Source organism: Mytilus trossulus, chromosome 8 (genome assembly GCF_036588685.1).
Source record: "Mytilus trossulus isolate FHL-02 chromosome 8, PNRI_Mtr1.1.1.hap1, whole genome shotgun sequence".
NCBI classification, from domain to species: domain Eukaryota; kingdom Metazoa; phylum Mollusca; class Bivalvia; order Mytilida; family Mytilidae; genus Mytilus; species Mytilus trossulus.
Genome location: NC_086380.1, coordinates 31,534,207 through 31,603,471, shown reverse-complemented (window position 1 = coordinate 31,603,471; position 69,265 = coordinate 31,534,207). Strand labels below are relative to the sequence as shown.

General features: G+C 31.5%; 4 protein-coding genes and 1 pseudogene across 4 annotated transcripts in view; 1 reads left to right on the top strand and 4 right to left on the bottom strand.

Moving 5' to 3' along the window:
* Positions 1-10,505: 10,505 nt before the first annotated feature.
* Positions 10,506-11,729, bottom strand: LOC134727582 (uncharacterized). Its single transcript, XM_063591962.1, has 2 exons — positions 11,328-11,729; positions 10,506-11,069 (listed from the first exon to the last, which is right to left on the bottom strand). Exons 1-2 carry the CDS (start codon positions 11,727-11,729, stop codon positions 10,506-10,508), a joined length of 966 nt encoding a protein of 321 aa, XP_063448032.1.
* A 643-nt stretch (positions 11,730-12,372) lies between these two features.
* On the top strand, positions 12,373-21,545 carry LOC134727581 (ATP-dependent DNA helicase RecQ-like). The gene is made up of 4 exons (XM_063591961.1): positions 12,373-12,415; positions 12,894-13,324; positions 15,046-15,059; positions 20,414-21,545. Exons 1-4 carry the CDS (start codon positions 12,373-12,375, stop codon positions 21,543-21,545), a joined length of 1,620 nt encoding a protein of 539 aa, XP_063448031.1.
* Positions 21,546-21,703: 158 nt separating this feature from the next.
* LOC134727580 (uncharacterized) lies at positions 21,704-26,010 on the bottom strand (annotated as a pseudogene).
* Positions 26,011-35,733: 9,723 nt separating this feature from the next.
* LOC134681826 (uncharacterized) lies at positions 35,734-48,000 on the bottom strand. Its single transcript, XM_063541463.1, has 5 exons — positions 47,713-48,000; positions 40,521-40,613; positions 38,395-38,480; positions 37,775-37,826; positions 35,734-36,172 (listed from the first exon to the last, which is right to left on the bottom strand). The coding sequence occupies exons 1-5, from the start codon at positions 47,946-47,948 to the stop codon at positions 36,028-36,030; spliced, it is 612 nt and encodes a 203-aa protein (XP_063397533.1). The 5' UTR covers positions 47,949-48,000; the 3' UTR covers positions 35,734-36,027.
* A 12,866-nt stretch (positions 48,001-60,866) lies between these two features.
* The window catches only part of LOC134680808 (myosin-6-like), a 23,461-nt gene continuing 15,062 nt past the window's right edge, over positions 60,867-69,265 (bottom strand). Inside the window, exon 2 of the mRNA XM_063540044.1 lies at positions 60,867-63,012. Coding sequence (XP_063396114.1) covers positions 61,394-63,012 — 1,619 coding nt within the window. The 3' untranslated portion in view covers positions 60,867-61,393. The remainder of the gene's footprint in view (positions 63,013-69,265) is intronic.

Sequence of the window (69,265 nt, the reverse complement as noted above, 5' to 3'; positions counted from 1 at the left end):
TCCCAACTCCATTTGATAAACAAATTTTATGAAAATGTGTCAGTGTACTAGTATTCAAGGAATATTATGTTCTAGTGAAGTGAAATAGTCTAGCTTTGTATACCTTTTTTTTAATCTTCACTGTAATAATACGGGTCTTAGAGAAGGTCTCGATCTTCAGTATAAACAAAATATTGACAATGTGTTATACATAATCAAGTTACGACAGCGACACCCATTGACTTGCTGATAAATCACCTGTAATATCGATATTTTATATCAGCTTGTGATATGACAACTATTTTTAGACATAACTCACGGGTGTCAAACGGTTAATCGAGGGAAATGATCGTGAAAGAATATCTAACGGTGGTCAAGTATTGCAAAACGATCGAGAAAGCTTTGGTACCGGATCGTGAAAGAAGTCTAACCAAGAAGACATATGAAAGATCAATACATAGTATAATTTAATTAATTACATGGATACAATTACAACAAAATAAAACTGTCCGTCAAAATGGTTCAATATCATGATTATCAAGTGAGAAAATACAGTTGTATAATTACATAGTTTTTACAAAACAACAAAAGACAGATTGCTCCTCGACATTTCAATGGCATCAAAAATGTAAACAAACATGATTTTTTTCTTCTTAAAAAATTCGAATAAAATAAACCACTATTTCAATGAATCAAATGGTTCTCATAGTTATTTTGTATAGACATAATCTGATCCTTGGTAAAAAAAGAATTATTAAAACAAAATTGATTTGGCGGTTCGTGAAAGAACACGTACCGGTTTTTTAAGATCGTGAAAGATCTAATGCTATGAAGACGTTCAAATTATTCTTCTTTTATGTGATAATTAATAACTGTTTTTGGTATTGAAAAAACCTCTAGTGGCATGACTGACCCGGGCTCTTTTGTTTGTGTATATGGCTATAATCGTGCAATGACATTAGATACGTAGTAAATTATGTTTAAATTTTCAGTCTATTTGTCTGTCCTTTAGAAGTTTTGTTATCTTATACAAATTTAATATTGTTTTATTTTGTATTTATAACTTTGAATTCGCCCTTGTATGCCCATTATATTTATAAAGTAAAGAGCCTGAATAACTTTAAGCATTTCGAAGTATTAATATTTTCGAAAATTAAAAAGAAAAAGAATTAACAACTACGGCAATAAGAAAATATATGACGTCAATTGTATTTGATATATTGATATATTGAATATTAGTAAGATGTCTATGTCTGACTGTCGGTTAGGGTTCATATACTTTTAATCTTATGTTCTGCATTAATTGGCCAAACACAACTTTTACACTTGACAGTTTCAATGGCATGTAAGCATCGGTATACCTATATTTGGTGTGCGGGATGTTTGTAAAGATCTGTATGGCATAATGTATCTGACATTGACCTCTTTTTATGAATCATTAACAATCGTAAGCGTATGTGACACGTTGAGTAAAACCCTAAATATAACAGACGTTGAACAAATATACTATCATTAGTCAAGCAGACTAGGCATTTCATAGTCTCGATTACCCAGACGCTTGAATTTTACAAATCAAACGTCTGGGTTTTCGCAATGGTAAAAATTCTTATGACAGATTTCTGTCAGAGACTCGGAACATTTTGGATTTTCCCTTGACATACGGAAACAAATGTAGGTATCCGAATTAAAATTGTGACAAACAAAATCCAACATGGCAGCCTCCATAGAAAACGGAAAAATCTAATAGTTAACCACCACAGTGAGGTAACCCGCACAGTGAGGTTTTAAGACACGCCTCTTTTCATAAATTAACGCCCCAAAAACGGATCTTTTATTTAAAGGTACAAAAAGCGTTGTATTTTCCGGGATTGTAAGACTTATTTTATTTTACTAAAAGAAAGTGGGAAAATGTAAACAATTTTTTGGCTGTCATTACAGGAGCTTAATCGTCAATAATAATGGACAAATTGACTGTTAATTATACAAAAACTTGTAAGTAGGGATGTTCCAAAGGGATGAAAGTGCCAGACAGCTATTAGCAGTGGCGAATCCAGCCATAAAAAAAAAGGGGGGAGGGGGGGTGTCCAAACCCAGGACAAAGATGGGGGTCCACCTATGAATCCCCATTCAAATGCATTGATCGTCCAAAAAAGAGGGTTTCAACCCCCTAACCCTCAACTGGATTTGCCACTGATACACCACAATATAAACCATTTGTAAACACTCATAGTTTGTAGGAACTAAGAACAGTATGTCAATATATATGTTAATTCCTGGTAGAAACAAGCAATTGAAACCAATTGCTAGATAAGGTAATGCATGCTGCTTCTGTAGGGTCTCAGGTCCATTTCGCACCCTACACGTTTGCACCTGACATGTTTGCACTCTAGGTCTGTTTGCACCCAATTTGAATTCCAGTTGAATATTTGGGAAATTAGATTGTAGTTTTAATACACCTTATCGTCAATCCCCCCTGATCCATCCCCTTGTACTTTTGACATGTACAACAATCACTTTTCCATTGTGGTGTCAGATATTTTGTTTATTTATCGTGAACCTGTGTGATATTCAGTAATGGTGGACAAATAGCGATAAGGTGTATTGCTTGATGTAAATACTGCATGTATTTAGCTTGGTATGAGTAACACATTGAAGATTTAAATGACAAACACGAAATATAATTGTTTTTAACAGCTTACTTAATTGGCCCCTTTGATGACAACAAAAAAATGATAACAATACACTTACCAAACATGATTAAAATTTATTCAACACATCAGAATCTTACTTTATTTTGAAACAATAATTTTTTAAACATGACTGACCAAAGATTTATCAGCACAAAAAAAATGTTCTCACTTTTATTTGAAGCATCGAAAACAAAATATTTATAGCAATTAACTTGCAAAAACTTGATTACAAAGTTATTAGACAAAAAATCAATATAAAAAGGGTGCGAACAAGAAGGGTGGGAAAGTACAAGGTGGAGAATGTGAATGGGCGCTAACATGTTTTTGTAGAGGCATGCAATACCACTCTTCAGACACACTGCCCATAACAACAGGGCTCTTCTCCACCTTGTACAATAAAGTGGTCCACCATTCCATCTTAATCTCCACACCCAAGGAATATGTTGAAGCCATTGTCACATTGGCATTAATTTAACGAGTCTTTAAAGTTCTATGATTCACTACGTAATTCATCATTTATATTAACAGGAACTTGACCAGAAGCTTCAGAGAAAATGCAAAGAGATTTCCGTTATTATTTATATTTCAAAAGGTCAAAGCTTAGGACTTATTTTTGAAACTGTCATTGCTGATGATATAAAAATCTGACAAGAATCGTACACATGAGAGTGCAAACAAGACCAGATGGACGTTCACCAGGAATTTCGATGATATCCCCTGCGATGCATTAATGGGATCACTTCAGTTCCTATATTCCGAAGTACCGCTGTGACGGGGCCGTTTTTTAGAAATGCTGGGAAAAGGGATCACTTCAGTCCCTTTATACAGAAGTGCCGCTGTGTTGGGACCGTTTATTTTATGTCAAATATAAGATTGTTGGGAAACTTTTACATTAAATAAATGAGTTACATTCAATTTCGTGAATTTCGAGAAAACATTTATTTAAAATTTTGTTTGAAATATAATTAAATGAATTGCCCGGTATTTTGAAATTAAACAAAAATCTAACCAGTGACGCATTCTAGTAGAGTACATGTGCTTACAGGAACAATGTCTGAAAAAAAAATATAATTATCTGCATAAAATAGCCCCCCCCCCCCCCCCCCCAAAAAAAAAAGCGCCCAGGAAATTGGTATGTGAATATAAAAAAGAAGATGTGATATGATTGCCAATGAAAAAACTATCCTCAAAGGACCAAACATGACACAGACATTAACAACTTTAGGTCACCGTACGGCTACTAGTAAAATGCATCAATATTTTAATAAAATCAAGGATTTTTATAGTAAGTTTTACTATACAATTTCTTGACAATATTTAGGTGCCCAGACTAATTTTGTTTTAGAAATTCATCTACAGGGCTCTTAGGTAAACAAAAGTTAGGTCAGGAATATATATACAGTGTTTTTTTTTTATTTTTTATTGATCTTTTTGGTGTTCAAGCTACAGTGCATACATACATACATACATTTTTACAATATATAAGTGATTGACATATAGCATAGTCATACTATTGATATTTTACGAATAAGACATAGTAAAAACAAATACAAGTAAATGATGTGAATAATCGGTATATGATACAAGTAAAAGATACTTTGGAATACCTTAAATATACATGATCATATCGAGAATAAAATTTAATTAATTAATAACTTCCATAAATTCCCCCCATCTGTCGACAAATGACTCGTGCTTGTCTTTAGAAAGATATAAATATTCTAATATCTCCAGACGTCTTTTCAAAAATTTGAGAAAAGCTTGCACAGATATAAACAATCTGTCTAATTGTGTGTACTTTACATAATGAATGTAATATTTTGCCTGTAAAATACAATAGTTTAACACTAAGTTATCAGAATTCAATATACCAAAAATGACACTGTCTTTATTTAAAAATATTTTTATTCCAAAAACTAAATGCCACCAATTAGAAAATTCTCTCCAAAACCGTTTTATTTCTATACATTCAAAAAATTTATGCTCTATAGTTTCTATTTCTTTACAACTGGCACACTCATTAGTTACAGAAAGTTTATACTTTTCAAGGAGATAATTATGTGAGACTATTCTGTGTAACACTTTATATTGAAAAGCTTGTAGTTTGCTTTCAATAGTACATTTAAAAGCTAGTGAATAAATATTGTTCCACTTTTCGTCACTAATTTCTATATTAAAACTTTCTTCCCACCTTTGTTGTGAAATAGGAGAAACACTTACCCATATGCAACTATAACAGTCATAATAACGTTCGATAACTCTGCATGTGACTGGTTCAATTAGGATTTTTTTACTGGTTACCTGATGAACTATGTAAAGAAAATTGAAAAATATATTTAGTTCACCTCGGTTTATATCCATTCGATGTCTTCTTTTATGAATATAAAATAATATTGCAAAGAATTTCATTGATAATCGGACAACACTTACCGGCATAGGTATTGTCAAAACATGCATCTACATGGGTATTGTCAAAACTTACATCGTGATTAATTAGGTGCCATGTTTGTTTTCTTTGATCACGTTTATGTTATGACTTAATTTATATCTCCTTAATCTAGCTATGTCTAAGGCTATTCTTATAGTTACAATAACGTGTCATATTTAATTGCAATATAAACAGTGAAAATAAATTGAATTATGTGCATTAACAAAATAAGTGTTGAACATCCTCTACGTTTGAAAATTATTTGTTCGCCATTTTTCAAAATTTTATGAAAATAACAACAGCATGTTTAAGCTTTATAAAAGGAAACAATGTTCGATTACATACTGCTTTAAGGTAAGACAGTGACTGAAACCGCGAGCATCTAACAGTTATTTAATTTTCATTGTAAAAATCGTACAAATTACATTTTTTACCATGTCGCCCCACGCTGTCAATCTAGTCGCCATCTTGAAAAATAATAGCAGATTTTCTGAAAATAGCTTATTTTCAAATCAATTTGGAAGGGACATAATAGAAAATTAAACTATTCTATATACGGTATTTCAAATATTTATGAATAAAATAATAAGCACAAAGACCCACAATTATTCCATCTGTTTTGTTTAAATCGCAATTTAAGGTTAAAGACGACAGAAAATCCAATATTTATCGTAGTTGTATGATTTAACAGTGTGAACTATCGAGGCAACAAGACAAATTTTCAAAAGCATTTGGAAGGGAGAAGATCAAAATTTAAACTTTTCCAAAAGGAATACTTATATTTCTAAATATATGAGGAATTACTACAAAGACCCACACTTTTAGTATCATGAACTTGAAGTAATGTATTTCATCGATTCCAGAAAGTCCCTATGCATTTCTATACAATTTACTTGGGCTTGATACGGGTGATGTGTGAAGTCACAAAAGTCACGTGATGACTGCTATAGTTGGATATGTGATCGATAAAAAGTGAATATACATCTTTAGTATATAATTTGCTAATAGGCGGCATTTTTTTATTCTCATGCTCAAAAACGAATCCAAAAGAGTTGCTCTTAGGTGACATGTGTTGTTGTAATAACAAATCTTTCCAGTCACGTGGTATAGCAAGTTTAATAGAAAGAATGTCTACAAAAGTAACATTCAAATTATATTTTTTGTTAATAGCGTCATGAGACAAAAATTCGCCTTTATCATCTACAATATCATTAATGAACCTTATGCCTTTCGTGTACCAAGATCTGTAAAAAATACTCGTTCTGTTAACCTTGATAAACGGATTGAACCAAATAAATTCTTTTCTAACATGAAATGCATTTAACGGGATGAAAATACCCTTGAAACGTTTCCAAGCAGATAGCACTTCTATATAAAAAAGAGGTGCTTTTAAATTTAAAAACTCAAATTCACATCTGCTCATAAATAAATCGTCTAAATCAAAAAGGGAGAAGAATGCTTTGGAAACATGTTTCCATTTAGAGTCATGTTCTGACAAAAATCGTTTTACCCACATGATACGAAAGGATAACAGCTGTACTTCAAAATTTGGTGCTTTCAGTCCCCCCTCGCTAGGAGACTTTTGAATAACTTCCGATTTAACTTTCGGAGTACTATCATTCCATAAAAAGTTATTAATGTCCCTTTGTATTTTAATTACATAAGATCTTGGTACATGTGTAGATGAAATTACATAAATAAGCTTCGATATTGCAAGTGATTTAAGAATTACGATTTTACCGATCAAGGAAAGGTTTCTGATCCTCCACATTTTAATAATTGATTCCATCTTTTCTATGCATGTATCTAAGTTAGAACTAACCATTTCATCAAAAGCGTTAAATTTTAAACCTAAGGTTTTAAAACCATCTGTCCATTTAATAGGAAGGGAACCTTCTTTGTTAAATTTATTTCTTCCAATCCATGTTGCTTCGGTTTTCGAAAAATTGACTTTTAACCCTGAACACTTCTCAAAATCATTAAAGGAATCTAATAAAATTTGCGCAGAAAATACATCTTTCAAAAAACAAGTGGTATCATCAGCCAACTGTGAAATTTTTATTTCAGTATCCCCAATTTTTATACCTGATATATGGTTGTTCTTACGAATATTTATTGCCAGCAGTTCAACGGCCAAAATAAACAAAAAAGGAGACAAAGGACACCCTTGTCGAACACCTCTCTCAATTTTGAACGGACTAGAACTAAATCCATTATTAACGACAAGACTAGATATATTTGAGTATAAAGTTAAGACCCATTTCCGGAACTTGCTACCAAAATTAAAACAAGCCAATGCTTTTTGAATAAATTTCCATTCTAGCGTATCAAACGCCTTTTCGAAATCGACTAGTAATATAAGCCCTGGATAATTTTTTAAAGTAGTAAACAATATAATATCAGCAATTAGTCGTAGATTTTCACCAATATATCTACCAGCCACATATCCTGTCTGATCCGGATCTATAAGTTTCGGAAGAAATAATTTCATTCTTTCCGCAATAACTTTGGCTAATAATTTGTAATCAAAATTTAAGAGAGAAAGAGGTCGCCAGTTCGACAAGAGTGTTCTATCTTTATCTTTCTTTGGAATAAGAGTCAAAATACCCCGTCTTTGGTCTATTGAGAGGGTTCCGGTCTCGAAGGAATATTCATAGCTTTCCAAAACATATTTTTTTACATCAATCCAGAAAAATTTGTAAAACTCAGCGGTAAGCCCATCTGTACCAGGGCTTTTATTATTTTTAAATGTTTTTAAAACTTTAACGCACTCAGATTCTGAAATATCTGCATCGCATATATCCTTTTCCAGATCAGTTAGCTTAGGAATAAAATTTAAATCAAAAAAGTTAGAATCACCTGAATATTTATCAGGGTCTTCTTTTGATGAGTACAGATTTTCGTAGAAATTTCTCTCTTCGTTTAGAATTTTTTCTTGTGACAATATTTCAATGTCGTTTACAACTAATTTGTTAATACATTTATTTTTATAATTACGTTTTTCTAATGATAAGAAATATTTTGAATTTCTTTCATTGCCTTCGCAGTGCTCGGCATGTGATCGTATAATAGCCCCTCTTGTTTGATTATTTACTATTTGCTCTAAATCTTCTTTAACAATATCTAATTCAATTAAAAGTGTATTTATATCTTTATCTAAATATGTACGAGAGAGATTTTTCTGAATTTCGTCTAGTCGTTTTTTTAAACTGGACTCTCTTTCCCGCAATTTCATGTTTTTATATTTGGAATATTTGACGGTTACGCCCCTTATTTCACTTTTAATGGTATCCCATTTTAAATTTTTATTTTCTAAATTTTGATATTTATCATCACATTCTGATAAAGTATTTTTGACTATATCCACATAATCTTTGTCTGTCAATAAACCCGAGTTGAATTTCCAGAAACCGGGACCTCTCTCACTAAAGTTTTCGCCTGACAGTGTCAACTTGATAAGACTATGATCAGATTTTATAGACGGAACAATGGATGTTTTTGTAACACTGCTTGACAAAAAATTCGATATCAACCAAAAATCTAAGCGACATTGTATAAGCGGGGTTCTTTGACGCCAAGTATATAATCTAGAGTCAACATTTTTTGTCCTCCAAATATCACATAAGTCAAATTCTTCTATAAAATCTTCTAATTTACTCGTATATTTTACAGGTGTGTTATATTTTGAACCACCCATTTTGTCTAAAGATGGATTTAGTATCGTATTAAAATCTCCACCCAAAACAAGATTTTGTTCTAACTTTTCATTTAATAAAATCTTTAATTTTTCAATATATTCAATTTGGTCATTTTCAAAGTTTTTGGTCGGTGCATAATAATTCACAAAAACAAAATCTGTGTTATCAATTTCAACAGTTAGAATGAGATACCTTCCGTTTTCATCTGCAATTTTTTCCTTTAATATATAATCTGTTGAGCCGTTAAACAAAATAGCAATACCTTTAGAGTTCGTTTCCCCGTGCGAAAAATAAATATCTCCACCCCATTCCCTTTTCCATAAAGTTTCATACGATTCAGTACTGTGTGTTTCTTGCAAGAAAATGATGTCGCTTTGAAATTTTTTTAACCAAAGAAACATGGATTTGCGTTTAAAATCGTTTCCAAAGCCATTTACATTAAGAGAAGTTAAATTGATACAATAATTAGCCATTATCTAGTTTTGGCTTTACAGTCTTATTAATTTCATATGTGATACACTTAACGTAGTTGAACATTATATAACTAAGTAGAAACAAAATACAGAAAAACATATCAAATATACAATACAATACAAAAAGAGAGAGAATTCTCTCTGTTCGGTCTGCCTGACCTAAACCATATAATTAATGTTAATGTTTGTTATATTCATTGTTCATTCTCAATAAAACGCATGTAACTTTCATTCATTAATAAAAACAATACACTATAGGTTTACCAGTTACGGTTTAAAGTACATGTAACTTTCATTCATACATAACAACATTACAATTTACAACCTTTACTATAAATGACCCAATTACAGATTGAAATACCCGTGCACAGGTACACAGACATTCTTGTTGATAATTTTGTTTACCTTTTCTTGCCGACGTCCGAATATGGGACACAGTTATATAATGGCAAATATGTATTTTGATAGAACTGTGGATTGCATTGCATATCACTGGATTCATGTTTTTGCATATATATATATCGGATAGTTTTTTAAGATTTGCATTGGGTGCAAAACGTTTAAAAAATGTTTGATATATACATTTTTGTTCGCCAACATTGCTGGGGATCGAAAGGATATTCGCACTTTACAAAAAAGGAAATGAGAATTCATTTTATAGAATACCAGTATATTGGATTATTCTAACGTGTGTATGTGCAATTTATGTAAATATAGTGTCAACAACAACAAAAAAGTGGGATTTTTTTTTCTCCCGGGATTATATAGTAATACACAGGGAAGATGATTACTTTCATGATGTCTGCGTGCCGGTACCGTGAGTAAATTTTGTTATATAAAATTACAATATACGCTGCATGTATTTTATTGACTTATTTTAATTCATGGTGAAATTATTTCGGATAAAGTTGTATGTAAATTTAAAATTCATAAAAAGTAGTTTTATCTACAGATTACCTATTAAGGTAATTCATTTGAAATTTGCTTCTTTATAACTCACTGGAATAATGAATACTATTTTTTAAAAATAAAATAGAGAATTGAAACTCTTAAGATACTTTGAAAATAGTAAACATATAGGATTTGAAAAGAGAATACATGAAACTAAATATATAATTTCTAACAAATTATAAACATGAAAGAAGAAAAAAAATGACATTCAGCATACTTTACTGCATGTTTATTGTCTATCAAGATGAGTTCAAACAGCAGTAAATTAGTTTAAAGTTTTTATTGTTTACATTTTGCGGAGAACCGATTTTACTCCCTCCAAGATAATATTGTTTTTTCTTGAACCTATCTTTGCTGTACCAGATGGAGGTGTACGTGAGGAAATGATAGTTATGTTGTGTGCATCTATTTCTTTTAAATAGTCAAGTATCCTTGATCCAATTCCGTAGTCTCTGTCGTCATCGTACCCGTCGTGTGTATGTCCGTCTTTGTCTGTAAACCGATATACCAATGTGTTGTATGTACATGCAGATACTGGGCCCTGCATTATTTGTCGGGCAGCTTCACGAACTTCTGCGTATGTTGTGGTGACAGTAGCTGTGACACAATAAGTATGACCATTGTCACTAACTTCATTAGAACTAGTTTGCTCAAATGTACCAAATTTAGACTTGTTACTGGCATCAAAAATAGCTAAAGCTTTTGGTGTTGACACTTTTTCCACATATTTAGATCCACTTTTGATGAAGAATAAACTGTTTCCTTTTATTTTAGTGCCTACATCTACTTCTTTGTACTCCTTTTGTTTTTGTACTAATCTTTTTCTGTTTTCACGCATATCGTCTGGAAACTGTGGAGTTATGTATATGCCATTTAGTAACTCTTTGTTTTGTTTGCCTATTGTTCGTGCAGTGTTTATGACATGCTCCCGGTCATTGTAGTCATGGAATTTAACAACTATAGGACGGGTGCTGTTTTTATTTGTCTGGGTCCCTATTCTGTGGGCTCGGTCAATTTTAATATTTTCAGTTATTTTCAAAACATTTTTGAAAATCAATTTTAATTTCGCTATTACGTTTTCGTCATTTCGTTCATGAACCCCTATTACTATAGCATTTTCCCTCATGCTGCGTTCAACCAGATTTGCTATTTGACTTTGTTGACAATCAAGTCTAGTTTCTAAATGTACCACGTATGACTTCATTAGATTTAATTCCGTTGTCAGTTTTGTATTTTGATTTCTGACTTCGGCTATCATAGTTGTTTGGTCTTCAGTTTCTGTTGCCACAGCTTGAAGTCTGTCTTCAATGCCATCTTTGGCGTATATGTCATTTTTAATACCATGTATTTCTTCATTTTGGTTTTCAAATTTTATTATAAGACTGTTTAATGTTTGTTGTATGCCTACTATGCCACTTAGAAGTTTGTTATTGAATGTTTGATCCTCAGAGTATTCACCGAGGTTTTGTTCGAGTGAGCTCTCTGTCTCCGTCATGTTAGTATCCGCCATTTTTATACCTGTGGTTTGTTTACTATTAAAAGTTTCTGTCTCTATTTCTCTTTCACGCTTACGAGTATTTTGTTTTTCACTCATTACCTTTATTCATTACTATCAAAGTAAGTTTGTTATGTGTTGGTTTCAGAAAAATTCACTGTTTCACCATGTTTAAGTTGAAATTATCAGGCAGGTCGAGCAGAGAGAAAAAAAACTCAACCATTCATTTCCAAGGGCAGATAATAGATATATATACAGTGTTAGACGTACAGTTCCCATGATAGTTATAATAAAGAATAAACTGCTCGTAATAAAGGCGTATTATATAAAACCTCATGAATCCTGCTCGTTACCTCAATCTAGCTTACCAAATAAAACAAAGAAGAAGCTCAAATACATCATACCCCGGTAGACTAGTCTTCTCCTGGATTTAGTATACTTACATCTTGTTCTTAATTTCTAATATCTTTTAAATACATTCTGATTATAGTTAACATACAAATTCTTCATGATCGTCATAAACATGCATGAAATATTTGCCACTGGAACCATCAATTAATCAATCAATCGATCTTCGTGCCGAAAAATGTATACACATATATTTTTTACTGGATACACATTCCATAGTCTGATAGTAGAATGATTGCATTAAAATAAAATGCCGAAAGAAATGTCTCACAGTTTTATCAAAATACCCGGATGTTTGTCTTTTTTAAATTAATTTTAATAAAAAAGCAAATAAAAGATGTTTACTTTTTTGTGATGACTCAAAATTTTATTTTAGTGATATTTTTTTTGGGGGGGGGGGGGGGTTCACATGTCCCGCCGTGTCTCAAAAATCATAAATGGTTATTTCTTAAAACTTTCTCAGAAACGTTTTATGCTTTGTTGCATAAAACTTCCACACAACAGATCGGGCGTATCATGCGCTCATTACGCAGCGGTTTATTGTCTCTGCTTATCCTCACTATAATTTAGAATTTATGTATTTCCATTTATTTTTCTTATTATTACTTCTTTATTAGTATATCTGCTCTTACTTTATTTTCATACTTTGACTGTTATTATGATCGGAACTACGAAGCTTTCTTTTATCTACATAGCTGTCAATCATCGCGTAGTCATGAATATGCATTACCTACCCTAGGTGGTTACATCATTTTAAGGGTTAATTATTAGACACAACCATAGAAAACATACAACTAAATTTTGAACTTAAGGAACACCAAAAATCAGCCATTGCGTATTTGTTAGAGGGTAACGATGTTTTTGTGGTGCTTCCAACTGGATATGGGAAGACTCTGATCTACTCTATTCTTCCTGAACTATTCAAGAAAGTAAAGAAAATAGACAATTCAGTTGTTTTTTTGGTCTCTCCTCTGGTTGCACTAATGAGAGACCAAAAAGAACAATTTTTCAAACAGGGAATAGAGAGTGTGTACCTTGGAGAAAAATTAGAAAAAGGTATAATTCATTTTTTTTCGATACAACTTCCAGGGGCGTTTCTAATCCGAGATAACTCGGACATCCAACGGCTGTTTTGCCACACAAGCTGGGGCTGTGGGACCATAGCCCCAGCTTGTCTGGCAAAAAAGCCAATGGATATCAGAGTAAGATTGGACTACGGCGGATCCAGCCATTTTAAAAAAGGGGGGGGGGGGTAACGGTATCGGGATCGTTCGCCCTAATAACATGTTCGCCCTGGGTACGTTCGCCCTGAGTTCGTTCGCCCAGAGAGTCCGTTCGCCCTACTAAAAAATATTGATATTCAGGGCATTGAAGTTGAAAAAATCATGAAACGGATTTACAAGTTCATTATTATACTCGGAGACAGTCCTAGTCTCAGTTATACTGCATACATTCATGATTGACTGAATACAATTATTTTGTTAACAAATATCAATAAAGAGAAATACATTGTACATACCAATTCTACTCTGTAAATCAAAGAGAAAATTATAAAATGATTGCGGCAATATAAGTATTCTGTCAATTTGTTAACAAACTTTAACATATTTTGTTCAAATACTTAGAATTATCCGACTGGACAACAAATAGAAAAAAATAAAAATCTGGGCGAATGGACCCTGGGCGAACAGGTATCAGGGCGAACACGTAGTATGGCGAACGTGAATCAGGGCGAACGGACCCGGATTCGGGGGTAACCCAGGACAAAGCAACAATACATTACAATACTACATGTCCCCATTCAAATGCATTGATCATGGGTGGGTTCCAACCGCTGGAAGTCCCCCACCCCACTGACTGCAACTGTTCAATTTGGGAAAAACTATGACTATTAATACAGGGTAGTAATCAGAGTCGGATCAAGCCATTTTAAAAGGGGGTCCAACTATATGTCCCCATTCAAATACATTGATTGTCCGCTAAGAAAAGGGGAATCCAACCCCTGAAACCCTCCCCTGGATCCACCACTGGTAATGACCTTTAACGCCAGGCATCAAACAGTCATTTTTAGGCTACTGTTAGCATCAAATAGGTTAAATTTTTATGGCAATTCATCAGAGGTCTAAAATGATTATTGTTATATTTTTTACCATCTTTTTTTAACTAAATTGATGTGATTCATCAAAAATGTTCCATGTTTTTATTGTCTTAAAGAAATTAAAGGTTTTATTGTAATACATCAAAAATTACCGTCAACTTCCTTTGGCAAGATTTCTAACCATTATTTGTCATGATAGTACCCCCTTTTGACCGGCATATTACAGCTATAACCTTAGCTGTACTAGGAAAACTTTTTGGAATTTTGGGTCTTCAATTTATCATTGTTTAACGGTCATGTTTGGATTCTGCAAATTTTGATTCGAGCATCATTGATGCATTTAATTGAGATGAGACAAGTATTAGGAGTATTAAATCATAATCCTGGTATCTAAATCATGTAAATGATAACTAATTAGTCCAAAAAATGTGATGTATTCATTAATATTTCATTAGCCGCAATACCTGAACATGATGCATGATTGCGGTTTACTATATATATGATATACAATGTACATGTATGAGGGGGGATAGGACCTTTATCGGGACTCTGGGATCAGGTGTTTTTAAGCTCTGGATTTCGGGATTGACCCTGTCAGATCGGGAAATTCTTGTTTTCAAACTTCGGGACTTCAGGATTTACTTTATTTAAATTCTGGACCGCAGGATTTCGTGTTTTTAAGCCCGGGATTTCGGGATCAGGACCCCTCCTATCCCCCCCTCATATATATGTTGGTTTTTTTTAAATTTTTTGTGAATATTTATTATATACACATGTATACATTAATGTAACAACTATTTTCATATCACTCATTATTGTTTTAAGGTAAAAGGTTTAAGGTATTTATATGTATAAAGTGTTCTCCTCAGAAATTTCTTTTACATCCTGATTAACATTATGTCACAAAATGCTATCTTTTTTCTACATATCCTGCATATTACAGCTTCACATCTAATATGACTAATACACTATCTATCATGTCTATTAGAAAATAATTTTATAAGCATCTCATTCTATTATAAAAAAAGAAGATGTGGTATGATTGCCAATGAGACAACTATCCACAAAAGACCAAAATGACACAAACATTAACAACTATAGGTCACCGTACGGCCTTCAACAATGAGCAAAGCCCATACTGCATAGTCAGCTATAAAAGGCCCGGATAAGACAATGTAAAACAATTTAAACGATAAAACTAACAGCCTTATTTAAGTAAAAAAAATGAACGAAAACAAATATGTAACACATAAACAAACGACAACCACTGAATTACAGGCTTAATTCATTTAACATCATCACAACTATGTTATATCTGTAAATTTGCTTTTGCAAATTTTTGTTTTCTCCGGGATTGAACTCATGTTACATTGATGATTAACAAATGATTTTATCATAAAATGTAACAAAAGGGATCTCTATATTACATATTTCATACCAAGTAGAAAACAATAAATTTGCGACCAAGATGGTCAATCACAAGTGGGTCTCATTGGGGTCTAAGTGTGACGCGGGATTGCCAATTTTTTGTAATCGTGACACATTAAAAACAGGAAATGAGGTCTTGCGGGACCCGGGAAATGACAAAAACATGACAACTGCTTAGGTACATAGTGTAAGCTGGATACAGGAATCTGACAAAACAGTAAGCAGGATTCAGGATCGGAATCCCCCAATGAGACCTCCTCACAACATGATGTGATAATTTTTAAACAGTTAATTTCCTTCATAGATGTTAGTGATAGCAAAGTATTTGGAAGGCCATTTAATTTATCTCAATTTAGGATAGTTTCTTGAATTTCCAAGAGTTATATAAGTATGAATAGATTGTATAAACAGGTTGGAAAACATGATACAAGTCAAGCCCAAACAAAATAAATATAAACATGTCTAAAATGAAAAAGAGGGACAAAAGATACCAAAGGGACAGTCAAACTTCTAAATCTAAAACAAACTGACAACGCCAAGGCTAAAAATGAAAAAGACAAACAGACAAACAATAGTACACATGACACAACATAGAAAACTAAACAACAAATAACACGAACCCCACCAAAAACTAGGGGTGATCTCAGGTGCTCCGGAAGGGTAAGCAGATCCTGCTCCACATGTGGCACCAGTCGTATGAAATGTTGAAATGTATATACCATATACTCATGATATTTTATATTATATTTGTTTTCGTTTAAAGAGATTTGTAAAAAAGTTTGTGATGGATTAATACCCATACTTCTCATGAGTCCTGAGAGTTTGTTTTCGGGAGTTTGGAGGGAAACACTTTCACTACCAGTGTACCAGAAATGCCTTTCTGCTGTGGTTATAGATGAAGCTCACTGTGTTGAAGAATGGTCTGTATTTTTTTAAATATAAACATCAATTATAATTTCATTACTACATACTTCTACCAACTTTCACATTTATGCATTTTTTTTTTAAATTTGAATTGCGAGTAATGCAGTTTTGGAGAAAAAATTTAAACATGTTTTGTTAATGCATGTAATGGTTTTTATTTTCTAAGGGAAAAGGCAATTTACTTTGTCAGTTTGTAGTAATGATTTTTTCAGTTGAGTCACATGTTTTTACACACAATTCTGCACAGTTACTATTCATGCTAAATATACTACACAAAAGTTAGTTGAGAGGGTTAATTTTTCCACACATGTGCCTTTAGGCATTTAGGCTTAATCTACTACACATGAAGATGTATATGTACATTTAGTGGCCCAAATTTTTTTCTACTAGTATTATTTTATGCTTTGTTTAGTTGTATTTGCATAACTGGAAAGCTAAAAATATTCTGAATTTAAAGAATGAACACAGTTCCTATTAGCATGATTAGCATATAATTTATATTTTCAAAAAATAAATAAATCTAATAATGCGATCTTAATACCATTAATTATTTCCCATATTTAAATCATGGCCTTCTTTTGAAATACCAAAATATAACTATAGATACAAAGTAAGACCATAAGCATGATAAGGTTTTGAGTTGGACATTTGGATATCAATTTATATTTCTTGTTTGTTAGTGTACAATTTTATATCTTAATCAGGAGTTTTGGTTTCTGTGAGAGAGAAGTCTTGAATATCACCACATTCTTTTTATTTTTATAGTAATAGATATGTAATTTTCTAACAGAAAAGTCAATGAAAATTTACATTCTAATGCAATTAGTTTGTAACGATGATTTTCATTGGACGTTGACAAATATTTTGAGGGGTTAGATTCCACGTTCTACCAGTCCGTAACTAAGAAAGCCACCATTTTGAATTCTGGGATATGTAATTTCTCAAAAAATAAACAAGATATTCACATTTTGAGCCTCAAAATCTTCATTTAGTCTATAATGAAACCATTCTGAAGCGTACGAAAAAGTAAAAATATGTTTAGTCATGTTTGACATCCAGAGTAAACACATGACGTCACATTATTTAGATGCTTAAGACAATGCAACAGTTTCGTGGACTTTTTCATTTATGCCATTTTTAAGCCAAAATATTTATTAAATGACATTTATTTTAATATGTGGCATTAGAATGGAGATAACTGTATTGTATTTCAAGCTTGGCCTTCGTAAAACTTAATTTTACTGTCGCAAATATCCGTTTTACCTATCTCCGCTCCGCATCGCTAGGTAAAATCAATTTGCGACAGTAAAATCTACGTTTTAAGAAGGCCAAGCTTAAAATACAACACAGTTATCTCCGAATTCCTAAAATGTCAATTAGCTAGAAAAAAGCACATCAAAATGATCAATAAGTTTTCATGGATCCTTTCTCTCAATTTACAAGCTACATGTTGTATTATGGTGAAAATTATTATGTCATAAAAAAGACTCATATTCCTTAAAAGTAATGAATTTTCATTTCACTCTCTCATAATTGTCATATTTTTAAGAAAAGATTGAAATTTGTGGAAATGCCCACTAGAAGTATTGAATATAACTTGAAATTGAAGTGACATACACATTTCTCCTCAAATGTTATGAAATTAAAATCAGCATGGTCTTTCATGTCTTATTACTAAATTTTTTTTTTTTTTTTGAAAAACAACTTTTTACATAAGTTATAGTTTCAATGTTGGGTTGATGTTTAGACGAGTTGTATATACACAATGTACACATCCATGTATCACCATCATTGATGGCGATCCGATGGATAAATCTGTTGTAGAGTTGTCACTGACTCAGACGTACATTAAATATATATATATATATACATGAATAATTCAAATACACATTAGCATTAGTGCCCTTGAACAGAGGAACAATATGTATGGGATTTGACAATATATTTTTGTCCATTACTGATATAAAGGTGCAGGTACAGTGGATCTTGTATTGTCTAAGAGATTTTGTGTGTTGCTTTGTTTAAATTTGAAAATGTTAATTGACTTGAACATTAATATTGTATGTTTACAATTAGATCATGCACGTTAACATTGGCTTTCAATGTTTTAATTTATTTGTTCTAGTTTTATTTTTCGATCAAATATTAAAGCAAATCCAGACAGAAGCTTACATTGGAAAGCAAAACACTTAACTCATGATTTTATGTACTGTGAATATGTGTGAACTATATTCATATTCCTTTACATAACCCACTGAGTTGCAAATTAATCATCATAACAGAATCCTGTGTCTGTATTGGTTTTTTAATGGATGGATAGAAGACAGAAATAGATCAGGGTTTAATAGTTTTATTCACATGCACTTGCTTATCACATTAATTTGCAGCATTCATCTTTGGATACAATTTAACACTTTTAAAATACAATTCTGTAATCATGTAATAATATGTTTATTTAACTGGAATTTTGAAAATGAAAGAACACAGATGAGATTCCAGACACATATTTATTTATTCACATTTATTATAATACAATAGTGCACAGAAATGCACAAATAAATTAACAATGATGTACATAATTAAAAAACTTCAAATGGCCCTACACATCTAATAGCTTAAACAGCTCAGCTATCAAATTTCACCAGGCACTGTTAATTATTTGTATTGGCATATATATGATATATGTATATGTTTCCAATCACATCTTTGGATAATACAGGACATTTTTTGACAGGTTAATGTCAATTTTGCAGAATAAATATCTTTTTTAACGAGTAACATTCTTCACTTACATGACCTACATTTACGTATGACAGCAAAAGATTAAATGCTTTCATGCAATGAAAATAGTCTTAGTATATCGGCTAAAATATAATTCTTTTCAAAAATTTTATGTTTTCTTTATGTAATTCATGTACTAAAATTTCCTTGGACGGTTAATTTTCTTTTCAAAATAAACTGAAAAAACAGATGTGATTAAAAAAAGATGTGATGTATGCATTAATGTGACAGCACAAACCAAAGCAAAAGAAACATACATTTAACCTTATACAAATGCTTTAGAATTATGTATAAAAGGCATTTGATATGCACCATTGTTATATTATTAGATTTGTCTTCTGAAGTTTTTAAATTCAGAAGACAAAATTAACTGATACCTTTTACATATACATGTATCAACAATATTTTCAAAAACAAAGTACCATCATTCAATAATCATTTTTCTTCCTCTAAAATAATACACCTAATCACTATTTATTCCATTCCAGATAAGTTCTAAAATTACACAACTTTTTCATCCAGTTGAAGCTATCTGGGATGCTTGTTAAACAATTCATCAAGCATGATACTTTTTAATGAGACCTGTTAAAACTACAGTAAATACTTCAAACAAAATATTTTTTTACTTCAATTTTAATTTCTAAAAAAGTGGATCATACTATATTAAAGTTTCTTGATGATTGTTTTCTAAAGTTTTTCCTCCCTCACCTCTCTTCTAATGACCTCTATTTTCGGCCGCATGACCCAAACAAGAAGTTGTATAAATGCCCTTTTTTTCCAGGATTGTAAAATAAATAGCAATAAGGTGTACAATGTATTATAATCTGTAAAAGTATATTATACATACACATGACATAACTGTATTTACAATCTTAGTGGCATGTACATAAACAAAAATTAATAATTTGATCAAATTAAAAACCAATTACTTATACAGTCTGCAATAATCTGGATTAATATTTTCATATCACTTGTATAATAAATGTATAATACAGCTAATGAAAGCGAAATTAAAAATTCAACTTTAATATGTATTCATATATATATAATTATTTAACAGGGGTAAAGAATTCAGGAAAGACTATTCCAGACTTGGAGAACTTCGAAGCATTTTACCAAATGCAGTTATGCTTGCCCTGACAGCAACTGCCACACAGCAATCCAGAAAAGAAATTGCACGCTATTTACAAATGCAAGACTACAAATTAGTGCTCTCTTCATGTGACAGAAGCAATATTTTCTACTTTTGCCAAGAGGCTCCATATTCATTGACCCAAACTTTTACTTGGCTAATCTCAGTAATTCAACTGAAAGGAGTTAATACACCAAAGACAATTATATACTGCCGAAATATTAAAGCTTGTTCCCAAATTTACGCACTATTTTTAGATAAGCTTGGTACTGACCATTCATATTGTGGACAACCATCCTCTAAAAATTGTTTATTCGGTATGTTTCACCATGCCACAATGGACAAAAACAAGAGAAATATCTTGGATAATTTTTTTAAATTAGATTGTAAAACAAGGGTAATTATAGCCACAACAGCATTTGGAATGGGCATCAATGTTTCAGATATCCGATATGTGATTCATTGGGGAGCACCTAGAAGTCTAAATGGTTTTATGCAGGAGAGTGGTAGGGCAGGTAGAGATGGTAATGCTGCATTCTCCATTGTGTATTATCATAACATGAATATATCGATATCAGCTACTAATGTACCTATGCATGACTATTGTAAACTTAAATTGTGTAGAAGGCACTTCCTTATTATGTATTTTACTCCTGAGGAGTCCAAAACTGATAAAACTATTCATCAATGTTGTGATATTTGTTCTAAATTATGTTCGTGCTCTGATTGTAATATAAACTCATTTGGGTTTATTTTAGATAAAGAGGACCATGCAATGGCCTCCATGTGCGATGAATCTGATAAACAATACAGAAATGTTACAACAGAGCAGCGTGACAAAATAAAAAGTGCTCTTAATGAATTACTTTATGATATGATTTCAAATTATGATTGTACATTAATTAACAGTGATGTCATTACTGGTCTTAGTGAGAAAACTATTCTAGAAATTGTAAATAATGTGCACTATATATATGATTTTAGTGATATATATCAGGTTTTCATATATGATCAAACATTGACAGATACTGTTCTAACTATTATTAATAATGTTCTTTAAACAAGTTTTTTAATCTGTTTACTTTGTGCATCATCCATTACAGTTACAAATATTTAATTGTATATTATATATGATTAACAAACATTCTTATCAACCTGGTCATTTAGTATCTGTATTAGTTATTTGTGATGTCAATTTGCTGTCTCATTAAACTTTCCCTACTGTTCCTTCACATTTTCATGATGATACTGTATCAAAATCAAAAATTTAAAGCAATTTAAATACAACACAAAAGAAAAAGAGAACTACTTTCTTCTATAAGTTGTTGCAAAAGCTAGTGTTGGCAGTCTCTGTTAACTGTGACGTCCAAAAATATTCACTCTGTGGTTTATAAGGTTTTTAAAATTTTAACTATCTTAAACTATCCTTGATTTCTTCAAAAATGGGACAGAAGCAAGTTTATGACCAAAAGCCAGTATTTAGAATGAAATTTTGTACAAATTTATTAAAGATTCTACCTGTTAGCACCTCACATTATAAATAACAAAGTAATAACCCCTTAATCATTTTTATCATGCATTATTTGTGTTGTAAAGTCAATTTTGGTTCAATTGTTATATAATTTGTAAAATATTTTACCGTAATCTATTTTGACAACCACCTATGATTCAGAAATTGTTTAGACACCTTTTTGGTACCAAGGTTCTCTGAAAGCTTTTACTTACAAAAATTTAAACAAATCAAATTATGAATTTATCTAAAAATGTGCTGACTTAAGAGTTGAAGATATTTTATGATAAAGTTGCTATTTAGTTTTTTCTTTGTTAACCTTGTCCTTTCACAGATCAGAAGGTGATGGTATATAGAACAAAAACATTATTTAATTTACAGTGCATTTTATAATTCAAGGATTTATATGAATATAATGATTTTTTAATAATTCTTATGAGGCAAAATATTAGATGAAGATTGTATGCAAATGAATTGTATGATAATGAACTGCTATATATAGGGCTAGTTGATATTTGAGCTAATGAAGTCCATATTAAAATATTAATGTCATTGTACTTTTTATTTTATTTTTTCTGGACTATGATTTTGTTTGTGTGAATATGAATTAACATTAAAAATATAAACTGTTAGGATTAACGATAAAATGTACAAATTGACAATAAAATTAACTGTTGAAATGTTTAAGTTGTATTACTAAGCAGAATTTTAAAGAAAAACAGTTGTTGTAAATAAGAAAAATTTCTTTAGACAGTATATGCACATATACATATACTAAATGTTTTGTAAATCTGAACTGTTTAATTTCAATTAAAAAATAAATTTGATGTATTCATTAGAAAAGTATTACATAAATGTAAATTATTATTGATCTTAGACAATTTGTTATAAAACTTGTTATTTTATTTTACTAGAATCATGGAAGTTAGTGCTGTTTAAGGGACTATAAAAATTGAAAAAAGCACTGTTTTCTTATACAATTGTGTTTGTACATATCATATAGCAGTCATCAATTTTCAGAGTGCTATATATTAATAAACAATTTTTTTATCTACATTTTCACTCTCTTAAATACCTCACATGAATCAACCATTGTTTGTACTATACTATATCAGGATGGAATGTTTTTATAGACAATTGTGTTAGTCATTACAAATTTACAGAGTACTATTAATTCATAAAAAAATTGTCATCCACATTTTTCAAACTCTTATAAAAATGTCTTCAATACCCCACATGAATTATCAATGGTAATATAAACTATAAAAGGTAAATTGTATATACTATTCCTATCACATTACAGATTACAAGTATGCAAATCTTAATGAATTGAATTGTAATGTTCAATAAACTCATACATCGGAGTTTTGCATTTTGTTATTACTATATTAATTTTATATTTGAAGAACTAAAGATTTAGTTTTCAACTAAGATAACAAGGAATCAAATCTAAAAAAAATATGCTATTTTGGATATGAAAAAGGATACGATTTTATAAACCCTGATAATGGCTCTTTGAAAAATTCTTATAAATATATTACTGAACATCAAATACTTCCTCAAGAAATAACCTGCTTGTGTTTATTGTATGAATCAAAATTGTTAGGTATGTTTATTGAAGAGATAAAAATGTTCAACAAACCAAATCACATAAAAAAATATCATGTGAAGTTATATTCCTATTTGAATCAACAGTATGAAAAATAGCTAGTGTGCACACTTCTTAAAAGAAATTAGGATAAAAAATGTAGTATCAATAATGTTGCATGAAAAATTCATCTTACAGTCATCAAACAAAAATTATTCCTGAAATACAACCAGGCCTTTTCAAAATAAATTTTATTAACAAAAATTTGGATCAAAAATGTATCTTTAATTACAATGTAATATATCTATAGGTTTTGATTCTGTTATATAAAGGCATAATGATGTACAACAACTTGCATAAATTATAAACACATATTTAAATCTTGTATATTATTTGTAATAAAATTGTTGAATTATTTAAAACGTTGCATTGGAAATAGATATTTTTACAATTCAATATTTTGACTTTTTATTGTTCTTTTATGTCTAGCTAAAATGCAATTTTCCTGTTCGAATACATTTTTTTCTTGTCATGAATGTATGCATGGAACTCTTTGATATCTATATCAGCAAATAAGTCACTTTTTTCCTTTTGAAAACTGTTATGGCATCTACCCAAAATGTTTGAAAAAACCTTGCCTTCTTTTAAATGTTTAATGATTGAAGCTCTATCTTTTTCTAAATCCTGTTTTTTGTGGAAACCTGATGATGGTGACACATTCAAACTGTTTTCTAATTTTTCTTGGATGTTGTGACATGTCATCATTGTTTTGCCTATTCTGTTTATCACTTCACCTGACTGATTTGGACCTAATAGTTTGACTCTAGACTTCGCATATCTGTTAAGAAGTTCCATGACATAGTCACCATCCAGATTGTTGCCTTCCCCTCCTTTTAAGTTTACAAACCTATTGAAAACAATCTGATGTCGCTGTCTTGGAGTAAAGAGAGCATTAATGCCTGCCAGCAACAAAAATGACTCTAATCTATATTTTGTCTTTTTAGATTGATGGTATACTAAAAAGGCATATTTCCAGTGGCGCATTGCTCTCAACCCATCACCATATTTTGTTGCCATCACAGATAGTTTGCGTAGTAGGCCTAATTTTGTCAAATTAGTGGCGTAGTATAAAACTTTGTCATCATTTTGCCTATCTTTGTCATCTCTTTCTTCTATCCTCACAATGCTTTCATTCAATGAATTCAAGAAGTATTTGTCAACAACTTCTGCTGTGAGATGGAGAAGAAGCCTTTTTTTTGTGGGTACATCAGCAGTTTCAATATCTGCTGGTATTCTGTCAGATGCACTATTAACATTTTCTAAATTGAAGTGTTCCATGCTGCAGTTATTACATGGCAATCTGTAACCAAGTCAATAAAAGAACTGTCAGCGTGGTAATCTTGGGAAACAGTCTTCACAACATTTCGTCTATTAATAACATTACGCAACTGATATAGAGTCCCTTGCTCCCGTGCACTTGAAGTTGCATAAAATCTGTCCATAATTACCTAATAAAATAAATGTATATTGGTAAAAATTAGTTGAGTGTAAATGAGAATTCTTAAATATATTATCATAATGATACTTCAAATAAAAACAAAATGACTTAACTCAGGCTTGACCTTACTAAGCTTTTGGTTAAAAGCAGCTATTAAAACATACTTAGATTGATTTGATCTTTGGTCAAACGGCCCTTTTAAGAACTGCAATTAAGCTATTTCCTTACGTCCAGTTTTTATTGGTGGAGGAAGCCAGAGTACACATAGAAAACCACTAACCATTGGTAGAAAACATGAAACTGCTAGTCGATTACAATTGTAGCCACAAGTGCACTTGCACGAGTGGGGTTCAAACTCACAATTTTTTTTATGTATAATGTTTTTTTAATTTTTTTTTTTTACAAAGTAGTTTCTTTCAAAAGCATCTGTTGCTTCTACCTTGTCTTGATTTATAGGGTATACACACTTGTCTATTGATATGTTGACCATGTCTTTAAATTCAGAATTTATATTATTGTGTTGTCTTTTACTTATAACCCACATAATTCCTTTGAATTAAACAGGTCTTGCATCTAGTGCAATAAAATTGGTACCGTTAATTTTATTTTTGCAGATGCCAATGTATTTAATATTTAGATATTGGTAGTGCATTCTCTTCAACAGGTGCTCTTTCTAACATAGCAATTCTAATTCTAAGATTTAAAACAAAAATGTACAATATCTCATTAAAATTTATAAGAAATACTTTTCAAATGGTTTACTGCTTATGCATCTTAGCTTTCTTTAATAAAATAATTTTCATAGAGGAGCAATCAAATGCTTACAGTTTAAGCAAAGAATTTTTTCATAAAGATTGGTATTAAAAAGGACATGTCTTAATGGTACTTACTTGTAAAAAATTCATTTTTTCATGAAAGTCTTCCACCATGGCAATGACTCCTTCCAATCTTTCCTCAGGTGTGTCACCATCAAATCTGGCTGAATGTGCTGACCTTATACGCTCGACACTAAGCTGGTCACCTCCACATGGTATAGTTCTCATTCCAGCACTTGTATCATCCCTATATAAAAATGTCTTACTTAGTTAAAACATAACAAATCTTTGTAGTTTAAAATTATCTATGCAGTCCATCAATTTTGAGTGTAACCTTCAGGCCTAAATGGCTATAAATATATCATATGAGTAAAAATGATCTGCAAGACAAAATCTACAATTAAGTCAGCATGACCTATAAACATTCTTTTATTATTGAAGATTATATTCGTAATTGCCCTTTAGAAATGGGTATTTAGACTAAATATTTAAAGGAGTAGGGGCATTAAGACCTAGTTTTGGCCTAAGAAAATAAAATTTGATTAAAAAAAACCAATGAAAATCAGGAAATTAAAACAAATATGTAAATTAAGTCATGACTTGTTGCCATTGTAACTTGTTCAATGTCAAATTAGTCAAGTATTCAGTTATATAAGAATATGTATGATAAATTTAAAATTTGAACTAATTTTTGGCCCGAATAAGAACCTTATTGCCCCTACTCGTTTTTCTTAATTGTGAAAACTTTAATAGATTATTAATAGAAACTTTACTGTGAAATTAATGATTGAAATTATAGGGAGATTTAATCTGTAAAAACTTTATAGTTCATGTTTAATTGATAACCCTTTTCATTAAATTTTAAGTCAAAGAAAGCAATATGAACCTCATATCACCATATCGTTTATTATCAATATGGAACACAATGTTGTTTTAGGTTTTACCCCATATTTATTTTCTCAATGGATTTATAAATTTCGAACAGGGGTATATACTTCTGCTAAAAATTATGTTTCTGTGTACAAAGGAATGTGTATATAGGCAAATGTAATGTATTTACCTTATCTCTTCATTCATTATCTCTTCTTCCTCCCTGTGTCCAGGCACAAACTTATGTAGATACTTAAGTACCTCAATCATCTCGCTTGTTTTATTTTCATTCAGTGGTAAAATCCCTAACGGAACCTGAAATAAAATTATACATTGTATTTCTTTTTTCCAAAGTCAATTCATGTTAATGAACTCAGTCATTGGATTTTGAAAAAAATGCAGGTCTTATATCATTATTTTTCATTTCACATGTGCATCTACAAAATTAATAAAGTCCTCATCAACTACAATGTATTTGTTGTCTGTACATTTTTCCAATTTGAAAGGGCATAACTCATAGAAAAAAAAGTTTTCATAATATCCTATTTTTGTGATGATATGCACATCTACATAGTATGTCCTACTTATGTTAAAAGTATCCTAATTATTTTCCTTGGTTTCACAGCAGTTTGGGTGACAATGTCTGACAATGAGACACACTGACAAAAAAAACACCATTATACCCTACTTTGTTGCGAGAGATATAAATCTTTTTTTCAAGTTAATATCTGCTTTTTATTTGTTGTGATGACTTGATAGGTTGCTTCCTTTTTTTAAACCTCTATAACCAAAAATATAATCTATTATAGTTACCAAACAAGATTTCAAATGTTGAATTGTATGGCATTTGCTTTTAAAGATTGAATTATAGTGACAGTCATTAAACTGAAGGTTCAACATTATGAATGATCCATAAAAATAAGGTCAAAGACAAAAACTGATGCACTTTGCTAGTCATATTTATACTATACATCAAATATAGATTGTATTATAGCTTAGTGAATTTTTCTACAGTGACTGAACTGTAAACAATGTTTTTGTGAATTATAAAGCCATTAACATCAGATAGTATAAATGTTCCGCACCATATGATTATTTGGACCATACGCATATGGTCATGACCATATGGGTATATACTCATATGGTCCGACCGTACGCGTATGGTCGGGGTAATTAACACTCTGTTACAGTTTACTTGGAATACTTCTAAACTCTTCATATGGAATGACCGTTCTTTAAAAAGACGCTATCATATAGTTAATTTTATCTTTATATTATAGTAAAAAGATTAGCTAAATAAAAATTACAAGTGTCACAGTTAATTTTACTTGTCACAACTATAATAATCACAATTTATACCGATGGTCATTATCAATATGGAAGTAAATGTCACTCCAAGCCTACATGCAAGAATGTAATGAGCGATGAAAACTTACTATGGCATAACTAATTTTTTCTCATAGTATTTGAATTAAAAAAATAATACAGTGTTTTTTAGATAAAGTTTTTGTATTATTGAAACTTTTATAATGTGATTTACCAAAAAAATACTTATATGGTCTAAATACTCATATGGTCCGGCCCGTTTATAACCAAACGAGAATTATACTCATATGGTCCGACCATAGGCTTAGGTCGGACCATATGAGTATACGCATATGGTCATGACCATACACGTATGGTCCAAATACTCATATGGTCTGAAACATAAATACAAATGCATGTAAGTTGTAACATACTTTTGTTGTAGGCTAGACCAAAAATAAACAATAGTTATTTGAGAAGTAAAATTTTCTAATATAATATTTATAAGTGTATATGTGATCATGATCAATAGATGGCTACTTCTTTAGACAATAAATAAAATAATTTACCACGCATGACTTTTCTTTCATTTCTTTAGAGAAAGTATGTTGAGGATGTTGGTCGATTGTTCCCTCAAATACTTTGAAGCATTTCAGATGGTTGACAAGCAAGGTAGCTGTAAGATTTATTATATCCTCCCGTAAACCTGATATGTCATCTGCATTTGGTAAAAACTCATTATTTGTTACATCTACGAGATTCCCTATTTGTAAGTCATCAGGGAGATGCTCACAGTTGACTCTGTCCTTTACAGCCATTAATTGGACATAATGCTTAAGCATATTCTGGTGATCTTGCGTCATATCCCTTACTTTGACATGGAAATCTAGATTATCAAGGTTAAACCTATAGGCAGGACTCAAATTGTCATGAGGTTTGTTTGCACATTCAGGAGTATTCATGGAATAGGAATGATCATTCATGCTGGTGGGAGTATTGTTCTCAATTTTGGTGTATGAATGATCATTTTGTGCAGCTGTATTTTGACAACCATTATCTTGTAGTGATATTTTCATGCGCTGAACTGCTTGATCAGCAAAATTTTTAATTCTATGAAGGTCTTTATTCATAGTGGAATAAGATGTAGTAATTCCAATTTTACAAAGAATGTGAAATGCATCTTTCTGCAAATGATTGTTATACAAGATTATCCCCAGATTTCGTTGTAATGCATTCATGGTCGGCAATCTATTCTTGAAGATTATTGACATAGCTGTAACAACCCTGCTCTCACTCTTTACATTTGGTCCATTAGCTGATGCAGCAGACATCAGTGACCATAACACTGGGTTCTGGGTTTTTAGCTCATGTGCTAGTGTTTTTATATCAAAACTCTCAATATTATTAATAGTTGTTCTTATATGAGACTCAGGTTTTTTAGCATAACCTATAGCCTCTTCTTTTATCACAGACATCACACTGTCTATTGTCTTTTGTCTGATATCCTTGTTTTGGTGTTGTAATAAGTTTTTTACCGCTTTCTTTATGTTCCCATTACAGATGAGTTTTACAATATCATTGAGTGATGACTTCCAACTTAAATTTAAGTAATGCACAGCTTCTGTTCTGGATCCTCGTGTTTGTGTAGGATATAGTGCTGGTGAAGTCTGGCATGATCTATTTATAGTTTTCACATCTGTATAAAAAATATCTTTTTAACAAAATGAAAGTCTATCTTTTATTTTCATCAATTTAGTTTGTACCAGGTAGAATATTGTTTCTTTTGTACAAGTCCATTTACTTTGTACCTTCCCTTGCAACTTGGTTGTCAAAATAGTTTAAAAAAAAACATTTTTGAAACTTTTTCGTATAGATTTAGACATGTTGATCTTGAATTTAAAGTATCACAGATTTTAAAAACAATTAAATATGACCCTTTCATTGAAAATTTAATAGATAAAAAACACAATTATCAAATTTATTTTGGCAAACAAAGTATATCAAATACATGTAATAAAAAAAATTCAATAATGCACTTTAAGTCTAATAGAAATAATTACTTTCTTTCCAATTTAGATTTCATTGTTACATGTATCATCATATACAGTAAGAAAAGGTACAAAAGAAGGTTTTTGTGATAATGGACGTTAATAAATGTTGTTTCAATATGTAAACAAGTATAAATACCTTTTTTTTTTTAAATAATGCTATTCTTCCTATAATGCAGTCTTTTCCAATTTCATGGTGAAATCTGCAGGATTTGATATCATTCAAAATAATGTCTACACTGCAAACAATCAATTGTTACGTTTGACAGATGTATAACTATTTTGAGAATGACACGTGTATTAATAAAGCTTGTGAGGAAACATGCAAATTCTGTGAGCCTGAAAAATATAATGAGATTTCTTCCACTTAAGACTATGTAAATATTGAGTTTAAAATACTTACAAATATATTTATGTACTTATAAGTAAAGGCATAAAAATATATATCACAGTATTTGGAGAGTCATAACAAGTGAGAGAATATGAACTGCATTTTCCTTATTAGATTAATCAGAGCAAAATCTGTAATACTACAATCACGCTTCTTCTTACTTTTTATTAATGGGCTAACATAAAGAGGTCAAAAGTTTTCATTAAATACAATATGAGCTGCATTTTATAATTTTTTTAATTTTTTTACAGAAGTGTAAAACTTGTATTGGTGTCGATCAAATGAATTACCTTAGTTTTACTTTAAATGTTGAAATTCTCTTCCTTAAAAGAACTGAACACACACAATGCATATTACTATCTAGCTAAGGTGTTAAAGGGAAAATTCACGATTTTTTACTTATGGTTTAAATATGTTCATTATGACATAATATATATATTCACAAAGTTTTATCGCTATATGTGCAGTAATAAAGGAGAAATTCAATATTTAATGAAAAAATATTAACTACTTCCTGTAGGTCGTGACGTTTTCTCCTGGTTTTTGCATGCCGGGATTTAAAAAACAATCATTAAAAGTCTTTGTTTTTAATCATATTTTAACGTAATCGTAAGCGCGCCGATGACTTATGCTTTATCTAATAACCATCCGATAATAAGAAGATAAAACGCACATACGTTCAATTGTACATATTCATGAGATAAATTTTCTATGTTAAACGTATATATTCGAATTATTTTTGTAGACAACACAAAAAGTTATAAATTGATTTTTAATTAATGTATTTTCGGACTGATAAGGTGAACAAAGTAAAGTACAATAATCTGTAAAGACAATATGTTGGTGCACTCTTATTGACCTATCTCTGCTATGACTTGTTTGATACGATGTGTGTATTCACGGTTCTGTAGCAATACTCGTAGATGGCTTGTTGAAAGGTAAATTGTTATTTGCACTTCGGTATTTAACCACGCCTCTCGGGCACACCTTACCAGGTGTGACTGTCTATTCGGATCAGTGAATTATAAGACAAGGGGAGCATCCAATACACATATTTAAAATATATATTCAAGTTGGTGACAAATAAAAATTGATCGCCGTGGAATTATTTAATTATGTTCAAGGTGCTATTATTTATTTGAATTCAAATAAGTTAATTTACTAAGAAATACACAATTTTTGGTTAAAGACGGGAAACTTAATTCATATGTCCGATTGAAATGATTTACACCTTTTGTCCTTGATTGATGTCTAAATGTAATAAAAAGGAGAACTTAGAAATTATAAATAGCTTTACCAAAGTATTTTTATTTGTCTTTATTTAATCTAAATGTTCTCATTCATTTATTTGCCTATTAGGCAAATAAATGAATGAGAACACTTAGATTTAGACTTTTTAAAAGCCACGTTCAAATTAATAACTGGAACTCACTGAAGACAACTCTACCGAAGCGGAATATAATATGAACCAATAAAGAAAAAAATACTTTTGTACTTGAGAAGTCTTAAAACATTGACAGCAAATTTAAGGTCTTCTTGGAATGGAATCGAAAAATTACGAATAGATATTCTTTATCAAGTGTGAAAAACGTCAACCAAATTTAATCATAATCGGGGACGTCCTTATTAAAGTAGTCTTCGTCTCACAACGTATAATACTTTTAATAACTATTTGACCAAAGATGTTTAAAAACAAAAGACAACGAATTTAATGTCATCTTTCCCTATTTTTGAATGTAATTATAAGTCTGTTCAACTGGCAAGAATACCCCTAAAGCGGACAAATATCTGACAAGCAGTTTATTCTTTAAATTTGCTGTAATTGAATATCAAGAAAGAAAATAAATCCCGAAAATGATTTGAAACTTTAATACTCAATAGCTTTCCTAGAAAATATTCACATCCCTCGGGGATTATTAGTGTACGTCCAGTTGCATATGTCGGAACAGTTGTGGTGATGACGAATTTCTTTCTTTATTCGAGAACAATCTAATTGATATATAAATCTGTGATTTTACTATGTTCATAACTTCGATGAACCAAAGCAAGTTATAGATCGACCTGTATTTAAATCAAATTGGTCCTCTTCTTCTTCTTCTTCTGTTGGTATACAATAGTCTATCGAATTGGATGATTACATACTGTTGGTATACGTGGACTAGTCTATTTACAAAACTTTTACCCCAATTTGCACAAAATGTATGTTTCTTTCTTATGTTCAATGTATACATGTATATATTTTAAATTGCGCTGTAGTTCCGTAACTTTCTATCCGGGCGTATAAACGAATCGTCGACAAGTGCGCACATTTTTTTAATCAACATTTCTGGAATGATCCAACTATGTCCTTTACTATTGACAACGAGTAAATATTACATTGTCCCAGAGACAATTATATGTCTCTGATTTTCCCCAAATTAACCCTTGGAAAAAATACGTATATTTGTATATCTTCAATTTTTTTTATTTTTTTTTTGGTATAATTTTTTTTTTTTATAAATAATATTCTTTTCACCAGAAATTTTATTTATAAACAAGCGTATGAGCTAAGTACTGACTAGTATATTATATCACTTTCGGACACGCAAGACAGAGATGTATATTATACATGCACCTGATAGTTCAAAATGGAAAGTTATAAGTTATCGGCCGTGTACACTGATCAATACCTACAGAAGTGAAACGATGCATGAACTTGCAGGCCCGACAGGAAATCGCTTGAATACCTGGTCGTGTCAAATAGCAAATAGGGCTTTAGGGTTGGTAATAGCCAAGTGTAAACTTTTAGGTGGTGTTTGTTTCGATGTATTTGTAAAATTATATGAAAGTTTAGTTTGTCCTATAATAAAATATGGAGCAGGTATATGGGGTGTAAAATCATATTCTTGTATTAACTCCATTCATAATAGGGCTTGTAGATTTTTTCTCGGTGTAGGAAAATATGCACCAAATGCTGCAGTTACTGGAGACTTAGGTATAACACCTATTTTTGATAAGCAGTGGAAAAGTATTATTCGTTTGTGGTGTAGATTAAATAACATGAGCTCAAACCGTTTAAATGCGAAAGTTCACAAGTGGGCTGATAGTATGAGTATTAAGCATAAGTGTGTTAAAAACTGGAATTTTGTAGTAAAGAAAACCTTCTGTGAACTAAATTTAAGTCATTTATCGTGTCCTGAAAATATGGACACTAACTATGTTATAAAAATTTTTATGTCAAAATTACATAGAAAACATGTCGATAATTGGCATGCTGTTTTGCATTGTGATAAATCTATATCGGGTAGAGGTGGCAATAAGCTACGAACTTACAGACTGTTTAAGGAAAATTTTGAACCAGAGGAATACTGCAAAATAGCTTTACCCTTCAGTCACAGAAGTGCTTTCGCCAAATTTAGATGTGGTGTTGCTCCCCTTAGAATTGAAACAGGGAGATATGAAAATATTGTTTTAGAAAATAGAGTGTGCCATATATGTGACGTTTTTATTGAAGATGAAGCGCATGTTTTATTAAGATGTCCTCCTTATGACGATTTTAGAAACCATTTATATCATGTTGCTGAAACTTTTAATGATAATTTTAATACTTTAGATGATAATCAAAAGTTAGTGTTTTTATTCTCAGATGTAAATATGATTCGTGTGTGTGCCAAAACCTGTCATTTAATTTTAAAAAGACGTAGGAATTTTATATATTGTACATAGTATTTTATTTCATATTATGTATTATTATTATCTATGCATTTTAATAGTCTCTTATAATTCTGTATAGAATGGCTCTCATTTTATTTAGTGTTATTTTACAATGTTACTATTGTATACAGATTGATTGTACTTGTTGAGAGATGAGACTTTAATAAAACATTGAATTGAATTGAATTGATTGTCACCTTACACCCCTCACAATACCTTTGGGAGTAATACCTTATTCCATGCGGGTGATCAGTGGAGCGAAGATCCTAATTTATGTGAATAAAGTATATTACTTTAAAGAATTATGAAAGAATTAGATTTTCGAAAACAATTTTCACGGAACTCTTATTTGTGATTTGAACTTTGACTTTTTAACTAATTCCAATATTAACAGTTTAAAAATAACAGACTATATGGTTATTAAATATATAAGAACATTTTCCGAATCAAGTTAGTTAGTCAGATAAAACAACCGTACGATTGACAAGATATCGACACGTAATTACGACAACATCGGTTACTGTAGTTTTGTTTCTTTATGGTTTATAGACATATCGTGATTTTTATTTGGACAAGATAACAAAATGGCGGAACGCAAAGAACTGATACTCAAAATTTAAAATCGATGGTGATCTCTTATCTAGCGGAATAAAACTTTAATATTTATAAATTTGAGCATTTTTATACAGAATGAACATAATATGAATTTTTGATTTTTTTGCGAAGTTTCCCTTTAATGAAGTTTACATGAATATGGTCATAATGGATTCACTGAAACTGAATTACTCAGATGCAATGTTTTTAGCTTACTTTCACAAAATAGAACTATACTGGCTGCTTACAAACGAATAAGTTTTTTATCATTTCATTACCAGTAATGACTGGACCAAAAAAATATCATATTTTAGGGTTTTTTTTGTATCTTTATAGATAGTGCCCATAAAACTTGAGGAAATTGAAAATCAGCATTTTCAATTTCTTATAGAAATTAATATTGGAAAGGGAGATAACTTCACAAAGATGAAAAACTGTATTACTGTAAAAATTTCTCTTACAGTATACAACCTTTTTTTTTCAAATCAATTTTAGATTGGTTTAAATATTTTATGATAAAATGATACTTTAATTTACATGATAATAGAAAACTAAAATCTTTAACTTGAATAACTTTCTTGTTGAAATCAATTGCAAGTGAGATGAACAATACAAGGCAAAAACATGCAAAAAGAAAGACCAAATTTAAATCTTATTTTTTATTAATGATTATGTATAATAAAAAATACAGAGAATTTTAGAACAATTTCATGAAAATCAGGTTATTTCTCTCCATAATAAATTTATACATAGAACCACTATCATAGATGATAATATCTTGTTTCATTATGATGAACACAGTGATTTAAATAAATTTCTAAATGTATTCGCTCATTAATACGTTCAATATTTTAAATGTTAAACCTTACTGCATATTCAAAACAAATAATAAGTTTAAAAATTGGTCTTTCACTAAAAAAATAAACAATTGTGACATTTAACTAGGTTGATGATGGTAATTGGTTTGTGTATAATGTCCAGTGGCAAATATTACATGCATATCTGGACGCGGACATATGAAATATTTGGCTTAAGAAACTAAAATATTTGACAACCATTTCAAATTGACATATTATGTTTGGAATTGCATAGTCTCAAGAAATACATACAAACAAGAGTGCACACATTGAAATATCTTGACTTCTTTACTAATCATATTGATGTTACAACAAGAATAATAATATGTAAGTAATTTACTTTTTTATGTTTAATGCGTTTCTATTATTTGTTTTAAACCTTTTTTTTACCTGTCCTAACTATATTTGATTCCATCAATGGCTGTATCAATTCTGGTTTGTGTTGAAGAGGAGCTAGTCTTTTATCAGGTAGTCTAGTTGATGGTAATTGAGTACTACTTGACAGATCTAGTTCTTGTCTAAAAATATATTGCATATAGAGCTTTTGATAAAATACTGCTAAGGTAATCACTTAGCAAATGCTTAGTGTTACTTACAAAGTATTTCTTTAGATATCAGCCCATTTGGCCCTTCATTCATGTATTACATATTCTAAGACTTCAGAACTCAATAATCATTAAAGTCATTATTCAGTAAACTAGGAGGAAGGGGGTGGTTGGAGGGGGGATTCCCACACCTCATATAGAAGACATAGATTGTTTTGGTGTAAACTTTATAACAAATACATGTACCAAGTCAATACCTTCAAACATGATTAAATAAACATCTGTGCCATGAGCGCATGATTCTCCCAAATACATTTTCTAAAGAATTAAGTCCAATAAGTTCTCAATGCTTTATCAGAAACTTTTGAAAATAAAAAGTAAGCTTATTTAAATAGATATAACCAATTCACCAGAGTTTCAATAGATTGAGTGCTGCTGAAACCAATTTTAAGTTGTTGTCAAAAAAGTGGATATTTTTTTTAAAGAATTAAACCCCATAACTTGGAAACATATAATGTAAATTTTATAAAAAGCCAACGGGTGGTGATCTTAACAATTTTATAAATTTTCATGATAAATGCTGAAAACAATTCTAAGTTACAAAATGTATAATCTGAAAACTGGAAAAGCTCACCTTTTTCAATTTAACAAAACCCAAAAACTGTGAAACATAAAATAAAAATAAATATAAAGTGAATGGAAGCTCATGTCAATAGATATGAACAAATCACCAAAGTTGTATGTAAATTGATTTGAAGCATTTTTGAGTTGCATGCAATGTTTGACTTGTTGTTGAAGAATATGTCCAATAAAAGGGCCTACAAAAACCAAAAAGTGGATAAATATTTGACTTAGGACAAATTCATTCATATGGAACAGAATCTGAAATTGAAATGTAACCCTGGCATGATGAAAAATTTAAATTAAAAAAAATATTGTACAATTTATAGGCTATTTTATGTTTAACCCCGCCGCAATTTTGCGCCTGTCCCAAGTCAGGAGCCTCTGGCCTTTGTTAGTCTTGTATGATTTTAAATTTTAGTTTCTTGTGTATAATTCGGAGTTTAGTATGACGTTCATTATCACTGTACTATTATGCATATTTTAGGGGCCAGCTGAAGGACACCTACGGGTGCGGGAATTCTTGCTGCATTAAAGACCCATTGGTTGCCTTCGGCTGTTGTTTGCTCTATGGTCGGGTGGTTGTCGCTTTGACATATTCACCATTTTCTTTCTCAATTTTATTTTTTATATTTGTTTTTGATAATCAATATGTTTTGGAGTTTAGAGTAACATCCATTATCCATACACTAGTACCAGTATCAGTTGCATTAAGAAACCAGATGAAGGCAGCCGCCAGTTGTGTGATTTTATCGCTATGTTGAAGACCCATTGGTGGCCTTCAGCAGTATTTTTGCTCTTTTGTACAGTTTTTGTTTCTTTGACAAGTCATTGTTTTCATTCTCAATTTCAATGAACTATTTTACATACCCTTAAAACAAACTGATGGAGTAATCAAAAATATATATATGCCTTTAAAGAAGTATGCAAATAGCCAATTGTCTATAAACTTACATATTAGAAATAATCATTTGGTCACCTGGTTTTTTGTTTCGGTCCAGAAATGCTGCAAAAAATGAAACTAATGTTTAAACATCTTCATTTTGTATGCTAAGGTAAAACACTTACTATGCTGTGCTTGCAGAACTTGTTAAATTCAATTTATAATTTCTGATGAATAATCTGATGAAATATTTTTAAGAATAGATAGATATTGAACATTTTCTATTGTACAATACCAAATGCATCAAAAAAAGTAACTAATATTATAAAATGCAAGTATTCATTCACACATAATGACCGGTAACGTGTATATTGTATTATTATTTTTTTTAAATTCAAGATTCAGGTCGAAGCTAATTTTGTAGTGAAAAATTGTATGTTCTAAAACAGTCTATAAATATTAACCGAAACCATGCCTACATGAAACATATGAAATTATAAACTTATAATAACGATAAATGTACATATACTCTGGTCATGCCTAAAATTAAATATACTTGACTGATATGAGATAAGGAAATATATATATATATATGCAGGTTTGTAGTTATATGAATCTAAACCTAAAAAACATAGCTAAAAGAGTAAATCAGTCAATTTGTGTATAAAAAGATTTATAAAATTACATGTACCTATATTACTGCATTCTCCATTTGCAGATTCCAAATTCTTTTTCAACTTTTTAGTTGTTGACAATTTAGGAGAAGACTGTCTTTTACTGAAATAAACATTTTAAAATGATTGATTTGTTTGGGGACACAACTTTAAATAGTGGTGAATACTCATGACAAGTTTAATGCCTAAATATAAAAAAGATAAAGGGAATTAGTGCCAATGAGACAACTCTCCATCTAAATAAAAAATTATAAAAGTAAAGCATTATAGCTAATGGGACAGTCAAATTCCTGGAGCCTTGGTACACACTGATCAGCAAGGTTTAAAGGGCCTCAAAAAAATAATAGTGTCCAAAGTACATGGAAACCCCACTCGCACTATCATTTTCCTTGTTCAATGAACTGTGAAATTGGTTAAAAAATCTAATTTGGCATTAAAATTAGAAAGATCATATCATAGGAAACATGTGTATGAAGTTTCAAGTTGATACGACTTCAGCTTCACAAAAACTAACTTTAACCTGAAAATCCCACTTTCATTTTTTGTGTTCAGTGGACCATAAAATTGGGGTCAAAAGTCTTATTTGACTTTAAAATTAAAAAGATCATATCATAAGCAACAAGTGTACTCAGTTTCAAGTTGATAGGACTTCAGCTTCATCAAAAACAACCATGACCAAACACATTAACCTGGAGCGGTACAGACGGATGAACAGACTAATGAACGCACGGACCAGAAAACATAATGCCCATCTACTGTTGTCAGTGGGGCATAAAAAAAAACGAGAAACTTTATGAAGGACTTAACGAACAACAACTACTGAACATCAAATTCCTGACTAAGGACATGTACAGGTTTAAATGTTCTCCCTTATCTGAAACAAAAGTGTAAGATCACAACATAAAAAGACATATACATTGTATATTAATTGGAATAGATCAACTCAATTAAAAAGCGTAGTAACACAAAAGAACCTACATGGAATGAATAAATTTGATCTATGAAACAATGTAAATACAAAGTTAATGAAATAAGTATAAATTATTAATGTAAAAGTATCACATGTAATCATGTATCGTACAAAATGTACCATTGTGAAATGCACAATAATTTCAGAAGAAAATAAAACTTGAAAAAGTTTACATTATACATGAACATAGGTGAATGAAAATAATTTTGTTGTTAAGTATACTTCTCCATATCTCTGTATAATATTTACTTAATAGGAATATCAAGAAATTTCTTTTTTATCAATAAAACTTTTTTTAATCTTGATAAATGTGTGATGAATATCAGCAATAAAACTATATATAACATTGGTGCTCACTAAAACTTATTAATTTTCATTCGCAGGTTTCAGAAGTGTGATGTATATACAGCATAAAAGGAGAAGGAAATAATTTCAATGCTTATTATATATATATATAGTTATATGAAAAATTTACATTTTATAGTAATTCCAAACAATCAAAGCTGCTACATTAAATAACAAAAAAGCATTACAAATAGTATCAACCCGTTTAATTAACAAGAAAGTACAATTTGAGAAAACTCAAAGATACCTTCAGCTAGTGAAAAGCAAAATCAATAATATAAAAATCATGCATCAAAGGTTTATAAGGGAAAAAAAAAAAAATTTATCCATAGTCCAGGGAACTTTTTCTCTTTCATTTTTTCACATAAATAAGGCTTTTAGTTTTCTCGTTTGAATTGTTTTACATTATCTTATCGGGGCCTTTTATAGCTGACTAAGCAGTATGGGCTTTGCTCATTGTTGAAGGACGTTCGGTGACCTATAGTTGTTAGTGTAACTGTTTGTGTCATTTTGATCTTTTGTGGATAGTTGTCTCATTGGCAATAATACCACATCTTCTTTTTTATATAACATTTTATATATACATTTTACTAAAGTTTTTAACCTTGATCCTCACTGTTTTATATGCCACACACACATATATATATATATATATATATACAGTAGCATGGGTATGAATCCCGGCGAGGGAAGAACCAAAAATTGGCGAAAGCAAATTTACAGATCTAACATTGTTGGGTTGATGTTAAGACAAGTTGTATATATATATATATACAAATAGGATAGTTATTGAGTTTTATATATATATCAATAATTATTTTCATTTACCTAATAGTAGTAAGCAACTTTTGTGAGGTCTTGTCAATTTCACTGAATACTTTGTTAGCTTTCTCTTGCCATTTTAAAGCTGAATCTATTGACCTGGAAGACAAAATTTGACAAGTTAAATTTGTGGCTGAAATACATGTAGTAATTATGTCCTTATTATGTCTGTAGTAATTAATGTAGTAAAGATGATATAAATTACACCACACTTTTTTATCAAACTGAAGATTTTCCTTTACTTTTTAGTACATTGTTTTGCTCTAAAACATAAAATATAGTGGTTTTAGAGTTGCAAGTTTTCTCATTCATAACAATAATAACAAATTATGAGAGCCGTGGTGTAGTGGTTAGTGCATTGGACTACTAACACAAAGGTTCCTGGTTCGATTCCCGTTTGGGATGAAAATTTCAGGAACTCAATTTTTCGGCTCTCCCTTGACACCATTTGCGATTATGGTCTTGAGGAAACGATGATAGTCCGTCGGACGGGGATGATAAATGGCTGACCCGTGTTAAGAGAGAGCCACATCTCTTGCACGTTAAAGACACCCTTGTAGATTTCGAAAAAGAGTAGGCTAATATGCCGCTACAAGGCAGCACTCGCACCCGCAAAGTGGAGAGGGATTAATATAAGTTGCAAAACTTGTTTCCCAATCCACTAGATAAATAAATATGTTTAAACTAAGGAATAACAACAATAGATTTAGTACAATGATTTTATAACTGTTTAATTTTCACACATTGCAACTTCCAGTTGGTGTTGGATCCAGGAATTTTCGTAAGTGGGGGCCCTCTGACTGACCTCAGAGGGGGACGCTTCAGACACGGTTCAGTTATTCCCTATATAAGCAACCAATTTTTTTCCCTAAATCAGCCGCTGACTTCTTGGATGGAGAGTTATTTCATTTGCACCCATACCATATCTTCTTAATCCTATACATGTACATGTATATCTGATTTAACATTTCAAAATTGTAAATACTGATCTTTTAAGTTTAAATTCAAGTATCATGCTCAGAAACATCATAAAACACCAATGTTTCTATAGTACATTTAACTGGCACTTTAACCTGAAACAGGTACATTTTTGTACTATCATTTTCTATGTTCAATACTGTGGCAGATCCAAAAATTTTCATAAGTGGGGGCCCACTGACTGACCTAAAAGGGGCCTGCTCCAGTCACGCTTCAGTTATTCCCTATACAAAATGTATAAGCAACCAAATTTTTTCCCAAAAAGGGGCCCCCCCTAAATTCGCCTCTGCAATAGACAGTGAAATATGGGTAAAATGTGTATCTTGCCATTAAAGAATAAAGAGACTTTAGAGTATGTAACGAGACAACACAAATGGCCCTGTATGTCAACACAAACATGATGGTAGTCTCAAATATCAAAATTCACCTCTATATCTGAAATTGTACAGAAAAAAAGACAGTATAACTATAATTGTCAACATGTACAATTTTCAAAGTCTCAAACCCTTTATTTTAGCAAAAATCAATTTATAATTTTATTGTGTATTATTGAATTAATCTCTGCTCTGATTAATCCACACTATAGTGTTATAGATTTGTACATGGATGTATATCATGTGTTGCTATTTATATGCACTCATATAGTTATGTGGCTATTTATATCATACTAGAAGTCTAGAACATACCCACAATATCGCCGGTCCTTGACTGAATTAAAGTATAATTATAATTATGTGTAAGCCTTATTTAGGTATTGGTATTGTCATCTGATAAACATGATAAAGTCATGGCGATTATAAGATACAAAGTTTTCTCTGCTTTCAAAATATTTCTGTTTGAGCCCGTCGACCTGGAACTTATTAATTATTGGTAATATTAATTATTTGGAAAACAAAAGGTCCTGGAAGTTTAATTTTTTTATTTGCTGTTTTACATCATGTGTAAGGAACAATTTGACAATTGTTGAATTTAGTAGTGTCAACCCTGTGATAATGACCCGTGTATATATAGCAAAATCCTAAATGGGTGGAATCAGAAAAAATGAAGATTTTAACATATTGGGGCATATTGTTTCCCCCATTATATTTAGGAAAGTAAATTAAATGTCAAACCAACAAGTTCAATACCAGCTAACTTGCAGCCAAATTTCATTTAGATATCTTGTACCAGCCAAAAGTTTTATTAAAAAAACATGTCAAATTTGTCAGGAGTGTGACGCTTTTTGTGTGACAGGATTTTTTTTTAATAATTTACATGTTGAGTAAAAATTATTATGATGAATGCATGTATATGAAGATGGTTTATAATCATTCTTCAATACTAGGTTTTGTAGATTATAGATTGGTGTTATCATTGCACAAATATTATGTAAATAAATATACATTGTGAAAAGGTATGTACCAAAAATTAATATTGGCAAAATTTGATAATTTCTAAATTAAAGTGTTATGGTTGTATTTTAAAGGAGTATTTGTGTGTAAAACTGGTAAGTATTTATTGTAAACATGTATAAGCTATCCATAAAAGGCTATACAGACATCCTGAGGTGCATAATTCACATATTGGATTAACTTCTATACAAGCACCCAAAAATGTCAGGAGTGTGACAACTGTCTTTAAACATGTACCAAATTTATATAATGCTTTTCATCTTACATTGTTATTTATTTTTCAGAAGCACCTGTTCCATAGAGAAGAAAAACATTTATTGCAGCTGTGATAATCTATATGTTGAATCTACACACTTGATTTTTAGATGTCAGGAGTGTGACACTTTTTTTATACATTCAATGACATTGTTTAAATTTTAATTACATATTCAAAAAAATGATCCATTGTTACTTGGTGTCAAAATTTTGATAGAAGAAGGTTAGTAAACATGTTTTGTGATTTCTAAGACACATGGATAATATTTATTTAGTAATAATTCATTTATGAAACTAATTGTCACCATAACATGTTGACATTTATCTCAATATATAAATGAAAAATGTAAATTATAGATTAAAAATAGCTTGAATATTTAAGGAAATGTCAATATCCTTCTGGTACACAATCATCTCTTTTGGAATTTATACAAATTTAGCTTTTAAATGCAATTCTGTTTAAGGCATAATTTGTCACACTCCTGACATAAAATAGACAAAATAGGAAAGGAGATAACCATTTGCATTTTTTCAGTATAAGTTGATGTAAATGATGAAGAAGCTTATAGTGAAACTACCAGCAATTAGAAAATCAACAAGACTGGTACAAAATAGACCCAACCAAAACCAGAGCAATGGAAAACAGACATCAAAAGAGAGGACTAGACAATACCGGCAAAGAATTCAAAATAATCAAAGAAAACTTGAAAAGGTACAGAAAAAAAAAGAAAAATCAAAACAAAGCCTACAAAGAAAAACAGAAAAGAAAAAGAATATTGGATGCAGAATTTAATGATGACTTTAAAATAAAACAGAGAAAATGGAAACAAGCAAGTAGAAAAAGGAGAGCTGAACTAAAAGAAGAAAGAAGGTTGCACTAATACCAATACAGAGACAAAAGACCCTAAGCAAAGTCGGGTGAGAAACTATTCCTCTGGTCCTGCACTAAGAAAGCGTGCAGAAAGAGCAAGGAAAATTCTTCCTGAAAGCCCTACAGCATGGACTAGTACCATGAAACATATCATTAAGAATGCCACACCTCGAAGGCAAAAAGGTCTGCTAGAAGGTAATACAGAAAGTGACATCAGCAATATCCTTAATATTACTGGAGCAGGAAGACCAAGCTCACATACAGAAAAGGCTAAAAGACCACTTGCATTTGCTGATGACAAGTCAATACCAGAGTCTATTTGGAAGAATAAAAAAAACCTTCAACAATAGAAGACCAGAAAGGCACAACAAGTAAAAAGATTATATAAAATAAGAGTCCTTTATGATATTTGGGAACCGAGGGTAGAACGATTTCTAGAGGTACACTCTAGGATTATGCCAAACAAGAAAGGCACAGTCTTGATTAATGGTGAAGTGGTTGCTAAACGTCATCTCCTGTGCAGTAAGAGAGAAGCTTTCAGCAGATTTATGGAGTTACACCCTGAATTTCCCCGGAAGTTTACAACCTTTCGAAAAATGGTACCAAAGAACTTCAAACTTCAAACCCCTCAATCTCCTGGTTATCTCCTTTCCTATTTTGTCTATTTTATGTCAGGAGTGTGACAAATTATGCCTTAAACAGAATTGCATTTAAAAGCTAAATTTGTATAAATTCCAAAAGAGATGATTGTGTACCAGAAGGATATTGACATTTCCTTAAATATTCAAGCTATTTTTAATCTATAATTTACATTTTTCATTTATATATTGAGATAAATGTCAACATGTTATGGTGACAATTAGTTTCATAAATAAATTATTACTAAATAAATATTATCCATGTGTCTTAGAAATCACACAAAACATGTTTACTAACCTTCTTCTATCAAAATTTTGACACCAAGTAACAATGGATCATTTGTTTGAATATGTAATTAAAATTTAAACAATATATGTCATTGAATGTATAAAAAAAGTGTCACACTCCTGACATCTAAAATCAAGTGTGTAGATTCAACATATAGATTATCACAGCTGCAATAAATGTTTTTCTTCTCTATGGAACAGGTGCTTCTGAAAAATAAATAACAATGTAAGATGAAAAGCATTATATAAATTTGGTACATGTTTAAAGACAGTTGTCACTCCTGACAATTTTTGGGTGCTTGTATAGAATTTAATCCAATATGTGAATTATGCACCTCAGGATGTCTGTATAGCCTTTTATGGATAGCTTATACATGTATACAATAAATACTTACCAGTTTTACACACAAATACTCCTTTAAAATACAACCATAACACTTTAATTTAGAAATTATCAAATTTTGCCAATATTAATTTTTGGTACATACCTTTTCACAATGTATATTTATTTACATAATATTTGTGCAATGATAACACCAATCTATAATCTACAAAACCTAGTATTGAAGAATGATTATAAACCATCTTCATATACATGCATTCATCATAATAATTTTTACTCAACATGTAAATTATTAAAAAAAAATCCTGTCACACAAAAAGCGTCACACTCCTGACAAATTTGACATGTTTTTTTAATAAAACTTTTGGCTGGTACAAGATATCTAAATGAAATTTGGCTGCAAGTTAGCTGGTATTGAACTTGTTGGTTTGACATTTAATTTACTTTCCTAAATATAATGGGGGAAACAATATGCCCCAATATGTTAAAATCTTCATTTTTTCTGATTCCACCCTTATGTTGATTAAAAAAAAGAGAATATATTCTATATATTCAATAATTTCATGAAATTTCGATAGAATTGCCTGCTGGTTTTTGATACTTTTCTTCCAACATGTGATAAATGCATTCATATTATATATTTTTTGATATATATGATATGTGTCAAATATGTCAGGAGTGTGACAAAATCCCAGAAATGGATGCTTTTCTAAAAAGATGATTACTAAAAGTGTAGCCTATATTGGTATATTTTTTTTTGCTGATTGTTACCAAAAGTTGCGTCTTTAATGGAAAGGTGTTTTTGTTAATATTCTTAAGTAATTTTTTTCTGTATTTAAACTTTTATAACCAGGTCATTTATAATCTGCCATACATAAAGTGCTAAAACAGGATTTTTTTCAAATTGATGGCGATAATGTATAGAGAATTTGGTATCCAAATGTTCCTTAATCAACCTGGCATTAATAGGAAATATGTTTATGCTTTTAATGTATTCTTAATTGATGTAAATCATGTGTATATGTTTAGTTGTATTTGTTCAAATTACTGACTTTGTTAGTTATTAAAAGTTAAAATTATTCTTAATGTCTTAATGCTTTGTCTGGACACTTAAGTTTCATAAAATAAATGATATGGTGAATGTGGTGAGACAAATCCTGAACCCCAAAAAATATGTTTATTTTTGACCATGCTCGTCACACTTTTGCCTCATTTTTTCTGATTCCACCCAAATACACCTTTTGGTGGTGCGCCTCTCAGATGCAGAGTGTACAGATAAGATAATAGGTAACAGGTGAATATACTATTGGTATCGGTATGGGATTCATCATGGAACTTCTTAATTATTGGCAATATTAATTATGTGGAAAACAAAAGGGTCTGGAGTGGTGTAATTTTTAATCTACACCATTGTCCTATATCAGTTATAAATAAAGCTGAATTCTTTGATTTGTTGTTTTTTCCCAATGACAGCTGACAAATTGGACCTCGTTATTATATTCAGTCTTCACGCTGAGTGGCAGCCCAGGCTTGCAAAATTGTTATTGGGACTGTAAAAATCATATCTACAGGCCAACATAATCTAACTTATTATTGGTCCTGTAAAAATCATACATTGTATCTACAGCCCAACATAATCTAACTTAAAATTTTAAAAACTGAGCTCTGGTCCTGTTGATTTAACAGTTCATTATGAAGACTGGTGTATAACATGCCTTCTTTTGTTGTTGGAATCATCCGTAGCAATCCTTTCCAATAAGTATTTAGTCGTAATTATTTCGTCTACCTATGATGGATTTGCAATAAATGTGTCACGTCTGTAAATAATATCTCTGTTTCCGATTGGTCAATTTTATGGGAAAGTCTAAATGATTCTCAGAGTTATCTGATCTTGTTTCATTTCATACATAATTTAAGAGAGAATCTGAAGACATCATAGGAAAATTTGGAACTTATTAATGTTAGACATACCCCAAATAACGGTATCTTATACAATTTTTTCTAACTGTGTGATAAGTTCTAGTCATCTGTTCATACGAAAACGAACAGGTTTTTCTGAATAAATTTTTATAATAAATCATTTACTGTGAGAAGGACAAGATGAATCGGACAACAACAGTAGGCAAGTTATACACCATTGTGAAGATAAATCAATTATGATTTACTACATAACAACTGAACAAGTTTTAGTGGGGTTGACAGTTGAGAAATCAGCATATAACAGAATTTCTTCACCGTCTGACATTTTTTCTAAATCGCGAGTTAAGTAACTTATGAAATATAAAGGTACATAGGATTTTTTTCTGAGACGAGTGCCTGTGGAAAGACCGAAAAAAATAAATAACAGTCATTTTTTACAACATTGGTAATTAGAACAATTTGCATACTTTCACTAGATGGTAATAAATTTCAATAGAAACTCGTTACGGTATACCTTTTACATTCTCTACAGAGATATGCACCCTCATTCTCCTGTCCAAAAAATGACACCTCAAAAAAGGCACTAGCACATTGGTTACTAGCACCGAGCTCTCCTCCTTTGCGAACAATATAATATCTTTCCCCGTTGCATGTATGTTTTGAACATGCAAGACAAAGGTGTGTGTGTTGTACAAACGCTAAAGGTCCACCTGTTAGTATGGGCACTGCCACGTACGTCGGTTCATCCATGTTTATCTAAACAGCTGTTTTTAATTTCCGGTTACTTGTGTGAAGGTCATAAACAAATTTTAGAACGCCATCTAGGAACGAAATCCAAAAGTACAGAAATCCAGACGCTATATTCATAATGCGTCTGGATGATCGAGACTAGGCATTTCATTATTTGCGCTCTGTTATTCTTTAGTCTGTAATATATGGATATCTCATTGGAAATCAACTTAGGTGAATTTTTCGTCTGTCGTAGTAAATTATAATCCTGGTACCTTTGATAACTATTTACACCACTTGGTCGATGCCACTTCTGGTGGACGTTTCGTCCCCGAGGGTATTACCAGCCCAGTACGAAGTGTTGACATGAATATCATTAATGTGGTCATTTTATAAATTCCTGTTTACAAAACTTTGAATTTACCGGAAAACTACGGATTTTCTTATCCCAGGCATAGATTACCGTATTTGGCACAACTTTTTGGATTTTTTCATTTTTAATGCTCTTAAACTTTTTACTTGTTTGGCTTTATAAATATTTTGATATGAGCGTCACTGATGAGTCTTATGTAGACGAAACACGCGTCTGGCGTAGTAAATTATAATCCTGGTAACTGTTTCTCTCTTTTTTACGGGGTATATATCTCCCAATTGATACGATATTCCCGTGCATGCATTTCCTATCATGATTTTCTTGATAGAGGGTTGCTGCTCACAATAAAGCTATTAAACCAAGAGTTTCAAATGGTGAAGTTGAAATCATCCCTTCGTAAATTTTACGGACGCCATCATGAGTTGGCTGACCGTTATATATGGAATAACCGTTTTACAAATGATATCGGATATGTTCATTACGTCGTAGCTACAATCCCATTCCCTTTCATGAATGTGACCTATCGAATAAGACTATTTACCGGATTTGATATAAAAAAAAGCAACACGACGGGTGCCACATGTGGAGCAGGATCTGCTTACCCTTCCAGAGCACCTGAGATCACCCCTAGTTTTTTGTGGGGTTCGTGTTGTTTATTCTTTAGTTTTCTATGTTGTGTCATGTGTACTATTGTTTGTCTGTTTGTCTTTTTCATTTTTAGCCATGGCGTTGTCAGTTTGTTTTTGATTTATGAGTTTGACTGTCCCTTTGGTATCTTTCGTCCCTCTTATTTAACACGTTTTTAGTTAATTTTTTTTAATTTCGAGGTAAAGTGTTGAATCTAAACAAAAAATGAGAGCGTCATTTTATGATCTTATCAAAACAGATAAAGGCTTCAACCAGTTGCACGTATATCAAGTGGAAAAAAATATTGCTTTCTATTTATTAATTTATTAAATATTTAAGTCTGGTCACGCATTATTTTTCACGACCAAAGCAATGCATTGCCTGATCTTTCACGATCAAGTTTGATTAAAAATCAACAAACTGCAAGGTTTGTATAAACAAATGAACGGTTTTAAGGGAAGAGCATACTTTTATTTTGCTGTACTATCGGACACACCAAAAATTACATTTCAAATATATCATAATATATTTGAAATATGACTATTATATGAACAAAAAGCGTTTTTTTCTAAATTAATTATAGGCGAGCATTATATTGATATTTATTTCTAAGCATTTTTATAACCTGATTTTGACATTTAAATAGATAATGGAAATCATCTCCTATTCCATTTCTACAGAGATGAATTCGTGCATATTTTGGAATTCCGGACCATCTTCCCGTGTCTACAGGAAATTAAACATCTGTGTGTTGCCATATAAATCCTGTCACACAGCTTCAACTTTATCAAATGGGTTTCCAAACGAAATTCCTCTTTATATAATGAATAAAATGCACCTTTTGAGTTATTCATCTGTCAAAACCAATGTTGGAAGAATTGGTCATTCAGTTATTGTGAAATAATGTTCTTTAAACCCAGTTTATCCAATGGAAGTTGGTTTTGCCAAATAAAACTAATTCCATTTTCGTCAAATATAGATTTAACGTACGTTATCCATTTAAATATTGTGGGGTTTTGAAAATGTAATTTGAGCATTAATTTATACATAATGGAAGATAACTTGTTATTTTCCAATAATAAGTTATTCCAAAACATCCCCATTTTACGTTTAACAATGGTTCCAAAGGGAATCTTCCGAGTTCCCCATACACCATATTATTTGGTGTATTGCTTCTGAATTTAAAAATGTTTTGCAAAATTGAAGGTGTATTTCTCAATGCTTTCTTTATTTTCAAATTCCCATACCTCTGAAGCATATAATAAAACAGGACTAACCAAAGAGTCAAAAAGTTTTAGCTGCAAATCGACGGGAATACATATATTATTTTTTAGGTATAGAGCATACACAGACTTCTGTGCCTGATTAAGAAGTTTTCCGAGCAGTACAAAAGCTACCGCTGTAGTTGAAAAGTACACCAAGGTAGCAGTAGGAATCAACTATTTCATTTTTTTCTCCATATATCAAGAAATTCTGATTTCTTTTTACTTTTTTTGTTTTACAAAATATCACTACTTTGGTTTTGCTTGTGTTAATCTTAAGTTTCCATTTTTGTCGAGCCTGCAACTTTTGTTGCAGAAAGCTCGACATAGGGATAGTGATCCGGCGGAGGCGTTAGCTAACTTCTTAAAAGCTTTAAATTTTAGAAGCTGGAAGACCTGGATGCTTCATACTTTGTATATAGATGCTTCATGTTACGAAGTTTCCGTCAGTCACATGTCCAAGGTCCTTGACCTCATTTTCATGGTTCAGTGACCACTTGAAAAAAAAATTCAGATTTTTTGTAATGTTGAATTCTCTCTTATTATAAGTAATAGGATAACTTTACTTAATATGTGCGTACCTTGCAAGGTCCTCATGCCCGTCAGACAGTTTTCACTTGACCTTGACCTCATTTCATGGATCAGTGAACAAGGTTAATTTTTGGTTGTCAAGTCCATATCTCAGATACTATAAGCAATAGGGCTAGTATATTCGGTGCATGGAAGGACTGTAAGGTGTACATGTCCAACTGGCAGGTGTCATCTGACCTTGACCTTATTTTCATGGTTCAGTGGTTATAGTTTAGTTTTTGTGTTTTGGTTTGTTTTTCTTACACTTTAGGCAATAGGTCTACTATATTTGTTGTATAGAATGCTTGTAAGGTGTACATGTCTAGCGGGCAGATGTCATTTGACCTTGACCTCATTTTCATGGTTCAGTGGCTATAGTTTAGTTTTTGTGTTTTGGTCTGTTTTTCTTACACTTTATTCAATAGGTCTACTATATTTGTTGTATGGAATGATGATAAGGTGTACATGTCTAGCGGGCAGATGTCATTTGACCTTGACCTCATTTTCATGGTTCAGTGGTTATAGTTAAGTTTTTGAGTTTTGGTCTTTTTATCTGATATTATATGCCAAAGGTCAACTATATTTGGTGTATGGAAATATTTTGTGATCTATATGTCAGTCCCGCACGTTTTATTTGACAATGACCTTAATTTCACGTTTCATTGCTCAGTGTTTTGGTCTATTTTTCTTAAACTATAAGGAATAGGTGAACTGTATTTAATGTATGGAAGCATTGTTAGCTGAACATGTCTCCCTGGCATGGTTCATCTGACTTTGGTCTCATTTTCACCGTTCATTGGTCTTTGTTTAGCTATCTTGGTTAATGTTAAGTTTATGTGACAGTTATAATAAAGCTTTTACACTTAGGACTATCAACATAATATCAATGATTAGTAAAGAAGGCGAGACATTTCAGTGTGTGCACTCTTGTTTACAATATTCTTCAAAACATGCAAGGTTTTTTTGTAATCTTCTGCACTTTCAGACAATAGCGCAGTTTCATCTGCGTACAAACTAATAAAACATTTTAACATACATTTCTAAAGCTTTGAATTTTTATCTAGACTTTCTGTATTATCTTTATTATTTTCCACAAAATAACTTTCTAAATCATTTAGAAACAAAGAAAATAAAAAAGGTGACAGATTTTCACCTTGTTTTACTCCTGTATGAGATAAGAAAAATTCGGAAAATTCATTTCCTTTCTTGACACATGTTTTTATATTTTGAAACATATTATATGTCACATTAAAATGTTTACCTTTATTGTTTTACTTTTGCATTTTTTGCCACAATCCTGACCTCCATATAGTGTCAAAAGCGCTTTTAAAGTCTATAAAAGTGCAAAATAGCTTCTTACCAAATGAAAAATGTATAGTAATGAAAGAATACAACACAAATATATTATCAACAGTAGACCTGCTTGTGACTTTGATATCAGGTCTACGTGATCTGCATAATTATTTAACCTTTAATTCAACATAGCAGAAAAAGTTTTTATTAAAGCATGAATTCAAAGTGATTCCTCTGTACATTTCGGGATCAGATCTTGATCCTTATTTTCAAATACAGTAATCATGATTCCATTAGACCAACTGTCTGGGACAATTCCAGTATCTAAAATCAAATTGAGTAGCTTGACGTAAATTGACATTAAATCGTCAATTGTATTCTTTATATACTCATTTAAAATTTCATCACTACCTGAAACTTTGACATTTTTTAAAATTTGAAACAACTTTTTTAATTTTATCTTCTGTTACTGGACTGTTTAAAAATAACTCAACATCGTCTGATAGTGTATCGAATTCCCAATTTTGTACGAAGTCATTTTCTGGCTCAACAGTTTCATTTAGTATTTTAAAATGATCACACAATGCTTTTAGAGATATATCGTCTTTGTTATCGTCTTTTTTACTATCATTTAGATTATTACGGATTTTCCATAGAGCTTTCGTATCCTTTTTAGAAATGTTACGCAACTCATCAGCAGCCCTCTCTTGGTAGCTATTTAATGTTCTTTACTAGCTTGTCTCATTTTATGTCTGTTTTCAGCATTTTTCAAAAAACTATATCGCTTTCGAGTTTTAAGAAACTTTTTTCTACTCATCGAGCATTTTCTATTAAACCAATGTTTTGAATTTTCATGTTAAACTTTGTAAAATGTTTATGTTTATTTCTGAAAAGACGGTTGGTTGAAAATTTTTATTTTTTTTATTTTTTGTTAAAGTGACAATAGTAAATACTTTGACAACATTTTATGAAAATTAAACGAGCCAAATTAATTTCAGTGAAAGTGTTGGGTACCACAAATGAGAAAGCTATAAGAACATCAATTACTTCATCTGTATATGTGGAAGTGCGTCGAAGTTCTTAAAACTTTGGTATATAAACAACAGAAATAACTTGATTCATTCTAATGATTGATTTAAAGGCTTCTGGACTTTTAAAAGCAATCTAACCCTTGGGGAATGTTTTTTTTGTTGTAAATTTCCCTTCATGTTTCAATAGTCATAAGCACTTGAAGTTGCATGATTCTTGATTTTTAACAGGACTGGTCATTATATTGTTCTATTTTTTTATTGTTGATCTTATTCGTGTTTTGTTTTTGATTTACAACAATGAGATAGTGTGATGGATCAATCGTGGTTTCATTTTCCCCCCATTGTGTTACTGCAGTTGTTCTTATATCATTTTGTTCTGTGTTAATGTTGCAGTAATTTATAACTTAGTTTAAAATAAAAATAAGAAGATGTAGTATGATTGCTTATGACACAATTATCCTCACGAGACCAAATATAAATACTGTTGTCACGAACTGTTGTACTAATTCAGTAAATACATGATAACTGTCTGACTTTGGAGTTGTTGGAATAAAAGAACCTACGATCCTTAAAAGCTTTGTTCTTGAGGTGGTACCCAACACCTGGACTAAAATTAATTTGGCTCGTTTAATTTTTTTTAAATTTTGACAAAGTATTTACTTTGACCCTTTGAAAAAATTAAAACATTTCAAATAATTTGAACTAACCGTTTAATCAGAAAAATTACACTAGTTATATTGCAGTTTGACAAACACTTATTTTGATCATTGAGAAGCTTAACAATCCCTCAACAACATAACGTCATTTAAACGTTCTGCTGATTTTACAGAGTTATCTCCCTGTAGTGTTCGGTACCATCTTAAATGGCTTTATTATGTTGTTTATAGTTATTCTCCTCAGACGTATGTTTTATAAACGTGTATTTCCTTTAATAACTGAAAAACTCCAAAGACATCCGTTATTTCTTCTTAATTATTGTGGTAATAAAGGTAAATCAAACATTTCCATAGAAACGAGGACAATACTTTGCAAAATCAATATGATTTGTAGAAATGTAAAAAATATAATGTTTTCACATCATAGGAAGCCGTATGCATATTAAACAAAGCAAAAAGAAGAAATAAACAAACAAAAAAAGACGTGTAGTAATTGGGAGCACGTTTTTGACACTTTCAAAGCATTTCGCCATCATAATTTAATTTCTTAAAGTAAAATCGTACTTTATATATATAGATATATAGATATAAGAAAATGTGGCATGAGAGCCAATGAGACAACTCTCCACCAAAGTCCCAATTTGTAAAAATAAACCATTATAGGTCAAAGTACGGTCTTTGTTTATATGTTCATACTATGTATGTAATTAGATTTTCGAGATTTTTATAAATTAATGTGCGGATAAAATAATGTGCACGTACGTCTCCTCCGAGTTTTGAAAGCAATTGTTTAACATTTTTTTAAAAACTTTAAACGTGTTGGAAACAGAATAATATCAGTCAATGATTGTAATTGTCACACCCTCGTTGGCCAAAGCAATGATAAGCTCTCTTTATAAAAGGAAATATTGATGTCTTGTTCGTTTTTCATTGATAATAGCATGTGAAATTTGAATGAATGACCCAACACTCCAACGACACAAATGACCAAATAACCTCCTAAGTATTTAACAATAAACTGACCGTTTAAGGGATTAGCCGAAGCACATCTTCGGAATTTTTGTCGCTGAATTGAAGACCCATTGGTGGCCTTTGACTCTTTTCTGCTCTCTGACCGGGTTGTTGTCTCCTCTTAGACAACTTCCCCATTTCCCTCTCAATTCCATTTTTATTTGGTATTAAAATACCATATGTCTGCTATCGTTTATACTATAGTCTTGGAGTACTCTTGGAAGTCATTAGTGTGGTTGTTTATATAGCCGTATGCCTACTTGATTATTTGTTCATCTCCATTCCTTTGGAGAATGTAACTTTACTTTTGGGAATTATTGCATAGTTTACGTTTAATTGCGTAATGCAGTTCCGTTTTATTCGACACTACCGTTTGCTTATCGAATATCAATTATCATACTTCCCTGAAAGCCATTAGCTATAATAAAATAACATTAAAGATAAAATGACAAATCAAAGTTTTATCAATCGATACATCTTAATTGTGCAGTAAAAATAAGCATATTATGAGTATTAAAACACATTTTGATAATTAAACATTTTTTATCATATGAAAAGTTTGATGCAAATCAGTCCATCAAATTACGTGTGCATATGATTTGGAATTTTTAAAACTTTTTGTCAATTTTTGAGTGTCATAAAGTTGATGATAAATGAAACAAAGTACTTTAGATAACATTGTATCAATAAAACTAAAGACATGTGATACTATTGGCATTATGTCTATAAACATCGGACAAGAGCACCGTATATAACGGCATTAAAAGAAAAATAATAATCATGAATATAAAGAAGATTAGATGATTAGAAATGCACCAATTTATTGATGATTGATTTTTTTTTAACGTCCAGTGGCACATATTTCAGGACGATACATATAAGTCCAAGGCTCCGTTTTGAAGGCCGTACTTTAACCTATAACGGTTTCCTTTTATAAATTCCTTTTTGGATGGAGAGTTTTCTCATTGGCACTCATACCAAATTTTCCTATATCTATGTAAACAACACACACACCCATTAGACAATTACAAATGATACATAAACAACCAAAAGGACCAGAAAGCAAGCATACAGTCCTCAACAATAGACAAGTGCTAAATTCGTTTAATTCGAAATGGTCCGATTTCACGAAAATATTTAAATATATTTAAATGGAAGCTATCAAATTCTACCACCAGTACAAACATCCATCTTTTTATCCCTTCTTTAATGATATATAAAACAAAAGAAATCTTAAAGACTAACACTCTACTCTTTAATTTCGATTAGTAGACTAAAGACACATTTATGAGTGTTTAAAAAAATCCCGATAAAATACCAACACCGTAAAGGAACCTTTTTGTGGACAGAATATTGAATATTTGATATTGTATAGAAAAATCAAAGTGCAATCAAAACAATTATGGCGCCTTCAAACACACAAGTTTGATCCCGTCAAATTCTTTTCACGTGCCTGTCACAATTCTATCCTCTCTGAAAATTGTGGAAACTTAGATACTTGTTTTTGAGTCATTGGCTCTTGAATGTCTACGCCTCGCTTCTTCCACTTATATCAGGTATTGGCTGTTATCGTGAAAAATTCAGCAGTTCGATTAAAAACTATATTGCCCTAAAAGTTTTTTTTGCAATTTTAACGGTTATTAGGAAAATTAAAGTGACTGTCCTGTCCCAATTTTACTAGATTAAAAGTTTTAAATGCAAAACATAGCACGACCAGATCTATTTATCCTCATTTTGACTGTTATCTTGAAAACTATAGGAGCTATGTTAAAATTGTTAACTGCAAAAATAATAAGCACAGAAAGATTTATCTACCCCGTTTATAAATTATCGACCCTTCAAAAATATATTAAACTGTGCTTTTCAGTTTTGGCTAGGATCTACAAAAAAAAATCTGAAAGCGCTGGGTTAATAGTTATCAAAAGTACCAGGATTATAATTTTATACGCCAGACGCGCGTTTCGTCTACATAAGACTCATCAGTGACGCACAGATCAAAATAGTTAAAAAGCCAGATAAATACAAAGTTGAAGAGCATTGAGGATCCAAAATTCCAAAAAGTTGTGCCAAATACGGCTAAGGTAATCTACTCCTGGGGTAAGAAAATCCTTAGTTTTTCGAAAAATTCAAAGTTTTGTAAACTGAAATTTTTTAATAATGACCATATAATTGATATTCATGTCAACACCGAAGTGCTGACTACTGGGCTGGTGATACCCTCGGGGACGAAACGTCCACCAGCAGTGGCATCGACCCAGTGGTGTAAATAGTTATCAAAAGTACCAGGATTATAATTTTATACGCCAGACGCGCGTTTCGTCTACATAAGACTCATCAGTGACGCTCAGATCAAAATAGTTAAAAAGCCAGATAAATACAAAGTTGAAGAGCATTGAGGATCCAAAATTCCAAAAAGTTGTGCCAAATACGGCTAAGGTAATCTACTCCTGGGGTAAGAAAATCCTTAGTTTTTCGAAAAATTCAAAGTTTTGTAAACTGAAATTTTTTAATAATGACCATATAATTGATATTCATGTCAACACCGAAGTGCTGACTACTGGGTTGGTGATACCCTCGGGGACGAAACGTCCACCAACAGTGGCATCGACCCAGTGGTGTAAATAGTTATCAAAAGTACCAGGATTATAATTTTATACGCCAGACGCGCGTTTCGTCTACATAAGACTCATCAGTGAAGCTCAGATCAAAATAGTTAAAAAGCCAGATAAATACAAAGTTGACGAGCATTGAGGATCCAAAATTCCAAAAAGTTGTGCCAAATACGGCTAAGGTAATCTACTCCTGGGGTAAGAAAATCCTTAGTTTTTCGAAAAATTCAAAGTTTTGTAAACTGAAATTTTTTAATAATGACCATATAATTGATATTCATGTCAACACCGAAGTGCTGACTACTGGGTTGGTGATACCCTCGGGGACGAAACGTCCACCAACAGTGGCATCGACCCAGTGGTGTAAATAGTTATCAAAAGTACCAGGATTATAATTTTATACGCCAGACGCGCGTTTCGTCTACATAAGACTCATCAGTGAAGCTCAGATCAAAATAGTTAAAAAGCCAGATAAATACAAAGTTGACGAGCATTGAGGATCCAAAATTCCAAAAAGTTGTGCCAAATACGGCTAAGGTAATCTACTCCTGGGGTAAGAAAATCCTTAGTTTTTCGAAAAATTCAAAGTTTTGTAAACTGAAATTTTTTAATAATGACCATATAATTGATATTCATGTCAACACCGAAGTGCTGACTACTGGGCTGGTGATACCCTCGGGGACGAAACGTCCACCAGCAGTGGCATAGACCCAGTGGTATAAATAGTTATCAAAAGTACCAGGATTATAATTTTATACGCCAGACGCGCGTTTCGTCTACATAAGACTCATCAGTGACGCTCAGATCAAAATAGTTAAAAAGCCAGATAAATACAAAGTTGAAGAGCATTGAGGATCCAAAATTCCAAAAAGTTGTGCCAAATACGGCTAAGGTAATCTACTCCTGGGGTAAGAAAATCCTTAGTTTTTCGAAAAATTCAAAGTTTTGTAAACTGATTTTTTTTAATAATGACCATATAATTGATATTCATGTCAACACCGAAGTGCTGACGATGGGCTGGTGATACCCTCGGGGACGAAACGTCCACCAGCAGTGGCATCGACCCAGTGGTGTAAATAGTTATCAAAAGTACCAGGATTATAATTTTATACGCCAGACGCGCGTTTCGTCTACATAAGACTCATCAGTGACGCTCAGATCAAAATAGTTAAAAAGCCAGATAAATACAAAGTTGAAGAGCATTGAGGATCCAAAATTCCAAAAAGTTGTGCCAAATACGGCTAAGGTAATCTACTCCTGGGGTAAGAAAATCCTTAGTTTTTCGAAAAATTCAAAGTTTTGTAAACTGAAATTTTTTAATAATGACCATATAATTGATATTCATGTCAACACCGAAGTGCTGACTACTGGGTTGGTGATACCCTCGGGGACGAAACGTCCACCAACAGTGGCATCGACCCAGTGGTGTAAATAGTTATCAAAAGTACCAGGATTATAATTTTATACGCCAGACGCGCGTTTCGTCTACATAAGACTCATCAGTGAAGCTCAGATCAAAATAGTTAAAAAGCCAGATAAATACAAAGTTGACGAGCATTGAGGATCCAAAATTCCAAAAAGTTGTGCCAAATACGGCTAAGGTAATCTACTCCTGGGGTAAGAAAATCCTTAGTTTTTCGAAAAATTCAAAGTTTTGTAAACTGAAATTTTTTAATAATGACCATATAATTGATATTCATGTCAACACCGAAGTGCTGACTACTGGGCTGGTGATACCCTCGGGGACGAAACGTCCACCAGCAGTGGCATAGACCCAGTGGTATAAATAGTTATCAAAAGTACCAGGATTATAATTTTATACGCCAGACGCGCGTTTCGTCTACATAAGACTCATCAGTGACGCTCAGATCAAAATAGTTAAAAAGCCAGATAAATACAAAGTTGAAGAGCATTGAGGATCCAAAATTCCAAAAAGTTGTGCCAAATACGGCTAAGGTAATCTACTCCTGGGGTAAGAAAATCCTTAGTTTTTCGAAAAATTCAAAGTTTTGTAAACTGATTTTTTTTAATAATGACCATATAATTGATATTCATGTCAACACCGAAGTGCTGACGATGGGCTGGTGATACCCTCGGGGACGAAACGTCCACCAGCAGTGGCATCGACCCAGTGGTGTAAATAGTTATCAAAAGTACCAGGATTATAATTTTATACGCCAGACGCGCGTTTCGTCTACATAAGACTCATCAGTGACGCTCAGATCAAAATAGTTAAAAAGCCAGATAAATACAAAGTTGAAGAGCATTGAGGATCCAAAATTCCAAAAAGTTGTGCCAAATACGGCTAAGGTAATCTACTCCTGGGGTAAGAAAATCCTTAGTTTTTCGAAAAATTCAAAGTTTTGTAAACTGAAATTTTTTAATAATGACCATATAATTGATATTCATGTCAACACCGAAGTGCTGACTACTGGGTTGGTGATACCCTCGGGGACGAAACGTCCACCAACAGTGGCATCGACCCAGTGGTGTAAATAGTTATCAAAAGTACCAGGATTATAATTTTATACGCCAGACGCGCGTTTCGTCTACATAAGACTCATCAGTGAAGCTCAGATCAAAATAGTTAAAAAGCCAGATAAATACAAAGTTGACGAGCATTGAGGATCCAAAATTCCAAAAAGTTGTGCCAAATACGGCTAAGGTAATCTACTCCTGGGGTAAGAAAATCCTTAGTTTTTCGAAAAATTCAAAGTTTTGTAAACTGAAATTTTTTAATAATGACCATATAATTGATATTCATGTCAACACCGAAGTGCTGACTACTGGGCTGGTGATACCCTCGGGGACGAAACGTCCACCAGCAGTGGCATAGACCCAGTGGTATAAATAGTTATCAAAAGTACCAGGATTATAATTTTATACGCCAGACGCGCGTTTCGTCTACATAAGACTCATCAGTGACGCTCAGATCAAAATAGTTAAAAAGCCAGATAAATACAAAGTTGAAGAGCATTGAGGATCCAAAATTCCAAAAAGTTGTGCCAAATACGGCTAAGGTAATCTACTCCTGGGGTAAGAAAATCCTTAGTTTTTCGAAAAATTCAAAGTTTTGTAAACTGATTTTTTTTAATAATGACCATATAATTGATATTCATGTCAACACCGAAGTGCTGACGATGGGCTGGTGATACCCTCGGGGACGAAACGTCCACCAGCAGTGGCATCGACCCAGTGGTGTAAATAGTTATCAAAAGTACCAGGATTATAATTTTATACGCCAGACGCGCGTTTCGTCTACATAAGACTCATCAGTGACGCTCAGATCAAAATAGTTAAAAAGCCAGATAAATACAAAGTTGAAGAGCATTGAGGATCCAAAATTCCAAAAAGTTGTGCCAAATACGGCTAAGGCAACCTAACCGCTTACCCTAATTTTTATATTTAGTATACGCTGAGGAAAGTCAATGTAAAGATGTTATTGAGTATCGTATTTGCTGTATACCCATAAACTGTAAGCGGAAACATAATTATTACTTTAGTCAACTTTCAGTTCCTTTTTTTTGCCATCTGAACAAATATCTATAGCATAATTCGTGTCGCTATATTTTTCAGTGTTTTTGTATTGCTTAGTGTTCTTATGAAAATCTTTACCTGGATAACCAATGACTTAATGCTATATTATAATATTCAGTCTTTATAATTTGTATAATGTAAATTTCCTGTTTGTAAAACTAAGTCTTCCTTGGTTACCTAAAATATATGAGTTTAATCTTTAGGGGCCAGCTGAGGACCACTTCCGGGGGCTAGATTTTCTCGCTGCGTTGAAGATCTATTGATGGCATTCGGCCGTTGTCTGCTCTTATGTTGGGTTTTAGACCCAATGACTTATTTCCCATTTCCATTCTCAATTTTAATAATCTTACAAGTTAAAGTTAGTTAATTTCATTTCACTATGCTATTTTAATTATAACTATATTCATATACATATACATATATAATACATATATATATCAATGACAAAATCAATTTTAAAGATTGTCCAATATGTTCATTAGTAAATCAAGTCCACTTTATTGGCTAGTCTTTCCAAGAGACGAATTGGAAAATGCCGAAAGTGGTCGACCTGGCGGGAAGAATGACACCCTCGACTTCGTCTCCGTTGTAGCACGAGGTGACGGATTTGGACTAACAGACAGATCAATCAAGGTTGGAGATAGTAAAATGCTATCCATAGAAGTAGAATACTTTCTTTTCCAAACAGGTGAATTTCCATTGTGAGTTTTTGATCGAAGTAACAGTGGCATCGGCGGTGGTTTCTTTGGCAACCCAGAAAATGTTGTATTTGTATGATCTATGCTTCTTCTTGGCTTCGGTGTATACTTTGGTTGAGCTGTACTTTCCTTCCACTGTTTGCTTATAACCTTATCGTTAATCGCAAACTGAGCTTTTTCACAGGCTTCTATTCTCGGAAATAGTCTAGAACATCTTATTATAACATCATTCAATCTGCTTTGTTCTGCTTGCTTTTTTAGTGATGTAATTTGAGCGCGAATTTCATTTGCGTCACGTGATATAACACCTGGTGCTTGTTTAAGTATTTCATCAATTGACTCTTCTAAGACACACCTTCGCGTCTCAGTACTTTCTCTCAGTTCTATTAGCGTTTTTTCTATAGTTGTAGATTCATGGACTACGAGTCGTTCTATAAGCTGTTCCAGTCTTTTACAGTCGGTCGAAACAATTCCTACTTCTTTTGTAGAATCCCTAACAGATATTCTATAAAGTGCCAATCTTTCTTCTACCAATTTAACACGTCCTTCTAAATACTGAACTTGAGATCGCATTGATTCAGCTTTGTACATAGAGACGTCCTTGTTGTTCTGGTCTCCTTGTTGACCTTGTTGCCCTTGAATATTATTCAGTGGTCCAAGTAAAGCTTGGAGTTCCTTCTGTAACTCACTGGTTGTGCGCTTTTCCATATCTATATGGTATTGGAGCGATGCAATTTGTTCACATTTTGATCTAAACTCTTGTGTTTGATTGTTGAAATCAGTTTTGATTTTCTCCATGTTGGTTTGCAGTTCTGTACATTTTGATTTGTACGCTTCAATCTGACCAAGTAACTCTGCATTAAGTTGCTTAATCTTTTGAAATTCCCGGGTTTTGTCATCCACAGCTAATTTCACTTTTAGAAGGTCTTTAGCTAGCTTGTCACTGTTTATAACGTTGTCTTGTGATTCATGGAGACGCTTGATTGCTTCCTCTTGTTCTTCTATAAGCTTCGCCTGTTGCTCTTCTTTCTGTTGATATTCTTCAAGTTCCTTTTGCAAGTTTTGAACTCTAAGTTCGAACAGCTTAACTGTTCCTTTATTAGACTCATGATCTTCGAGCAAAACAGAATGTCTCTTCTCGAGTTTCTCTCCTCGTTTTTTATAGACAATAGCTAAATTTTCATCACTAGATTTGTAGTTTTTAATAATTTCATTTTTGAAAGCTAGTTCTTTTTCTTGTTGTTCTATAGTCAGTTTCAGTTCCTGTATACTAGAGTTATGAGATGATTTGAGAGTATTATACTCAAATAAAAGTTCTTCGTGGTCGTGTAATAGACGATCGCTGATGTAGGTCTTTAGTGACTTTAGTTCATCCTTTGTAAGTTTATTTGCAAGGCGTTTATTTTCCCGGAAGAGAACTGAAAATATAAAAGGAAATATTTATTGATGAATCGAATACAATCATTTAAAGATTATCACATGATGTTAGCAGACAGGGAGAGTGCAGATAAAGATGGATATAAACCCGACCAAATAGCTCAATGTGTGAAAGTGATACCACAAAGGTGGTAATTATGTTAAAGAAAGTTGGACGAATAACCTATCGAGAATGAAACCAACAGAGATCTATCATATTTTGGAACTGCGCTGTAATTGCTAAATCTTTACACTGATATAAAATATAAAATAAGAAAATGCGGTATGATTGCCTATCAGACAACTTTCCAACGGAGTATAGATGACTTATATAAAGGCAACTAAACATATCCGTTTGTCTTGATATTTTTATTAGTTATTTGCTTTGACTAGCTGTGAATAACTGCGTGTACTCTCATATCGCTACTTAGTGTCCTTCGTTGTGCGGATGTTTCCGTCCACAAACACTCCGTGAAGTTTTTGACGTTTTATTAGATGTATTTTGTTTGTATCCATCTGATGGGTTGAACATTTTTTGTATTGACGTTTCTCTTTAGTAAAGGCCGTACGGTAACCTATAGTTAATAAGGTTTGTGTCATTTGTTCTCTTGCGGAGAGTTGTCTCATTGACGGTCATAACACTCTCTTCTTATTTTATATTAGGTAGCAATACACAGTTAGTAGTTTAGTTTCGCATTATGGCCCCTGTGGATTTTTCAAATAGGAAAGGTATTGTGTAATAAAATTCATTTTTAGACAGCTGAGTACTAATTTAGCCTTCAAAGATGGTTTATAAGAGCATCAAGATTGTTTTTAACATGTTTAATGGGCTATTTTCTGTTTGACAATCCGTATTTTCATAGCTTGACGGCCATCGGTCCAGAAATTAATGTAATGTTTATAAACACTTCTTTCTTACACGAAATTTTTGACGCAATTTTACAAAAAAATGAGATGAAAGACATATGCCTTTCATTGGATCTACTGAATGATAAATGTGCACAGTTTCAGAAAAGGTATTACTTCAAGCGATTGAAATTCTACTTTTAGCCATTTTTGGGGGAAGTATGTGACATCTCTACCCCCCTTTTTGCAATATTTTATATTTGCCATGAATACACCCAAATGAAATTATATTTTACCATTTCATATACTGGATATAAAATCTATGGAAAAAAGTAAAATCACAAAAATACTGAACTCTGAACTGAGGAAAATCAATTTAGAAAGTCCATAATCACATGGCAAAATCAAAAAACAAAACGCATCAAAAACGAATGGACAAGAACTGTCATATTCCTGACTTGGTACAGGCATTTTCAAATGTAGAAAATGGTGGATTAAACCTGGTTCTATAGCGCTTACCCTCTCACTTTAATAACAGTCTCATCAAATTCCGCTACATTTACATGATGCGTTAAATAAACAGTCACAATTAAGTTTCTGATTTCATACATATGCACATATATGACACAAACAGTAAGATTAGTATTGCAAGAAAGCAACGAAAAGGGGATGGTAAAATTTATGTGAGCAAATTCTAATATTTTTTCCTAACTGTTTGTTACTACCTTAGATATATGAATTCTATTTTTTATAATTTTTCACATTAAGTACGTATACGAGCTATTGATAATGTCAAAATACATAATTTTGATTTGAACAATACTTAAACATTGTAAGATGCGAAAAGACATCGTTTCAATTCTAAAATATTATTGTTACGTAACTTCATTGGCAAAACCTAACAGCGAGGATGTTTGAAATGAAGTGAAACATGAATATGTTTTATAAAATACAATTAAAGCTTGATTCATTTTCTCAGTGGTTTCTATTGGCCGATCAATAATATAAATTATTTGTTATATAAAATATGAATCTGAAACCCATTTCACGTAGCGGATATTATAACAGTATTGTGCATTTGACTGTAGACATCACGTTTAGACCTCAACATACAAACATAGAAACAAAAGAACCACCAGAACAAAACATTAACCAAGTCAATAACAAAAATCGTAATTTTTGTACTGTGTGACTTCCGATCATTTTCGTGTAAATTCATTTCAAACTTTTCAATCTTTTCAATTATTAATAATGTATTACGATCATGTTTAGCCATTTTTATATTATCTGGATTAAAAAGAAAATAAAAAACTTTAATTAAAACTCAAGAGTACTCAAGATATCAGATTAAACTGACAAAAACAACAATAGATTATGCCATTAAAGGCTTAATACAGACATTTCTGGACTAACTGACATATATATTTCGTCGAAATTCAAGAGCCATTATTCTATTCACCAAGCAAAGAATGTGTAAAACGGCGTTTGGTATAAGAAGGGCTATTGATCAATAATTTATACCACTTTATATGCATTTAATAAACAGGAAGTTAATAAGTTAAAATTTGAAAACCCGCCAAATGATTTAACATGATGACATGAAGATGTATATCAAAATTTCCGAAAGCTCTGATTTCTTTTTCGTAAGAAAAACGAGAACACAACTTCATGAGCAGTACGGACAGTATCCAGATATAACCAAGTTTAGCTCCTCCTTCGAAAGGGGCTATACAATTCATTTGAGTGACATACATAGCAAAATATTCTTCAAGGTTATCACACAATATCCGATATAAAAAAAAAACCAATTCTTTTAAAACCAATGCCCAGAAGATATTACAGATTGAAATATACTATTTTGCAGCAAAATCTGAGCACGAGGCAAATACAATTTTAAATTTATATTTCTTTATTCTAAACTTATCAGGATTATCAAAATTGTGATCCAGACGTAATTGGTTTTTTTTGCTAGGCACTATTCTATATAAACTCTCATTTCAATTGATTTAGATTTATAAAAAAGTTAAAATGCATTTTTGAATAGCAAGCTTTATCGACAAAAGTTTTAATTGAAATGAGAATAAAAGCCTTTCTCTGATAACAGTATTCATTTTAGAGCAATTTTCACATACATAACAACAGTTTAATGCAAGAAAACGGAATCAATTACAGCTACATTTTATTACATAACAAAGACGGCAAAACAGCTTAATTGGATTATTTTCACATGGTGTTTTGATCATTTAATTGAAGTTTTAATGCATCTATCAACAATCGTTATTGGCATTAGAGAATATGAGATAACATAATTTATTTGGTAAAACGTCATTTAGACTATAAATGTATTTGAAAAGATTTAATTATTTTAACAAGTTTGTTCTAAGAAGTTATCTGTTAAAAACTATTTGAATAAAGTTGTTAAACAGTAATATAGAATATGATTACCTAGCTAGTGTTGATTTACTAGGAAGTTTTGAATTGGACATACTTTTGTTAGCTTTAAATTATCCTACGGTTTCCACTCGTGGAGAAGGAACTATTAACTATAAACACGAACAGAACACTTGATTTCAACCCAGGGTTTTGGCTAGTGTCCTTTTGTTAACATTAAGGGAAAACAATTCTGTGCTTTTAAATTTATTGGTGGACGATTGTTTGCATGTTTTCGTTTTTTTCTTACCTTAAACATGGTTATAATATTTGTGTACAGTGTCTTTTTACGTTTTTTTTCTAGTTTTAGGCAGCATTTAATTACTTGATGGAAAAGATAGTTGACAGGATACAGAGGCCGATTTATCATTTTGCTTATTTGTTCGGTCATTAGGAAATCTTATCATTAAAAACAAATCTGCTGTTATGGTTTCTAGGACACGAACATTTTATGTTTTTAAGGAAAAAAGTCATTGATTTTGACATCATTAAAAGATTTACAGGTAAATACCACATAAGAAGGGCTTGTAAATTAATAGGTTACATGGAAACTTTCTTTCCTGTTGTAATATTCTAGATTGTTAATGACTACTATAATGAGTAACCTGAATAGGAGTAATCTTTGCAAAGAAATGTAATAAGTCATCATATTAAATGTAGCACGCATGTATGTTTAGTTTTACTTTCTAGTTTTCTCTGAAAGTTTATACCTCAATCATACAAAAAAAAATGTCAAAATAACGAGCTCCACGATAAATTCAAGAAGGATAAGCCTATATACAAATTCTCAAAATCAAACGTTGCATTTGATCAAACATTGGAAGGAATGGTGAACAACTGTCATATATTAACCAAATTTACACATACATGGGGCATATATCACATGGACGAATTCGTGTTTACATAGCTCACAGGTACAACTTTAACAGTCCACAGCAATACATGTCACTTTACCAGCACCTAAAATGCTGAATCACAGCCAAACAGTCATTGCTCTAACTATTAACTGTCTAGTGTATTGTTGAGAAGCATTACATACAAATTTCAAGACTTTGGTTTGACCCAGTATTTAATAAATACAGTGTCTTCCCACTTACTAGGATAGCACGCTATCGTGAACCCACTTATGTGGTTTCTACAAAAAGAAGCAAATATATAATGTATATGTCCCTATAGACAAGAGGTCTTATTAAATTTAGAGTCTAGTTTAAAGATCTGATCTCATGAGACCATCGTAACTTATTTATGCATACTATCCAGTTTATTGATTAAATCACAAAGCCATGCTGAGGTAATCAAGGTTGAAATTGAAAATTGAAAATAGAATAACTTTGTAATATGATTTCTCTGAGGTAGTTTTAATTAATTATAAACTAATCTATCGTTATACAAATCATTAACTAATGCCTTAACAAGCTATTCTGGTATTTTATTTTTCATCGTTAATTTCCAAACTATCTTATAGCAATTACTATTACTTCGGAGCACTTAGATATCAGTAGGTTACTTACTTCTGAAATAACCATGAACTGTATTGATTTCAACTAAAAATATACTTTTTATGGTGATGTATATCATTTGATAAAGGGTTTTAAAATTACTTCTAAGAACACAATATATCAAATTGTATAAACTTTTTACGAAGTTTAAATCCAATCACATATCCGCTACCGGTGTTTCAAACTACTTGATGTACATGTCCAATCTATCTGTAAATTATAGTATTCTGTACTTATGATGAAGACGATATATCAGTTGAAACGTTACATACAACGTATGAAGCTTAAAACATACACATTAGAACATAATTGTTTATATTTGCTGATATTCTATTATATATAACTATTACTAATTCTTTTCAATTTCAACCAAAAACACAAATTTCCGACCTATAGTTCAAATTCAAACTTTTCCCTTCGGTCAATCGGAACCGTTAACGTGTCTATAAGTCTAACTGTAAGTATTTTTTAGTGGTACAGACTGTCAAAATGACTTATTGTTTCTATTTTGTTTCATGCTTTTTTTTAATCTTAAAAACTTCTGTGGTATGGCAAGCTGTAGACTACCAAACCGAAATAATCTCTGAATTAATTCGAAATTGACTATTATATTTGATTGTAAACTTATTTAATTTTATATTTTTATTTGAAAATATCTGTAATCCCTTCCCGGTAAGTTATCTATCCTTTGGTATTTTCTTTATCCCTAAATTTAACAAATTGCATCGATTATGTTATGCTACGTATTTACAGAGCTTACTGAGGTGTTATAATATTAACCTAAATTGACACGAAAACACACAAAATACAATATTTCTATTTTTGTCGTTTTCCAGACGCGAAAATCGGATTTATAAAATGTGATTTCATTTGATTATTTAGTTTACGGAATAACAGAAATGTTCAATGAAAACAAATATTCCACTTATCCAACGCAACATGTAGAAGTTGATATAAGTAAAATTACAAAAGTACTTAACCTCGAGGAAAATAAAAAAAACCTGAAAGTCCCGAATCAAATGTAGAAACCAAAAGTTCAAACACTTCATACGAATGGATAACACTTGTCATATTCCTGGCGTGAACAGGCATTTTATTAGAATATTAGATTATTTAGTTTTTAATCGGAGAAGCTACATTAATATTTTTTAATACTATTTTTTTTTACAAATTCATTATGATTCATGTATGTTGTTTTAGCCCATACATTTTTCGGTGGAAAATAGGATAGGTCTAAGTTACCGATGTTAAAGTAATAACGACGGAAATGATGAAAAATATATCAGTTAAGAGGAAGAACAAAAATAACGAACTATAAGGCAGATTAAAAAAACGCAAAGTCTAATCAAACTAACAAACTAAAACGCTATCAATCATGGAACAAGTGCAAACTTGCCATATTCTTTACTTGGTAAAGGCCTTGTCTGCGAGGGTTAAACAATTTGGGAGGGAGAGGAGTTTACTGAGTTTTACAGCGTGA

Coding starts and splice junctions, on each gene's coding strand:
- LOC134727582 (XM_063591962.1), bottom strand. CDS start 11,729: ATGGCGGATACTAACATGACGGAGACAGAGAGCTCACTCGAACAAAAC. Junction 11,070..11,327: donor GCATGAGGGAAAATGCTATA/GTAATAGGGGTT, acceptor ATAACTCCACAG/TTTCCAGACGATATGCGTGA.
- LOC134681826 (XM_063541463.1), bottom strand. CDS start 47,948: ATGGATGAACCGACGTACGTGGCAGTGCCCATACTAACAGGTGGACCT. Junction 40,614..47,712: donor CTCTGTAGAGAATGTAAAAG/GTATACCGTAAC, acceptor TTTGTCTTCCAG/GTCAATAGATTCAGCTTTAA. Junction 38,481..40,520: donor AAGTTGCTTACTACTATTAG/GTAAATGAAAAT, acceptor TGTTTATTTCAG/TAAAAGACAGTCTTCTCCTA.
- LOC134727581 (XM_063591961.1), top strand. CDS start 12,373: ATGCCGAAAGAAATGTCTCACAGTTTTATCAAAATACCCGGAT. Junction 12,416..12,893: donor TTTTATCAAAATACCCGGAT/GTTTGTCTTTTT, acceptor GTTAATTATTAG/ACACAACCATAGAAAACATA.